We start from the raw sequence: 72,089 nt of genomic DNA, 5'->3' as shown, positions 1-72,089 counted from the left end.
AGACATAAGGAATACAACAAAGTTGTGTGAAGTTGTCCTTTAGGTTCCTCCAGACAAGACCATCTGGAAGTTACTATATCTGTTCCTCCCTGTCTCTTGTGTGAACTCCTTGTGTGGGAGATTAAGTTGTGGGGAAAATTGAAGGGCAGAAGTAGAGCACAATGACTCTATCCTTCCTTGTAAAATTCCATGAGCCAAGCTGTGTGATAGCATGCTAAAAGCTTCAAAGGAAAAGCAGCCTTTGAAAAAGTGAACTCCTAAAATGTATTGTCATATAATGTGGAGATTTAAACAAAAAATCCAAAGAAGTAGCCATGTTAGTCTGTCTCCTCAGTGGAGACAAAAGAAAAGAGGAAGGTGTGAGAAGCAAAGTCTTGTAGCACTTTAAAGTCTAACCGTTTTGTTTAAATGTCAGAATCCAGTTTCTGAGACTTAACCTTTTTAGAAAAAGCATTCTAGTTCAGTAATGTCTCACTCCCAGAGATTTCAGGGCCAAATCCTAAGCTCCTAGTGTACATGATGCCATAGGTTGCATGCCCTTAGGAGACAAGGAGTGGACATTTTAACAATAATTACAAAATGGTGGTGATGTGTGTGTGTGTGTGTGTGTGTGTGTGTGTGTGTGTGTGTGTGTGTGTGTGTGTGTGTGAGAGTGTGAGTGTGAGTGTGTGTGTGTGTGTGAATGATGTAAAAAGAGCACTGTGTTCTAAACCTGGATAGATAATATATTACAAAAGCTGTCAGGCTGCTGTTGTCTTTCCTCCCTTCTCCCTGTCCTCTTCACCCATCTTTGTGTGCTGTGTGTTGGCCTTGTTTCTCTTTGTATGCTTGTGAGGTTGTATGTATGACCTGCATGAAATAGATGTAATCATACAAGATTGTCAAGATGAGTGAGGATAATGCTAAGAAAGAATTGATGGGTTGGATTCAAAGACAGACACATTGCATTAAAAGCAACCATAAAAGCCCTACCTACCGATCTTAAGGAAGCTGATGTAAGGGAAATTACTTGATTTCCCCTCTGCCTATAATTTTGGTGAAGACTGGATTTCAGACATCCAAGTTATACACAAAGTGGGTCCCCTCAGAAGAGTGTCCTTTAGCAGCTGGCTGGGGAAAACCCAATCTTCACCAAACGGAGATACTGTAGAGGAGAGTTATGGGATGCTTCTCTGTGATTTTGGTGTCTCTAGTTACCTGAAGGGAACTTTCCTGGGTCCTCTCTTTGTGGATGTGTAACTTGGACATCTGACAAGCAAACATCACAAAACATGGAGGGTTTGTAGAAGAGAGTCAGAGGAAACTTGGCTGCAATTTTGGTGTCTCTATGTGCCTTGGGGATGTCATTTTATAGCCCAATAAATTGATGAAAAAAAATCACTAAAATTCATTGATTTGTATTCATTGGGGGCATTAATTTGTATGAATGTGAATTGATGAATTAGCATTTTCCCCCAAATTTGCAATACATTTTTCAGTCCATGCCCATCTCTAGTCATGAGGGCAAGGGCTAGTCTCCTTGCTTGAAAGAGCTGAAGCAGAAGGATTCAACTTTACTGCTGTGCTAATAGGCCAGGAACATATGTTTGGGAGAGTAGAAACATGGGAGGAGTGCAGGAGGCAGTTTTCAAGTAATTATCCGCAAGAGGGGATATAATGGGAGATTCCAACCACACTGTTACAGGGAAAGGAGAGCAGGCTGTTGGCTGGCCATTCTTTCAGTTCGGAATCTAACCAAGGGAGGTATAGAGACAAGAAAAGATTGACCTTCTAGCCTAAAAACCTTCTTTTTAATGTGCGGTCATTTGCAGAAAAATCATCAGTCAGGATTAGAATCTGATCAAGGCTTTGACTTGGATTGCTTCACTGATACCTGCTTCAGAGAATGGGGGGGGGGGAGTCTTTCTCATCTAGCTCTGCCCATCAAATCACTCTTTCAGTCTGGGAGCTGTTGGGAATATCTGCAGGGTTGGAGAACCAATTAAGATGATCTGTCCTAGCAGCCTGATGAATCCTAATCATTTTCTGACTGCAGTTTGGGATCGTCCTACCTTGTTTGTCAGCAGCACTGCCAAAGCCCTTACTGATTGGTGCAATATGGAAATAGTAAGGACAGTTTGTACCATTGCTCCTAAGCACTCCCTCCCCACCTGTAGAGCTAGGCCAGCTCCCTGGTTCAGCAGAAAGCTGGGAGCAATAAAACATAAAGGAGGCTAGAGTGCCATGAAAAGACATCTTGGGAAGAGTCTGATTGTAAACTTGCTGTAATCAATTTGAAAAGGTATGGCGTAGAGGTAAATCTGGAAAAAATGTGTGGTTGCATTGGGCCTTATGTTGCACGAGGAGTAGTTGGTGACTAGATAACAATGCTGCCTGCTTCTTAGCTTGCAAGGATCTCTCCCATTAGCAGATGAAACTACTGTATTCTGAAGATAGTTTCTCTGCCTGATGAACATATAGTTACTTGCAGGAATTCTTCCAGCATGTAACATATCTACTAAAGCTATCAAAGCCTTTCATGCAGCTTGATTTAACACCATTATTATTTCTTGTGCTTATGGACTCTGAAAATCAACACTGCACAGGATCTGTGCTGCATGCATTATACCAGGAATAGCCATTTGTTATATTTCCCTGAAAATATTGTATTCTCTGGACAAAAAGCTGATTTTATAGCTCCCACAACCATCCCACATTGTTTACTAATTGCCACGGCTTTGATGTGAAAGCTTTCTATGTCTCCAGATCACTAACTCAATGTGTCAAAAGGAAGGTGGCTTTGGACAGTGGTTATATTTAATAATGTCACCAAATGGCAATAAAATGACACAGTTCTATTGATGCTTTCCATACATTTTAAAACAGTTGTTCTTGTTGTTTTTCTCAGTATCTCCAACCTGAGCAGTAGCAACACAGGATCACAAGCCAGGTGCTTAGTAAAGAGGCAGGGAAATGGCATGGATCAATTTGACTAAAAGTTGCATATGAGCAACACCACTGGGCCATCTAAGTATTGTCTACACTGACTTTCAGTAGCTATCGTGGTGGGAGGGGGAGGGAGTTGAAACAATACCTGAAGACACTGCAGTTCCAAAAGCATGTGCTGCCGCATTGAGCTACGACCTGTCCCCTAAAAGAGTGGAGAACTGGATAAACGGTGGCTTTATGCAGCCGTAACACAGGATGAAAAAGAGCATGATTCAGTTTGTAAATCTAAATGAAAGATTTTAACCTTTTTCTTCCTTTTTTAACATCTCAAGACTCACTGTGAGACGAAAAGCACCATGCCTCAAGAATTTGCAGAATGGTGCCAAACACACTGAGTTTTCAACAAGGGAAAATATAAAATTCCACATTTAGGCAGGGAAAATCAGATATACAAATAGAAGACGGGACAGCTAGCTTACCATACAAAAAGTACATGTGAAAAGGATCTTGGGATTGTAATAGACCACAAGCTAAATATGAATCTGCAGTATGATGCAGTGACACAGAAAGCTATACCATTCAAGGCTGCATCAACAGAAGTATATTTTCCAGATGAAGGGAAATAATAGTACAGATGTATATTGCTCTGGTAAGACCTCATCTAAAATACTGTATCTGCAGACCATTTTTAAGATTGATATCTACAAGTTAGAAAGTGTCTAGGGGAAAGGGATGGTGAAAGCTTGGAAACCAAGCCCTGTAAGAAATGTTTGAGGGAGCTGGATATGTTTAGCTTGGAGAAGAGAAGACTAGGGGCTGACATGATGGCTATTTCAAACTTTTTAAAGACTGTCACATTCAAGTTATTAAAAAACAAACAAACCAGGATTTCATCTAAACACCCAGAACAGCTTTTTGACATTAAGAGCTGTTCATGGGAGGAATGCAGTGACTCACAGAGTGTTGGAACCTCCTTCACTGAAGGTTTTTAAGGAGAGGTTAGATGACCACTTGTCAGGCATGCTTTAGCTATGGTTTAGATGCTTTGGCAGGGGGTTGGATTCAGTGACCCTCAAGGTCCCTTCCAGCTCTACCGGTCAATGGTTCTGTGATTCTACGAATCAGCACATTTGTACGACTGACAGACTGAGAGGAAAACATGGATTTTGCAATCCTATACAAAATAAGGACAGGGAGGAAAAAAAGAAGGAGAAAAAAACACAGATTTTCATACTCCTAGCAGCATGTCAAGTGTAACATCTCTTTCTCTGGCTTTTGAATATCCTGGTTGAAAGAAAGAATATCCATTATGAGTTGTATGGTAACTTTACATTTCTCAGGTGTTGAGCTCTCTTGCACCTATAGCTAAAGCCTAAGGATGTGCCACAAAGACACAGTGGTACTGAACACCCCCCCCCCACATACACACCAACCACAAAAGGAGCAGAAGAGCAATGTAGTGATTAAACATTTTCCCAATCCAACACTTCTACACTCCAAATTATATTTTTCCCCAGCCTCAATAGGAGTCCAAAACATATGTGTCTTCTTCCCAAGTAAAGAAACCAGGAAAGGGTTGACAAGAATTCATGTTCTTGTTCCTAGCAAGAAAACCACCCATTTACAAAGTTGTTGATGCATTTTTTGTCATAGTTTAAACATTTGATCACAGCTTACTGTAGTGATAAACTCCAGTATCAAAGACTGCCTTCAAATGGCCTCCTCTGTAACACTTCACAACCTTTTCTTAACTTAAACACGCATTTTTCTGTGTACCTGCTCTTAGGATATGCTTAAAAACATGGACTTTTCCCCCTCTTTTATTACTAACTCCAGCACTAGGACAGATTTGGACTATCCGGGTGCAATTGATCCCACCTAATGAGAGAAGTTACTGCTTTCTTACTACTGGAACTTGGTTAAGATTACTTTTAGCCAGACTGGGACCATAGTATATTTGTCTGATTCTCAGCAAATACAGACATTAAAATCTGGTAATGGATAGAATCCTATTGACAATTTATGCCTGCATAAGACAAATCACATAAGTCTTGGTGTGATATTGTTGCTCATTAACAAATATTCTGCTTGCCTTCCTAGTTATGGATCCAACTGTGCAATAGAGCATATGCTCAGGAAAGCAACCAGCATCTTGTTAATGAGAGATAATTTACTGCCAATTTCCTTTATGCAAGTGTAAATCAGTAGTAGTATTCTGCACCATGTGTTACAATTTTGGTGAAGAACAGGGCAATAGAACATATAAATTTATATACCACGCTATGAGGGTAATTAGCGGGTAATCCACTCTCACTAGATGAGACTCTGATTCCATATCTAAAAGCAATGCACCCTTAAAGGAAAAAGCAATCTGTTTATTCCAATGGGAGCATGCCTCAAGCTGCCCAAATTAAATTGCTTTTGTTTTGTAGTTGATGAACTGGAAAGTAACATAAATTTGCCTGTATGTCTGATATCTTAGGTTCATAGCACAAAAAGTGGCTTTAGTAGCCAGATCGGCTGTATACAAATTGAATAAATAATAATATAACTGCTTGAAGGGATAATTTTCTAAGATGAGGAAATAAACTTTGCCTTAATTGTGAAATAGGGCATTATTCTGACCCTAGGTTTCAACAGAACACATTATTGCTGTTTCCAGCTGAAAATTCCTTATCTAAATAGATGAGTCTAATTATAGCTATTTAGAACAAAGCAATACGGGTTCCAACAGAAAACAGAATATGCCCAACTATAAATGATCTCAGGACAAATGTTCCTAATGGAAAAGTGAATTTGGGGACATTGGAATACTCCAGGCAGAATGTACCCTGATAAGACTGAGGGATGTTTTGACTTCTAGACCAAATTAATAACCCTTTCAATGTCTGATTTAGGTATATTCTAGTCCTTTCAACATTTTTATTCTTTTTATACCCATTTTTGCTTTCATTTTTTTTGCACCAATCTCAGTCACCTCACACATTTTGAAGCAGGGCAACCTGACCTAACAAATCGAAATTCTGAAGCCAAATTACTGTAATTCTGCTACCCATGAAGGTGACACAAGACGACCTTTCTGCCATCATTTCTCAATTCATTTTTTTCCAGGGGGAATAAAAATGTTATATCAGATGCCAAAGACTATACTTCCTTATTCCACTTATTTTGTCAGTTCAACAGAATATAATCGAATATAATCAGTCATACTGGATTTCTTCAATGCAATCACATTAATACAAGTGAAAGTAGTTAATGAACTGCTATGCTAAACTTTGGGGAGGCTTTAGACTATGATGAACAGATTGATTGATTGATTGATTGATTGATTGATTGATTGATTGATTGATTGATTGATTGATTGATTGATTGATTGATTGATTGATTGATTGATTGATTGATTGATTGATTGATTTGATTTGATTTGATTTGATTTGATTTGTATCCCGCCCATCTGGTCTATGCGACCACTCTAGGCAGTTTCCAATCTAACGTAAACAACTAATAAAATAACACAAAAGTATTACATAAATCTTCCAATAACAATTTACAAAACTGAAAAATAGAGTAAAGAGTAAATAAAGAAAGAATAAAAAGAAAGAATCAAGTATTGACTGGAGGGAAGGCCTGAATAAACATCCATGTTTTTAATTGGCTTTTAAAGATATCCAGCATGGGGGCCGCGCAAATCTCCGGAGGGAGATTGTTCCAGAGGCGAGGAGGCACCACCGAGAAGGCCCGATTTCTTGTCTTTTCCTTCCGGGTCTCCCTCGGCATCAAGCCCCTCAGCCTCACCTCCTAACTTGCACGGGTGATCCAGGTAGACCTTGGTGGGAGAGTAGGCGTTCCACCAAATATTGAGGTCCTAAACTGTTTAGGGCCTTATAAGTAAGCATTAAAACTTTGAAGTCGATGCGGAACTGAATGAGCAGTCAATGCAGTGTGGCCAGAATAGGAGAAATATGCTGGCATTTTCTCGCTCCACTAAGGAGTCTGGCCGCCATATTCTGCACCACCTGGAGTTTCCGCATCAGCCTCAAAGGCAGCCCCACATAGAGCGTGTTACAGTGGTCTAATCTTGAGGTTACGAGTGCATGTACCAAGGTAGTGAGCGCCCCCATGTTGAGATAGGGTCACAGCTGGGCTATCCGCCAGAGATGGAAAAAGGTGGTGTGGACTACCTATGCCACCTGTATTTCCATGGTGAGCGTCGGGTCCAGATGTATCCCCAAGCTGCGAACCCCACTCTTCGCGGCCAGGGTCACCCCCCGAATGAGAGGAAGTCACCCAAGCTGCCAACCACAGGACCACCCACCCTCAGAACTTCCGTCCTGTCCGGATTCAGCCTCAGCCCATTTTCCTGCATCCATTGCAGTACAGTCTCCAGGCAGTGCTGGAGGGACAGGATGGCATCACCTGCAGTTAGTGAAAAGGAGATGTAGAGCTGGGTGTCATCAGCATATTGATGACACAATGCCCCACACCCCCTGATGACCCCACCCAGCTGCCTCATATAGATATTAAACAGCATTGGGGAGATAATCAACCCCTGTGGAACCCCACAATTGAGACTCCACGGGGCCGAAACATTCTGACGAAGAAGACGACTTCATAGCAGCAGCAGATCCACTGGAACAATTAAATTCAAATGCCATGGATGTTATGAACCTTGACAGTGAAACTTTTGGGCAGGCTTTACCCTCCTACAATGGAGCAAAATGCAGGCTTCTCATGTAGCAAAATACTCCCCTCAAGTGCCTGTCCTCCTTTATCCCCCTCACTAGAATTCCCTGTTGGGAGCAATGTGTGTGTCCCTGAGGCTATGGATATACAGACTTAAATAATCTGAAAATATGTCTTTTTATTCACTTACAAAATAGGCTTTGCCCCCTTAGTTGTGTTCTTCCTTTGTATGTTTTACATGCTGTGGGTCATATGTGATATGGTATTGTCTTATCCACTTTTTATGGTCATGTGGGTTGGACATATTTTGCTGCAATTGTTGAGATGAAAGGAAGGAAGATGCTACCTGTATTACCTAGATGGAGAGTGCATGGATGGGTGGTTCCATTTACCAGAAGTGCCCCCCTTTCAGGTAGCAAGCAGATAGCGGAACACTACATCACACCTGTCCATCATGGGAAACTCAAGGGCAGGAGCCTATGAGAGGACAGGAGGAGCGGAACCAAGAGGACAGTTGAAGAGTTAGTTAGACAGTTAGGCAGACAGTTAGGGAAGAGAGTTGGCGAAAAGGGGTTGCAGATAGAGAATAGAAGAGAGAGTTAGGAGATTGCATTGAGAAAGTTATGACAGAGATTGGAAAGTTGGAAGGCTAGAAAGAATAGGAAAGAGTTCAAATGCATAGAGAATAAGTAGATGGTCAAAGAATATTTGTTGAGATGAAAGGAATGGAGATGTTACCTGTATTACCTAGATGGATAGTGCATGGGTGGGTTGGTTCCATTTACCAGAAATGCCCCTCTTTCAGGCAGCAAGCAGATGAATGGCTTAGCTGGGACTCGTCAAATTTATTTCCACATCCATCACTGTCTTTGATCTAAATGGATCTGTTCAGGCCCATCATTACCCTGACTAAACGCTGTACTGCAGTTAAAACTGTGCTCACGACCTGGGGTTCAAATCCCAGGTAGCCGGCTCAAGGTTGACTCAGCCTTCCATCCTTCCGAGGTCGGTAAAATGAGTACCCAGCTTGCTGGGGGGGGCAATGTGTAGCCTGTATAATTAAAATTGTAAACCGCCCGGAGAGTGCTTGTAGCGCTATGGGACGGTATATAAGTCCAATAAATAAATAAATAAATAAATAAACTTCTGTGTTGTGTTCCAGCATTCCAATTAAGACCTTATGGCCAATGGAAGAGAGTTCAGCCTGATGACTTTTTGCTGGCTCTGTAATATGTTACGCAGTTATGTAAGTAAATCTTGGTCATGGGGCAACTGTGTATTTCCTTGTAAGGAAAGTGCCTAAGTGGAGCCTTCCTGCCAAAAGATTTAAGTGGCTGTACAACCCAGTCTCTTTTGATTCCTTTTTCGTTCTTTCTTTTTGCTTCTTTCCACCCACCCCATGGTTAGGTTTCTCACAGTGGTTGAAATCCTGTTGCATTGAGTCCAGCTGCACCATGAGAATGCCATCATGATCAGCAACAGACTGCCATTGATTAAAGGCTTCTTTTTGCTATGTCAGGATGCAAATGACTATGTCACATTGTGCAAGAGCCATGTGCACCCTGAAGTCACAAAATGAAGTCTTTAATCAGCAGCAGTGTGATACTGTTGATGACTTAATTCCTATTGGCGGGTAGAGCTCCACAATAGGATTTCAACCACTGTACAGAAAGCTCCTCTTGAGCTTTCCTCACCACTGATTTGTCAGGCAGTCTCTGGTGCTGCTTTGATGCTGGCGACTGAGAAGTTCTGCTATGCACCCAAGTCACTACATGGTTGCCTTAACTTAACCATACAATGAGAGGCATATTTGAAAATGTCTGACAATCTAAGTTACAGCTAAGATGAATGTGTTTCTCCAGATGGAAAGGGTGTGTGCCCCAGGACAGAGAATTATAGATTATTATTGTTGTCATTTTATATTTCTCAGTTTGCCTTCAGGAACTCCCATTGATCTGCTTTCTTTTTAAACTGCAGTAGATCATGGCTTTTACGTTATAGTGACATTTTGATAGATATGATAGCCAGAGAGGTCAAAATATTGGAAACTGAGGTGAAAACAAGATTGGGCCAGACAGGACATGGTACAAGTTTTATTATTATTATTATTATTAAATGAAACAAGCCTTCCGATTGAAATGCATGGAATGTTCTGTTTGATATTTGTAGAAAACAGAGAGTTCTCCGTAGTAGAAAACAGATGCTCTCGGAATAATATGGTGGATCATGAATTTCAAAGTGTCCTGTCTGCATTGCCAGGTATTTTGATGCTTCTGCTCACTGGCCATGGCGGGTAAAGGAAATATCTGCTGCCCATTCAGTCACTGGGATTAACATATGATGATGGAATCTTTCCTCCTACTGGAACAATCTAAAGCTTGTCTTAACTGTTGGTCTGCCCATTCCATCTAGTCCTGACATTGCGAAGCTTTGCTACTGGTGATGTTTGACAGATTTGTTCAGATCCCCCTTCTGTGCAACTTTACTGGATTTTCTAGGCATAGAATATACTTCCTTTTCCCCCTTCTCCCAAGATCTGTATATATCCTAAATTTGCTAGGCATGATTTTTGTTCTTTAGTTGTTAAGCCGTGTCCGATTCTTCATGACCCCGAATTATTTTCAAAATCTACTACATGTTCAAAGGCGACTGCACAAGTCATCTCCAGCTCTGGTGGACTGTCCTTTTCACACCTCTTTTCACAGCTGGTATGTAACTGGTCATGGGAAGAAGAATCCTAGAGAGAGAACAATGGTTTGCCTGATTGCCCTTCCATTCTTTTAGTCAAAGACTGATGAACTCTCAGTATATGTTCACTACCATCTTCAGCAACATTTTTCATTGCCTAGATCTAATTCTAAAAGAAAAAAGAAGAGAGGTTGCCCATTAGTGCCACCCTGATGTTCAGACAAAAAAGTAGTGTTTTCCAGGCAGGTTATATTTGAGATATAGGTCTATGAATAACTATGAAACTTGATGGATATATAGGGTTTTCAGATTGAGAAGCCATGTGTCACTGGATTTTGGTTGCCGGGGAGCAACAGGAGGGAAGGACTAATGCCTTGATGTACAGCTTGTATACTCCTCAGAGGCAAGTGGTAGGCTTCCAAGAGGCAAATAATTGGCTATTGTGCAGTCACTGTGGTGGGCTAGAAACATCTTTGATTTGATTCAGCTTTGCATGTTCTTAACTGGTTTCCAACTATGAGAGACAGAGCTCAATGTAACTTTGGTGTGATCCAGCAGAATACATGTTCTTATCTTACCTCAACTGCTGCAGTTGTTGGTATCCTGAACATACCCAACCAGCATAGGCTGAATAGCTGAGCTTTCTTCTGTAACAGATGATGCACTTAAAAAGATATAAAATGAAAAGCTGGCTTTAGGGAATTAATGGCTTTAAAGTATTAATGAATATTCTTTAAAATAAATGCATGACTTCATGACTTATATAAACTAATTAATTGTGGGAGGAAGAAATTAGATTGCTTTAGGTCCATTAAATAGTTGCATTCAGAGACATGAATAATGTGCCTATCAATGGCATAATTTCATAACTTTTCTCAGATGTATTTCATAGTTCCAATCTATGAAACAGATTAATTCTATTTCTGTATTAATCTGACTTAATTATTTTCTTAAAAGCTCTATGGAAATTTATATTTACATATGGAGAACTGCTTTACATCACTGAGAGAATTGTAAATATCAAAGTATAATTGTTTATATAACAGTTCATGTATTGATTCAGGAAGTGCAAATTAGTTAACTATGAGTCAATATTAGAATGAATTTCTCCTCTTTTTTGAAAAACGAACTGACCTCAATGCTGTGGAGATGTCCTTTTAAAGCAAAATGGGGCAATTCTAGTCAAGTTAGTGCAGAAGCTGATTTCTTGATGGGAAGGGCATGGCATCTATGTGCTCCTTGAGTAAATAAATCACTGGTGTGCATACTGGTGAAGCAAGGAACACCCACCCATTCCCCTTCAGGTGTCTTCACTTTGTTGCTTTCGTCTTCCCCTTGTCATTGTCCATAAAATTCAATGAGTTGTAAGCTTTTCTTTTCATATTCTAGGACAGAAATAACCCAGGATTTAAGAGTTGATTTTTATCATCTTATTCTTTCCCTCTATAATCCTGTACTACCTTTGATGGGCTTCATGAGAGTGGCAAATAAGAAATACAAAGATATCGAAGAGAATAGGAATTTTAAATACCAGTGTGAACAGTTCTTCCTTCTCTGCCCTGTATTGCTAAATGGTGGTCAAGCTGACTAACACCCATGAAGCAGGTAAAATATTTCTCTAAAACTTGCTTTGAGCAAATGTAGGGGTATTTTCTGACCTCACTGAAATTCTAATGTGCTGAGCCTTAGCAGTAGTTTAGCATTTCGGTCAGGATTAGGATTAGCAAAAAGATTTAATATATACTGTGTGTGTATCTTGAACTCACTGAGAATTCCAGTGCCTCCTGTGTCAACCTACTAACAATTGGAATATGGCACTTCTCAGAGTTATAGTTTTGTTGAAAAATAGCATAAGACTCTTGTGTGTGTGTGTGTGTGTGTGTTCCCAGCTAGTTTTTATTAAAGCTAAAATGAAAGGTTGTTTGTCAAGTGCCTGGAAAGTGGGGACAACTGTTTACAACTTTCCAAGGGATAATACCATAGAATGCTAGCACTGCAAGTCTAGTTCCAAATTTCTGCTGCAGCAAAAAGTGACTCTGAGAGACAGCACACATACAGTCATGAAAAAGAAAATACATCCTCTTTGAATTCTATGGTTTTACATATCAGGACATAATAAAAGTCACCCGGTCTTTAGCAGGTTTGAAAACTGGATAAATACAACCTCAGATGAACAACAACACATACTACATTGTGTCCTGATGTATTTTGTAATAATAAAACCAAAATTAGCATGCATCATGGTAATGTTGATAATCGAGTGCTATGGCTGTGTCATAGTAGAATATTGTTCATCCAGCAGCACATAAAACAGATAAGATTGCTATTAAACAGTGGAAGAAAGAAAGAAAAACTCCTAACCTCTGTCCCAGTTTGAGAACAGAGGAAGTCCCACCCCTGGAACCACAAGACCCAACATTCTTTTGCCACAAAAATTTAACATCCATAAGAAAAAGCCCAAAATATTGTGTCCCCTAGGACAGAGCAGTACTCCCTCAAACACTGTATAGTGCTCAAGGTGAAACAAGTTACTGTAACACAAATACAAAATAAGACAATAAAATGCAACAGTCAATTAGTAAGTAACAACCCACTGCCTTTTTACAATACTCCAATTCTGCTCTGTGCTTCAGATGCCACTTGCTGCCTAATGGTAGGATACATCTCCCTCTCCTTCCAAGGTATAGGTGATTCCTCACATTGTGTGTTTTCTAAGCAGTACGCCATCAAACATAAGACTAAAACAAGAACACTTATGGAAACCATAAGATAAGCATATAGCTCTCTTCCATCCATAGAAAATGCAACATTGGGGGTGGACAGCAATCCACTAAATAAATCTTTTACTGAGTTGTCTTATGTTGTAGGTGTGTCCAGACCATACCTAGAGGCTTGTTCTCTCAGTGGGGTTGGAGGCAGAACAACCAACAGGGAGTGAGATAGCCAAACCAATTTATCCCAATTGGGGAGGGTACACTCAGTGCAGTACCAAGATTTGCAAAGAAAAGGGAGACTGCATACAGCCTTCATAGTATCTTTGAACAGGAGGGAGGAGTTCCACCAATCAGCAAGTTACAGGTGTTTCATTTCTTTACCAATCACAAACTGGATTCAAACAGTTATTTTGCAAGTCAGGTATGTCCTGGTGGGTTTAGACTTGCAGGCCATGGAGTGAGGAAGGCCATGGAATGAGGAAGTGTTTGCATCAGACTTGGGTAAAATCAGTACTCAGGCCTTTAGGGAATGGAAAATGACCACATCAGTCATGGAAAACTTTAAGTAAGTTGTTGACTCAACTCTGTTGTAAGCTGGACTGGTTAAAGCAGTCTCAGGCAGTCTAAAACTCTGGGTGACAAATGACACAGCTGAAAGGTTATTACAATCAGAAGACAGAAAATATCAGTCCTTAAAGAAACATTAAGAAACACTGAATATAAGAGGCATTAAATATTAAATTTTCCTCAACACCTTTCATAGCATTCATGGTTTCAGAAATGCCAGTTTGTAGCTTATGCTACAGTGTGTGGGTGTGCAGAGATGGGATTTTGTACTATAAGGATTGGCAGAGAGTCATAAATAATGACTGCTTTTGGATTTTTATATCATTTCAAATGCTTATCAGCTGCCAAGGTTAAATCTGTAATTAAGTGGTAATCCCATAGCATCACTGGATGTAGTGAAAAACAGCACTTTTCTGAGTTCATACTGAGTGAAATGAACATTTCTGAGTTATGTAATCTTTCAAAAAGAATCACAGAAATGTATTCTAGAACATTACAAATAAGAGAAAATTGTTATTTTAAGGCCTTTGAAAATAATCTTCTAATCAACACCTCCCTGCATTGTAGAAAAACACCCTACCCAATACTAAAAAGGTACTGGTCTAGAATAGAGATGGGGATGAATCAGCAAAAAATGGCACTTCACTGTGATTTGTCAAAGTTGACAAATGGATGAATCAATGAAGCCCCAAATTTTAGTGACGAATTGATGAGTATTCATTGATTTGTCATTAAAGCGCAATGTTTTTTCAGCCTTTCCTCATAGGGCTTGGCTGCCATTCCCCTGATCATCCTTGTTGTACTTCTCTGAATCTGTTCCAGTTTGTCTGCACCCTTCTTGAGGTATCCAGAACTAGGCATAGTACTCAAGACGAGCCCTAACCAGTGCCAAAAAGAGGAAAAGTAGTACTTCACATGATTCAGAAGTTTAACCTTCAAATCACACAAAATGCTAGTTCCCCTCTATTCAGCACTGGTTAGACTTCAACTTGAGTACAGTACTGTGTCCAGTTCTGATGTATGGTGACCCTAATAGGGTTTTCAACATATATAAATGTTTAAAAACAGGTTTATCACTGCCTCCATCACCCCAGGTCTCCTTGGTTGAGCAGGAATTTGAACCCAGGTGTCCTAGACTTACACTCTATCTACTGTATTTTGTGTGTGTTTTATGCCGTCAAGTTGGAACTAACTTATACCAGCCCTCATAGGGCTTTCAAGGAAAGTGAGATATTTAAGGAGTCATTTAAGAGTTCCACTCCCCCAGTCATTTTCTGTGGCTGAGCGGGGATTTAAACCCTTTTCTCCAGAATCCTAGTCTGCCAATCTGGGAATTCTACTATACTTAACTGGTCAACAAAAATTGATATAAAAACTTTGGACATTAAGTACATGGAAGCTTAAGTCAATATAATATGGTGAAACCAGGCTTACACAGTTAATTCAGAACTCTTCTTTTTTCATATTCTCCAGCAGTGATGAATTTCAGTTGATCTGTGTATTTGAAGAAAAAAAATGCATACACCAGTATGTGTATTTGGGGGAAGGAGTCTGAAAATTTCTGCACTTTTTAATGTGTGTGTGTTCAGAAACTTGGAGGATGATGATAAAATCGAACAAAAATAGGTCTATATGATTGAATACATGTGAAATTGCCATGGAGTGAAAATAGACTGATTAATTCCACCCTATTCTCCAAAGCGGTACTAATTCCTGACCCAATTCTGTATCATGCTGAGGGCAGTCCGCCTACTGCTAAGGCACTGTTTTCTTATTCCATGGCTTCAGGTAAGAAACAGGTGTGTTCCAACTATAAATAATTGTGTGCTGTTGCTTTCAGTCACTGTGTATCCCAAATATTGAGATATTTAGCAGTCCCCCATGTTTGAGGTCAGACTTCAGTGTCTTTTTCCACACTGTTCTAGCTTCTTTGAAGCATCTTTTCATTTTAATCCAGGCATGTTGCCTCACAGCTTGAGTACTTGATTTGCAAGCTCCTTTCTGATGATTTATATCTACAGAGAAAGGCAGCCAAATGCAATCAGCAATTGAAATAAACAACCCTCCAGCCAGCAAATTGCGTGTCCCTCTGATGGTCTCTGATGGTGAGTTCTGCACAGGCTGCAAAAATTCACCCAAGCAAATGCAACTCAACACACACACATTTTGATATATGATGAGAAAGGCAGACATTGGAAAGAGTTACTTTTTTTGCCTGGCCGGCTGGGGATTTGAGGAGTCATAGTCAAAACAACAGTAATGCTTTTGGGAAAAGTTCTTTGAAAATCACAGAATGTTTGCTATACTTTAAATATTGCTTCTAGAGGTGGGCAGGAACAAGAAAACCAGTGGTTTGTGGTGGTTTGTGGTTATCTTGGGAAAATGAACCTGTTCACTGTTTGTTTTTCCAGTTCATGCTGGGGAGGACCTACCTGTTCCTCCCTCCTCCTCCTTCTCTGCCACCTACCTGACCCTTTCCCACTGCCCCTATTGCCTCCCTACCTGGTTGTGCCACCACAAGACCACCACACTACCACCACTACCATGCTGCCATTTCTGATCATGTACCAATCTATCAGCCTAGTGGCAGACATGCACAGAGGCAGCAGGTCTGGCTTCCAGGAACTGGCCCACCGCTTCTGCGCATGCACCACCTGTCAGTTGGACAGTGGGTGCATGCACAGAGGCAGAATGCTTGGTTCTAGGAAAGGAAGCCATACCTGCTGCCTCCGTGCATGCGGCCGCCACCCTGCTGAAAGCAGGCACAAAAGCAGCAGGCCTGGCTTCTGGAAGATAGGGAGGCAATGGGGACAGTGTGAAGGGAGTGGGGGCCATTTCCTTTTGCCAAACAAAATGAAACACTGAAAGGAAAAATGTTCTGCACTTTGTTTTGGCAGAACAGGATCCTCCAACGGTTTCATGAACTGAACCATGAACTAGCCCAATTTGTCAACTTTTCTGGTTCATGGTTTGGTTCATGCCCGTCTCTAATTGCCTCTGTAGCTACTAAGTTCTGAATGGTCCTCTGAAAGGTGATGGAAAATTATTTTAGTTGTATGACACAAATACTTTATGTTTACCTGATACAGTTTTTTTCTAAAGAAGAAACTCAAATGTGTTTTATGTGCAAATCTCCTACAAAGATGATTTTAATTGTGCTCAAAACTGAGGTGGAATTCAAGGGGAATTTTCCATCTCTTTCCAACTGCGTGCTTACACTAAAGATGGCGCTGGAGGTGGGCGGTATGCGTTTTCTTCCGTCGCTCCAGCTTGCCTCTTGAGATTTTCTCCTCTCTTTCCCTACTCTTTCTCCCCTCTTTTTTCTTCTTTTGTCCTTTCTTCTTCCCCCTGTTTGCCCTGCCTGCCGTTTGTCATCTCTCCCGATGGTGTTAAAACTTACCGGGGAGAATCGCGGAGCGTGTGGCTGCGCCTGACCGGACCCTGGGACGCGAGGAGGCTGCCACTCGAAACGTGGAGCGCCTGCGAGCTTAAGAAGTGGAGGTGTGGAGTCGCAGAGGAACGCAGCCGGTCTGTTGTTGGGGGGTCCGGGGAGTCAGGAAGCCTGTTGTTTCGCTGGCTTTTCCTTCTTTCCCCGCCCTTCCCCTCACCCTCGTCATTACCTCCCTGCTGGAGAAATCCAGGGCAGCGCTGCCGGAGCGGGAGCCCAGAAGCCGGGGCCGGAGCTGGAGCAGGAGATCGGGAGAGCGCTCTTCCGGCTTCTGGTTGGGCTCGGGGCCCGGTAGCTCTTTTTTTGACTACCTGGAGGAGGCTAGATTGGAGCTCGGTACGCGCGGGCTGCTGCAAGCTCACCCGGCAGAGCCTGGAGATCTTTTACCTGCTCCCCGCCTATCCTGAGAGACATTTCAGCAGAGGCTCGGCGGCGAGACCCCGCGGCGGAGAGTTCGGTCGGAGGGCTCCCGGACAGAGACTAGATCCCGGAGGAGGTGTGGACTAAGCCGGAGCGCTGAGCCCGGAGGCAGCCACAAGGTGCAGGGTCGACGTGGGTTTCGGAGGGAGCCTGTGGGGTCGCTGGAGCGACAGAGCGGCCAAATGCCAGTCGCCATGCTGGAAGATCCCCCCCCAGGTTTCCCTCTCTCCGCTTGCCTCCTTCCATCTGCTAACGATGTCTGCCTAACCCAAGGGTGGGAAATGGCTGTGTTTGAGCCCTCCTCAGCTCGGTTCCTGCTGTTTTTGACTTTGAATTTGTTGACTCTTAACATCACAGACCTTGGGCCCTTTGTTAAAAACTGCGACTACTGGCCCTTTAAAGAACTCTGCTCTCTAGCGCTGCCATTAATATCGAGGCCAGCGACATCAGAAAGAACAAGGCCACGCGGGGGAGAAGGAAGGACTACTTTGGGCATTGGGTGGGGGGGGTAACTAGTGAGGCTTTATTTTATTTACTTATCTATTTTTATTTTCCTTTTTATTTTGATATTTGATTTAATTTAATTTGCTTGCCTACTTTATGTTCACTATTTATATGCATTGGTATATTGTTTATGGTTAATTTTTATTTTTATTGTTACTATTATTTTTCTCTTTGTTTATTGATTTATTTGTACTAAGTTAATTTTGTCTATTATCTTTCCCTTTCCTTTTCTTTTTCTCCCTTTTTCCCCTTACCTCCCTCCCTCCCTCCCTCCTCCCTCTGATGGAATGGAAGGCCTGCCCTCCCAGCGAGGGCCCCCAAAATATTTCTGTGGTCACGGGTAGAGGTAGATATGGTGTGGCCCCAGTCCCTACTCGTGTAAGAAGAACGATGGACAGATGTCTGAAGGCTGTCCACTGTTCTGAGCCTGGGGCCACCCCTCAATATTGAGGCAGCCAAATCAGTCATCCTTCCACTCTACGCCTGGTGTTGTTGAATGCCAGGTCTGTCGCCAATAAGGCCCAGGTGATTTATGACCTTATCCTGGAAGAGGATGCAGACCTGGCCTGCATAACCGAAACATGGATAGGCGGAGAGGGGGGTCCTCCCCTAGCACTCATCTGTCCGCCCGGTTATGCCGTCCAACATCAGGGTAGACTGGAAGGTCAGGGGGGGGAGTCGCCATTGTCTATAAATCCATCTTGGAGGTTACTGGGCGCTCCTCGGTGGTAAAGCCGGGTCTGGCGGCCCTCCACGTGTCGATTGGGGCCAGGGATGGTTTTGGGATCTTGCTGGGTTACCGTGCTCCCCGCGACCCAGCCATTTCCCTACCGGAGCTGGTGGACTTTGTCTCCGTGGCACTGTTGGGTTCCCCGAAGCTGCTGGTTTTGGGGGACTTCAACGTCCATGCGGGGGCAGAGATTTTCGGACCAGCTCTTGAGTTCTTGGAGACCATGGCCTTCTTGAACATGTCCCAACATGTCACCGGCCCCACCCACGTGGGCGGCCACACACACTCGACCTGGTTTTTTCCTCCAGTGGGAGCGGGAGTGGTCCGATGGTGACTGACCTTGAGTCGGTCGCCCTGTCATGGTCGGATCATCACCTAATAAAATGTAACCTCAACATGGCCCTCCCCCCTCGCAGGGAGCAGGGACCTATTGTTATGGTCCGCCCTCGAAGGCTACTGGATCCGATTGGATTCCAGGATGCCATGAGAGGTGCTATGGCTGATCTGGCTGGCGTTCCTGTCGAGGTTCTGGCTGACAGCTGGTTCGCCGCTGCGGTCAGGGTTGTAGACATGATCGCACCTAAACGCCCTCTCCGATGCAGAGCCCGCCCAGCACCCTGGTTTAACCAGGACCTCCGGGTGCTGAAGCGGGTCAGGAGACGGCTAGAGCGCAAATGGAGAAAGGACCCGACGGATTATAATTGGATAGCTGTTAAGGTCGCCACTAACCTTTACCTGGCTAAGGTAAAGGCTGCCAGTCGAGCATACTTCGCTAACCGGATAAGCAAAGTGTCCAACCAGCAGGTGGAATTATTCCGTATAGTGCGCGACCTATCCGGAATTGGCCCGGGTGATGGGCCTCCCCCTAGTTTTACACCGGACCAATTTGCAGCATTTTTTAAATCTAAAGTGGAGGCCATCCGCCGGGACCTGTCTCCTTTTTTGAATACAGTTAGTCGAGCTGAGATGTCCAGCGCTCCGTCTTGCCCGGCAATTTTTGACTCCTTTCAGCCTGTCACGCCTGACACTGTCGCCAGGGCGCTTGATCGCTGTCGCGCCACCACCTCCTCCCTGGACCCCTGTCCGGCCTGGCTAATCAAAGCAGCCAGGCCTACAACAACGGAATGGGCCACCGTAATAATTAATGGGTCTTTCCTTGAGGGCAGATTTCCATCTGCCCTCAAGGAGACACTCATTAGGCCCATCAGGAAGAAACCAAGTTTGGCGGCGGACGAGATTGGCAATTACAGGCCCGTCGCCAATGTTTCTTTCCTAAGTAAGGTGGTGGAGAGGGTGGTGGCCGATCAGCTTCAAGCGCACCTGGATGAAACAGATGCCCTGGATCCATTTCAGTCGGGCTTCAGGCCGCGCCATGGCACAGAAACGGCATTGGTCGCCCTGTGTGATGACCTACTGAGAGAGGCTGACAGGGGCAAAGTGTCCTTGCTGGTCCTCCTCGACATCTCAGCGGCCTTTGATACCATTGACCACGGTATCCTCCTGGGGAGGCTCTCCGAGTTGGGAATTGGTGGCCTCGCATTGGCTTGGCTCCGTTCCTTCTTGGAGGACCGCCCCCAGAGAGTGCAGCTTGGGGAGAGCATCTCGGCCCCGTGGAATCTCAATTGTGGGGTCCCACAGGGGTCGATCATCTCCCCAATGCTGTTTAACATCTATATGAGGCCGCTGGGTGGGGTCATCAGGGGGTGTGGAGCCCGGTGTCATCAGTATGCCGATGATACTCAGCTCTACATCTCCTTTCCACCTACTGCAGGAGAAGCCGTTCTGTCCCTTCAGCGCTGCCTGGGGACCGTACTGCAATGGATGCAGGAGAACGGGCTGAGGCTGAACCCGGACAAGACAGAGGTACTAAGGGTGGGTGCCCCCACAGTCGGGAACTTGGGAAACTCCCTCTCTTTTGGGGGGGTGACCCTTCCCGCTAAGGATGGGGTCCGCAGCTTGGGAATCCATCTTGACCCGGCGCTCACTATGGAATTCCAGGTGACGTCGGTGGTCCGAACCGCCTTTTACCATCTCAGGCGGGTGGCCCAGCTGCGGCCCTATCTTGATGTTGGGGCGCTCACCACTTTGGTGCACGCGCTTGTAATCTCAAGATTAGACTACTGTAATGTGCTCTACGTGGGGCTACCTTTGAGGCTGCTGCGGAAACTTCAGGTGGTGCAGAACGCGGCGGCCAGACTCCTTAGTGGGGTGAGAAAATTCCAACATATCTCGCCCACTCTGGCCACATTGCACTGGCTGCCCATCCGATTCCACATCGACTTCAAGGTGTTGATGCTCACGTACAAAGCCCTAAATGGTTTAGGGCCTCGATATTTGGCGGAACGCCTTCTACCACCAAGTTCTACCCGTGTCACTCGCGCGAGCCAGGAGGTGAGGTTGAGGAGCCTAACGCCGAGGGAGGCCCGGAAGGAGAAGACAAGAAATCGGGCCTTCTCGGCGGTGGCTCCTCGCCTCTGGAACAACCTTCCCCCGGACATTCGCGCGGCCCCCTCGCTGGGTATTTTTAAAAAGCAATTAAAGACAATGATGTTTCGGCAGGCCTTCCCCCCCACCCCCCCTTAGCTAATCCTGATTTTCCTTTTTTCTTTTTCTTAGTTTATAATTTCATGGTTGAAAGTTTTCTTCTTTGTAAACTCATTTTTAGTTATTGTTTTACCCCTGTTGTGAGCCGCCTAGAGTGGTCTATTGACTAGATAGGCAGGATATAAATAAATAAATAAATAAAACAGTTATTTGAATCCCAATTCCAGACTTGTTACATTTAACCTGCTCCATTGTCCTTTTGCCCCCTTACCCCGGAATAATGATGCGAGACCAGAATTATGGGTTAAACATGGGCCACACTTTATTGAAATAATCAATGGTGCCAATCCTTTGGCAAAGGGGGGGGTCCTGCCATAGTGCAGAATCAGGTTTAAACATATAGGTCTGAACAGACCTTTTAACAAACAAATGGGCGAGCCCCTGGCCCAAGTTTTCACAGCTATGAAGATAGCGAGAAAACCGGCCAACCCAAATTTGACCACCCCTGGACTTCAAGCCACCCCCCCTTGTTGATTGTTGGTCCGGGTGTGGCCCCAGCGCATCTCCCCCCCCCCACCCCAAGCACTGTAATCGCATGATCCCACAGTGCTGGGAGATCAAATGAGCTAGACCTTACCTGAGATTGCTATGGGACTCACAAAAAACCCTGTTTTATCCGCGCTACCCACCACCGCATAGGGACTAGTCATGCTAAGTCCCATGCCTGCCATCGAGCTCACCAAGTTCCAAAAGCAGCCCCTCTTGATGTCTTAAAGGAAGAAATCCAAACCTCATTCGGATAGATGTATGTCATCTTCTCTACTGGAATAATCACTTAGCCATGCATCTAACACTGGGATCCTAATTGGGCTAGGGCCCTTTTCCAGGGTTACCCCCACCACGCTTGGGTGTCTGCCACCTCCGGGGCCCTTGTCCTGTCTTTGAGCACCAGTCTGGAAACATGTAGTTCTGGGGTGCTGCCCACCCCACACTAAACATTCGTGCCTGAAACAGCATGCTTTCCTAGTGCAAGCACCCTTGGTGTTATAATCCCAGCAGAGCAGGCGGGGATGAACCACCTGCCCTGCTACTACACAGGGATTCAGATTCCTGGCAGCCTTTCAAATAAGATGTCCGCTATCAAACCTGTCACCCAAATTGGGCCTGGCTGGAGTCAGAGAATGTAGCCAGAGGCTCCACAGGGCCTCATTCCAACACAAAGTTGGGTGAATCACACTCCTCATGGGAAACGCTTCACCATAGATAACCAAGCCCGTCCAGCGAAGTCCACCTGTGCCCTATGGATCAGATCTAAATATTGGAGTAGCAATGGAGCCTGCCCATGCTGGGCCTTCGCTACAACCTTGGTGTCATTAGGAAACCGGGTAACCAATTGTCCATGTCCTGTCTGGTCTATGCCTCCTGTGCCTCTCTTTGTCTCCCCCATCTTCCTCATCCAAATCCTTTCTCTACGCTCCTGGTCAGGTCAAATGTCCACATATTTATATATCCAGATTTTTTTTCTTTGGTTGCCGGGTTGAGATGATCACCCTAGACATCACGTGGTCCCAAAACAGTCAAGCTTGTAATGGTACGGTGTTATAGCTCAAACCTGGTACCGATGGGTAAGGCTAAAAAACCCCCACACCAGCGATTGAATTTAACGGGGCTGGAAATGTGACGTGTGGAAACGGTGCAGCCCAGCCGCCAAACTGCACTTGTACTAGGCCTAGAATTGCTTGGAACCCTAAAATTCTATGTATTATATGCTAAATAGAAGTGGGAGTTAACCTGCCCACTGCTAGTCCCACGTCAAGCGGGCATTGGGGGAGGAATGTCTGGTGCAGTGCCCAACTCACCTGACAAAAGCATCGTTGTGACTGAATCCTCCTCTTCTGTGCTGGTGGTCTGGACTTGCTTTTCCATCACCTCATGCCTACTCACTGCCATTGCCACTGTGCTGGTTGCTGCCAGATGGATCAAGACTCCTCTTCCGAGAAAGCCTGAAAAGGTGACACCTGAGGGGCTGGTTGCTTGCCCTCTCTGATACTCAGACCTGGATCCCTTTCCACAGGTATTAGTTACGGAGTCAGGGTCACTCCTCCTTCATGAGCGCACTGCCATCGTGGTGTTACTGCCACCCCATCTGCTTCCCTTCTGGGCATCCCCGCAGCCTCTTGTTCCACCTCTAAAACAGCAAGCCCAGACATTAGCAGCCATAGATGCCCATTCAGGCAGCAATCCACATGATTACACGCTACCATGCCAAGTGGTCCAGGATGGGAACACCCGTGAAGCACTGTACAAAAGGCTATATCAACCTTCCTTTGCTGTATTATATGTATGCTGTAATATTGCTAATATAAATAGTATGTGTATATATTTATAATATCAAGTGAACTACCTATTGATAATAATTATTATTATTTTATTATTAATTAATTCATTTATTTAATTAATAATTTTAATTCGTTAATTATCTACTTGATCATATTTTTGTTTAAGTATAATTAATTATTTACTTGTTTATAAACCATTGAGAGTGTCCTAACCTATGGCATTCTGGCATGGTTTGGGAGTAGCTCTGTAGTGGACAAAAAAGCTCTACAGAGAACCATTAAAATTGCCCAGAATATCATCGGGCTCCAGCTACCAACCCTGGATGACATCTTCACATCCCGCTGTCTAAGGAAATCACATAGCATCCTGAGAGACTCTTCCCATCCTGCTTATAACTTTTTTGAACTGTTACCATCTGGCAGAAGATACAGAACAATTAAGACTCGGACCACACGTTTTCTCAATAGTTTTTATCCCAGAGCTATAATTGCAATTAATAATGAGCTTAAAGACCACCAGTAGTGAATAATTAGTTGGACTGTGTTACTTGATCTGCGGTGTAGATGTTTGTATTTTTAGTGGGGGACTTTTAGTGGGTGGGGAGTGTTTGGGAATTTTATGTGTGTGCATGTGTCTGGTCTCTGGGTGTCTGTGAATTTCGTTGTATGTGTATATACTTACAATGACAATAAATTATTATTATTATTATTATTATTATTATTATTATTATTATTATTATTATTATTATTATTATTATTATTATTATTATTATTATTATTATTATTGCAGTCCACCATATTGGGCAATGATAATCCCTATTATATTCATAATTGATTCTTTGAATAATTAAGTCAGAGCTGATTTATGTATGTATTTATTTGTTTATTAATATTGTATAATGAGCACTATTAAAATTGATACTGTCAGTAAAACACAGTTTAAAACTGAATAAGACAAGGACCCAACGACAGCAGCACACTCAGCTTAACAGCCGAGCACGTGGCTTGATTGCAAAACCCAGGCACTGCCAAATTTATTTATTTTATTTATTTATTTACAATATTTTTTAGCCGCACCATTGCCAATGGCTTCTGGGCGGCGTACAACATTAAAACCTAAAAACATTAAAAACATTTTAAGAAACAGTATAAAATACCATATATTAAAATATTTCTTAAAACAATTAAAACATTAAAAGTAATTAATTAAAATGCTGGGTGAACAGAAAGGTCTTTGCCTGGCGCCGAAAGGCCAAGAGTGTCGGAGCCAGGCGGATCTCTCTAGGGAGGGTGTTCCAAAGTTGGGGGGCAACAACCGAGAAGGCCCTATTCCGACATGCCATCCCCTTCACCTCTTTCAGAGATGGCACCTTCAGAAGGGCCTCCTGGCCTGATCTTAGAGGACGGGCAGGCACATACGGAAGAAGGCGGTCCTTTAGGTAACCAGGTCCTAAGCCGTTTAGGGCTTTATATGTCAAAGTAAGCACTTTGAATTGGGCCCGAGCAGCAACCGGCAGCCAGTGTAAATTTTTCAGAACCGGCGTGATATGAGTCCGTGCGGCGGCACCACTTACCAGCCGCGCAGCCCGGTTCTGTGCCAGTTGCAGTCGTCGGACCGTCTTCAAAGGCTGCCCCACGTATAGCGCATTGCAGTAATCCAGTCTGGTTGTTACCAGTGCATGAGTGACTGCTGCCAGGCTCCGCTCATCCAGGTAAGGGCGAAGTTGATATATTCTCCGCAGCTGTAAGAAGGCACCCCTGGACACCGAGTCCACCTGGGCTTCCAAGGTCAGACTGGGGTCAAGGAGCACCCCCAAGCTGCGGACCCTATCCTTTAGGGGGAGTGTGATCCCGTCTAAGGTAGGGAGATGGCCCTTTAACCTATCTGGCGGGGCACCTACCAGCAGCACTTCAGACTTGTCTGGATTGAGCCTCAGTTTATTGACTCTCATCCAGACCATTATCGAGTCCAGGCACGAGTTCAGAACGGTGACTGCCACACCTGGATTGGTAGAAAATGAGAGGTAGAGCTGGGTGTCGTCAGCATATTGCTGACTCCTCAGCCCAAACCTCCTAACGACCTCCCCCAGCGGTTTCATGTAGATATTGAACAGCATGGGGGACAGTATAGAGCCCTGAGGAACCCCATGACGCAACTGCCATGGGTCAGAGCTACTGTCCCCCAGCACTCCTTACTTTCTCCTGGGGGGGGGAAGAGCATAGCGCAAGACAACTAAGTCAAGCCTCAATCCAGCCGGAAAAACCCAATTTATAGGTAGTGTCCTGAATCCTTTATTGCTATTGTTAATATTATTTGACTTAATCCTTTAATGTTTGCGAAATGATGCCCTTTTTACCGCCTTTTTAAAGCTAAAAGGAAGCTAAGCACGCCAAGCAGTGGAGCGCCTGGTGCCCGCACCACCTAGCTATGCTACGTTTGATCTGGTGATTGCTTAAAAATAACTTATAAAAGGAATGATTCAGGGGACAAAATGCGAAGCTGAGGAGATTGCCAAGCAAACCGTGGGAGGGAGCCAATGCTACCCCCCCATTTCCCAACCGTTGAGCGATGCAAGCCTCACAACTTCACTACATAGTTGAAAGGCAAACGAGCAGCCAAACTCTGTCCTTATTTGTTACCAGCGAAGAAAGAGGAAGAGGAAAGGGGGGGAATGGCCCTTAAATAATCTGTTGTTTCCCCCTCTCCCACCAAGTTGCTCTTGGGAGACTGTAAGGTCTTGCTGCCTCTAAGGAAGGAGGCAAAGGCGAACCACGATGCCGAGGAATGGCTCAGCAGCAGCTTGTTCATTCTTGTCCTCCTTCTGCTACTGTGTGATGAAACCCTCCCCATTGATTGAACTGTGGTCCAGCCAGTGCTATTAAGATATTATAGATACAATCCAAGAAATTCCTATTGAACTGCATCTAAAGAGAGGCATCCTGAAAGTGGGAACAGCTTGCAATGTGATGCTCAAGACACTCACATTCTTTAAGAATTTCTCTCTGCCTGTCATGGGCTATGTCTAATGTCTTCTTCTGTCCTGAGTGTGAGAGTCACATTTCCATGCAATCCAATTCCTGGGCTGTAAAGGCCTTTTAAGGAACGAATTGCTCACTTCCCCCTCCACAACTTTCCAATTTCAAACTGGAGGTTTTAGATATTATCCCTTAGATTGTAGCACAAAAGCAAGCATTGATAATATGGCATGAATCACTCTGCCAATTAAACCAGCCGAGGGACTAAATAGAAGTGATATTAATTGAAGCCTGAATTTGTTTTTGCACATGTGCATGCATGTGTGCATAGGTCTGTGTCCATGTGCTAGGAATAAGACTTTGACTTTTGCCCCCTGCCAGGGTTTGGCTCCAGTTTTGAACCTCTCAGACTGCTATTTAGTAAGTGCGAGATGAGGCAAAGCAAGGCAAAGGTGGGGAAGGCCAAATGCAAGCAAGGGCCAATCACATGATTAATGTTCCATCAGTTTGACCCTGAAATCAGAATAGGCAGGAGGCTGTTTCATACAAAGCTGCTGCTGGGGATAGAGAAAAATGTAATTGGACATGGACTCCCTCCTGAGGATTTCTTCCATCACAAAGTAATATTTCTGATACATGAATGTGCTAGTGAATAGTCAGACAGTACCTGCCACAGTGGTATTGCTAAAGCTAATCATTTACAGTCCTGATTTGAGATTGGATGGAAGACTACTGGGAACAACTTGATGCAATCCACTTTCCTCATGCCAAGGAAGAACAAGATATTTCTTTCTTACTTGAATATTTTACTTTTCTTCCAATTCAGAGATCCAAGGTTGCGTACAAAATGGCAGTGAAACAATGACAGGTACTTAAATAAAAAGTCCTACTAGTCTATGCAAGAATATCAGACAAAAAAAAATAATCGAGGGTTCTTAATGCACAAAATCTACATTATCTGTTTCATCCTCTCATGCTCAAGTATTATTTTGCAATGATTACACAAGAATATAACAAGAACTCAGTCCTGGACTCAGGTACTAAGTCACGAAATCTCAGGGAATGGGAGCCTGCCGACCTGTCAACCACATATCACATTGTTCAGAACTGTGCTACACGTTAGTATGATTAGCAGAAACAAAATCACATGTAAGATTATGCAGATTGGGGCCAGCTCTGGTACTATGAATCATCTGATTAAGTGTCCCACATGCTCATGCTGGTAGAGCTTCACTCGGCTATCAGTGTCAAATATGTAGTTGCATGGGATAGAATTGAAAAAGGGCTGAAAGATCTGAGCCACCATTGAAGAAACTGAGAAAGAACCAGAAAGCTCAATTCTCTTCACCAGCCCAGCCAAGCAGATGTGCCTTTATGAAACTAGAAAGAATAAAGAATGTGTGTTGCTTACAGAGTTTTTCAAACGTTTTAAGGGACATTACAAGACAGTTTGTATTTTGCTCCCAAGAACCATTTGCAAAGGGATCTGTAAGCACAAGGGCAATGTGGCTTGCAGCAGATGTCTGAGGTACAGTCTGGAAGGTTTCCTGTGAAAACAGCTGGTACAGAACACCTTTAAGGTATTATAGTGGCAGCTGTTTTGGATGGAAAACAGGACTGTGTTTCTTTGTCTCCGTCGGCATCATTCTTGCATGTGTGGAAAATGTTGGTTTGCTGAGGCCAACTAGTTTTCAATACACTTACACGGGGAAGATAGGCTTGAGCTTCAAGGTCCTCCTCTCCATTATTTGTTTCTGGTCATCATAGTTGTAATTCTTACCATGCTTTTGATTTATAGCAAATAAAATCGGTTCACTGCCTGGTAGGCAGCAGGACACAAAGGTGAAGTTGGCATTCATTAGGAGGCTACTCCATGATGCTTTTAATTCTTCCCTAGCCTTGGAACAGCAGTATCCTAGACACTAGGGAACTGTGGGAAATGGAGCTTTTTTTCTTTTCTTTTTCTTTTTTTGAAAAGCAAGAGCATCTAATACTTAGCACAGGCATTAAGAGCTCTGCAAACTAAATGCCTGGAACATTATTGAACAAGATCATGGCAATCAGAGCTGTAACTGAGGAGCAGTATTTTCCAGACAGTCCTCACCTAGGAGTAAGTGCCCACAATTCCAAATAATGCTGCCCTCTCCCAGGTCTAGCCTATCATGTCAAATACATTTGAGGGTCTCACCCTCCCTTTTGTGGCTTTCTGTAATGTCAAGATCACTAGGACCATTCAAATAATCTTGGCTAGCTGTATTTTGCATTACAGAAAGCCTAATCATATTTCTTTGGAAAAAGTCATCCTTATTTTATTTTTATTTAATCTTTCCACTGAGGTCCCCTCCTGCGTGTAATTTATGTCCTAATATCAAATGAGCTATAATCCTCTTATGCTCAAGTCCGCACAGCATATAAAATGCCTTTCTGTATTTCTTTCACTTTCGTTGCTTTAAACCGTAATGTGTTAAATGGTATTTAAATCAAAACACAACTTTCATTTGATGGAAATGAGCCCACTGTAATTTCCTGTACATGTGCTTGAAATGTAAAAGGGGGAAAATATAAATAGACAGTTGACATTCAGAGCCTGTGATAGGACATTGGCATATGAATTAGCCTGGAATGCAAAATAAAGACCTTATGAAAACTAAGAACTCTGCATGGTGGCATGCTATGTAATGTCTCAAAATGCAAATGTCATATGCTTTTCCTATATTGTTCATTACAAGTACTGTGTTACTATGGTGACTCGTACTGCAACAGAGATCAGAAATTGGGGGTGGGGGGAGAGTGGATTGAAAACCATGGCTATAACAAAATGGGTGCTCAACACCCTCCAACACTCGCATTGCAATCTGAAGATTAAACTCAAGCCTTTCTACTATTATCACCGTCATTGTTGTTGTTGTTGTTGTTGTTGTTGTTGTTGTTGTTGTTGTTGTTGTTGTTGTTGTTGTTGTTGTTGTTGTTGTTGTTGTTGTTGTTGTTGTTATCAACACTACTAGTTTTAGTACTACTATACCACAATACGGTACAACAAAACTGAATAATTACCAACTAGCCTCTAATATTAAGAAGAGAAATCTCCCTGGAAAAGACTTCCTGATGTTGGGAAAGTGTGAAATAAAAGAGAAGAAGGGGATGACAGAGGATGAGATGGTTGGACAATGTCATTGAAGCAACCAACATGAATTTGACCCAATTCCGGGAGGCAGTGGAAAACAGGAGGGCTTGGCGTGCTCTGGTCCATGGGGTCATGAAGAGTCGGACGTGACTTAACGATTAAACAACAAAACTTCTAATATTCATTTATTGGACAAGGTGCTGGAGCAGGTTGTGGTTTCTCACTTCCAGGAGTTCCTGGATGAGACAGATTATTTAGATCCACTTCAATCTGACTTCAGGCCTAGTCATGGGACAGAGACTACTTTGGTTGCCTTAGTGGACGACCTGTGTCAAGAAATGGATAAGGACAGAGTGTCCCTGTTCTTTCTGCTGGACCTTTTAGCAACCTTTGATATAATTCACTGGTTCTTAACCTTGGGTTACTCAGGTGTTTTTGGACTGCAACTCCCAGAAGCCTTCACCATGAGCTGTGCTGGCTGGGGTTTCTGGGAGTTGCAGTTCAAAAACACCTGAGCAACCCAAGGTTAAGAACCACTGATATAATTGACAATTGTATCTTTTCGGCTTGTCTCTCTGGGATGGGATTTGCAGGGGATGTTTACAGTGTCTCTAGTCCAGGGGTGTCCAACCTTTCATCTTCCCTGGGCCACTTTAGAAGATGAAAATTTTGTTTGGGCCGCACATACATTTGGTTTGGGCCGCGTTGGGGGGGCAGCCCTAGCCGTCCTCCGCAGCTCCGCTCCAAGCGCGCTTACTGGCAGCTGCAATCTCAGACAGCAGAGGCTGCCAGCTTCGACTCCGGCGGCTTTATGGGGCCGGGAGGGGGTCCAACTATTGACAGGGATGGCGCAATGCAGTCATGCAGCCCCCTTGTTCCCTCCCCTCCCACTCCTTCCTTCCCTCTCTCCCCCTCTACTGTTGTGACATGCCCCGGCCACATTCCGGCTGCAAGCACCGGCACTGTAACTTGAAACTTTGGAATTTCTTTATAAATAAAAAATTGCACTGGGCCACATTACGAGCTGACCTGTGTCGCATGCGGCCCTCGGGCTGCAGGTTGGACAAGCCTGCTCTAGTCCTTCCTGGAGGGGAGAAATCAGAAGGTGGTGCTGGGAGACTCCTTTATGATTCCTTGTCCACTAGCCTGCAGGGTCCCTCAGGGTTCAGTTTTCTCTCCTATATTATGTAACATTTACATGAAATCACTGGGAGAAGTGGTTTGGAGCTTTGAGATCCAGTGTCACCAGTATGTGGATGACACCAAACTCGATCTCTCCTTGCCATCTAAATGTGAGGAAGCTGTTTTGTCTTGAGATCAGTATCTGATGTCAGTAATGGACTGGACAAAGGTCAATAAACTGAAATTTAATCCAGACAAAACAGAGGTATTTCTGGGCGAATCAAAGAATAGGGATGCAGCTTGTGCTGGGTGGAGTACAGTGGACCCTCAACTTACAGATGGCTGGACTTTCAGACTTTTCGAGTTACAGACTTCTCTGGCTGCAAAATTTAGGTTCGACTTACAGCCGGAGAATCGACCTACAGACCAGGAAAAAACAAAATGGAACAACAATGGAACAAAAACGGCCGGTTACAGATTAATCGGTTTTCAGTACATTGTAGGTTAAAGGAGCCTCGACCTACAGACTTTTCAACCTGCAGCCACCATTCCAATACAGATTAATTCTGTAAGTAGAGGGTCCACTGTAACACTCCCTCTGAAAACACAGGTGCTTATCTTAGGGTGTGCTGCTGGGTTCATCTGTGAGCCTGGATGCCTAGGTTTTGGTGGTGGCCAGGAGTGCATTTGCACAATTAAAACTAGTATGCCAGCTGTCCACATTCCTGGAAAGGTCTGATCTGGCCACAGTTATTGCCAGTTAAAATCAAAACATAGAAAAACTACTTTTTGGACAACAAGTCTCTGGATCCCATAGCCACACAGATAGGCCCTACTGGTGAATTTTACCCCAAAAAGCAACTTCCCCAACCACTGGCTAAAATATGCAATTTGTTATCCTGGAGTGCTGAGAGGAATGCATCCACCTTCCCCTAGGATAGAAATCCATGGTTGTTGTACTTATTCTGAGCATTTCTCCCCTTCCATTTGACTCAGGCTCTCTATTCACATGGAACATATGCCTCTCTCTACCCTAGAGATTGGCCCAGAATGTTAGTTTGGTGGTTTGTGCCAATTCATTTATCAAATGAATAGATGTTTGGTGGTTTCCAGCTCTGCCTCCTCCATCAGGTGCCTGCTCAGAGGCAGCGATCAGAGGAGGTGGGCAGGGAAGCTGGGGCGCTGCCTTCGAGTGGGTGTCCACCAGAGATGGTGGGGTTGGGAAACAAACTTCCACAAACTTCTGAACCAGCCACTCATGCCCATCTCTGTTCTGCTGTTTTAAAAGGAAGGTTGGTTTCTTCTATTCCAGGACAGCTCCATGAATAGTTTACAGGTGCTGAGGAGAATTTTACTATTTCTGCCAGAAAGAGTAGCACTGGGGAGGAACAGCATTCCTATCGCCTTCTGAGCCTATGGTGTTTCTTCTGGAAGGCAGCCTGATTGCTTGTTTGGCTTTGCTGCACTGGCCCACTTCCATTTCCTCCTTCCTTCAAGGTGTTCTGTAGCTCAGTTTCCCAACTGAGCACCTGCATTGTGCTTGTGCAGTTGCTTTTGAAACAGCCCAGAGCCTATTAGAGGTTTTGCTTTATGAAATAAGCTGTCAGAAAAGAGACTGGGTCTTCATCCACGAGTTTCAGCTAGTCTGCACTGTCTCTAGTTTTCTAAAGCAGCATTTCCAGGCTGAGGAGTCACAGATGTTGTTAAGCTACAAATCCCATCATTCCCAGCCAGCAATGGCTGGGGTGATTGGAGCTGTAAACTAGCAATACCTGAGAAGCCCAAAAGACTTGGGTTCAGGGAAACCATTGTAGCTTAGGCTATTGAAAACCACAGATATTCCAGAAATGTGTGACAAGCATTTCAATTCCCTTTTCTATGTCTATTTCTACATTCAACAAAATTAATAATAAACCAGCAGTAACAACATATTAGAAATTTAGTACAAACACACACACACACAGAGAGAGAGAGAGAGAAAGAGAGAGAGTGACATTCCCGAGGGTTACAACAGCAGAATCTGATAAGCCAGTCCTATGTCAGGAATTCAGGGAATGCAGAGCCGATATCCAAATACCAAACCGAACTCACACAACGTAGTCCAGGGTCAGAGTCCAAAGCCAAAATGCACAACGTAGTCCAGGGTCAGAGTCCAAAGCCAAGGGTCCAGAGAACAAGGTTCAAGGTTTTCAGGAGCATGGATAGAAGCCAGAGGTTTGACATGTTGCTTCCACAGACTTTCAGCCATCTGAGAGCTGTTTATATAGTAAAAACAGCCCTTGAATTGCTGGAAGCCTTTTCATCCTGTCAGGGCTAGTTGATCGGATGTTTCTGTGGGCAGCCTTCAAGCGATCCTCTGACCTTTTTGTCATAAGTCTTCCCCGAAGCCTGGCCCTCAGCCTGTCTACTGGGGGAGGAGAATCTGGAGGCAATTCAGGTGTTTGTATTTCTAATTGCTCAGCATTCTCCTCAGCTACAGTTAATCCTTCAGGTTCTGTACTCATCACACACACACACACACACACACACACACCACTTTTATATATAATTAAATAGCAATATATGTGGCTGTGTGTGTTGGGGGGTCTTTCTTGATGTTTGGTTATAAGCAAAATACTGCTAGTGTCATATCTTGATACAAACTGAAATTACGCAAAGTGCAAACATCTCTCTCATACCAGCAGACATGTATTCCTTCTTCACTAGATGCAACCTGGGATTAACTCTGTTGGGAATATTGTACGAACACAGATTTACATAAGTGCCTGACATAAGACAAGAGATACAACTGAGAGAAGAGTTTCTCAGATAATAATTTTCTTAGTAACCATGGAGCACCAGCTATTAATTAGCAAGAATATTCAGGTTCCCATTTTGGGCTTTACTATAGATGTGCAAAAGGGGGGGGAGTATGTAATTTTATTTCCTGTTCATAGATAATGTCATCAGATATCTAGTGGCTATGACAAAGGATGTAACGAGTACTAAAGTTTAGTTATCTACAATAACAACGAGTGTCTTGAAGCATTAATTTCAGAGGCACCCCACTGAAGAAATGCTCAATTGTTGCAAGACTTTAAACTCCCACACATGGGAGAAGGACTAGCCACTTCTTTAATCAGCAAAAGTATTATGAGAAAAATATATGAAGGAATGTGTGTACATGCACATGTGTGAAAAAAACATGCATTTTGCACTCTGACTATTGAATTTTGTATAAAAACCTTTGGCAGAAATGTGTTGCAAACCCAGAGCACAGGTTGTGCTCTGTGTAATCTGACTAGCTGGCTGTCCCATATTCAGTGATGCTCTGCTTGCACAATCAGATGTATGACCAGGCACATAACCAACAATCAGCAAACACAGCAACTACAACACACTCTGCCCTTGTGCATATGGGTTTCCCAAAAGGATTTAGATCCTTGTATTTTGCCTTTTGTGCAAATATACATTTTAGTGCAACATACAAGCAATTTGTTTTACACAAGGTACAATTTTTCACCCAAAAAAACCACCCTCTTCTCCATATGTTTCACAAAGAAGTGTGGAACTGAGAGAATTGCATTAAAAACTCTTCTAATCTGACCCCATGGGGAGTCAGCAGCAGGTGATACAAGGAAGATTTCAATCAACCAATAATCAACAACTTATTTCCCACTAGGTTTGATAGACGCAGCATTTCAGGAAGCAAGTTTAATGTTCCAGAAAAGTCATATTTCCTGTTTCATTTAAGATCAGTTATAGTGAACAAAAATATGCTTTTATTTCCAAGAACATTCAGTTCTTCTAATCTTTAACCTTTTTGACCAGGTACCTGGTCAGAGTTTCCTCCTCTCCACAGTGCTGCTCAAGCGCAATAGTTTATGATCATTTATTTTTGAGCTCAAAGGTCTCACAGAATTCATTATCCTATTAGTCCAAAGCCTCATGGACTTTGAAGCAGCATAATGCTTGATCTGGTGCGTGATCTGAGGATTAAATGTACTCATCTCAATTCTACTGGACAATGGTTACCATCTCCTACATTTTCCAGCATCCTCCTGAATAGCCCTGGAGAACAATCTCCTCTCCAGGAAACAGAGCATGCCGTATGACCCTTTGATTGTGCCTTGTACTTTAGCTGACCTAAGGGACCAAGGAAATGGAACTTTGACTGTTAGTCAGATCTGAGTACATGCTTTAGACCTGGGTCAAGTTCACGTTGCATAAAAGAATGGAATTTCCATTTTCATGCCCGTTTACTTTTTTCTTTTTTATCTACCTCATCTGCAGCCTAAATGTATGTGGGCTGCTGAAGGGAAACTGGTGGACTTTTAATCCTACCAGTCATATTGCCTCTCCCCCAATTATCATCCTCCAGACATTTTGCCTGATCAAGCAAGAAGGAGAAAAGGGAAGCAAGGTCACTAGCAGCCCTCACAAGAAGCCATTTCCACCTTACAGCTGAAATCCAGTAGCCATTCTACAAAGTTGTAGCCAAAAGAAAAATTGCAGATAGGACTTGCTTATCAGTTCAGCTGATAATGTGGTAATTTTGGCTCTTCCTGTCTTGGAGCTATTTCTAGTGGAGCCACCTTGGTGCCATGATGTGAAGACAGGAAACATCGGGCTGTGTTGTATTGTGCTGGTGCACTAAATGACTCGTCATATAAACCTTATTGCATGAAGAAATTGTTTCTGGTTTTTATTTGTTTGTTTTTTTGTTTCTTTTCTCCTCTCTGTGCATCTGAAGGATGTGAAATTTCCTGTCCTGATTTATTGATATACAAGTTACTCTGAGAGCACAACATACATGCTGTACCCTGATATGGACCAAGGGTATTAGCAAAAAACTTAATCTAATTTTCTTGAATGAGCAATGCTTTCCTTCCATCTGTAGTCTATGGAAACATTGCTACTGTAAGGCTGAATGATACACAAAGAACAGGGCTCAGTAGGCAACAGGCAGCCACTAAATCCAATGTAAAAGTTCATATCAATGTTTCCCAAGCCGCCGCCTCAGCAAGGTTCCCATACGTTTAACAGCTGAACACTACATTTTTAACAGATTAAGTTATTGAAAGTGATGATGGCCCAGCATGACACATAAGGAAATGCTGTGCATTATAGCTTTTGTAAGTGTCATCTTAAAGCATGAATCCATACATGCATGTATGTGGGCATACACATAGACAGAGAAAATTTTCAATACCATCTCTGCAGGTGGATTCTTCTCAACCTGCAAGATTCACCTGTTGGAAATTGAGCTAAGAGGAAGAAAAAACACTGGACTGCAAAGACTTTTGCACATTATTTGGTGACTTTTATCTCTGTGCTTCCTCCAGCAAGAAAGTGGTTTCCACTTCACTCTCACTGTAATTCTTTTTGTTGGGATAGGGATAGTAAAGATGCTCTCTTTTGTGCTCTCTCTTTCTCATTTATGCCTTTAGAGCTAGGTAAAGTATTATTTGCCAAGACTTCAGCATGGGCTGAGTCATTCAGAAGTTACTATTGATGACTAACTCTAATCTCATTGATTTTGGACACTTAGAAGAAGGTCAGCTCTAAGAATAAATTAATCTGGATTCAACCCAGTGTTTCTGATTATGTGCCTCAATTGGTCATATCTGTACATTTGTCAGAGCCCCAAATACTCATCATTTAAGGCATGAATCATTACGGAAAGGATATTTAAAAAAATCTGTTTTATCAGGCAAAACTAGTCAGTGACTTTAGTGGTGTGAAGATACCAGTATCTAAGATATTAAGGTCTCTAAGAGCACACAACATGGTTTGATTGCAGTTACTGAAGAACTCTGGAAATAAACGATTGAAACGTTCAGAGTTTTCAGCTTCATTACATTGCCAATTTGAGACCTGGGTATATTCAGCAGAAGTGCAGTGCAAGATCTAATGAGATGCCAGAAAATGAAGAGACTACACTGAAGTTTCTGAAGGTGTGGGATATTGGAAAATATACTTTCCAGGCAAAACACAAATCTTAAATTCCCCTTTTTGTGGTAGTTCCTAGGGGAAGGGTTTTTAAAATTATTATTTAATCCAACATTGGTTGATTCCAAGTAAATTTTAATGATAATAGAATTGCAGTGAATAGGCCAGGGTAATGGCCCCTATTACCACACTTCCATTTTAATGTATGACAGTGTTTGTAGATTTGTGGCTGTGAAGTACCCTTGCCCAGTTGGGCAACATGCTGTGACACTTGATGAGGAAAAAGTGCATGTGGAAGCTGAGAACAGCTTGGAGGACTGCAAAATGTAACACACACTCAAGAGAGAGCCACTGCTGGTTTTGAGAAAATGAAACACTTGTGTCCACATTTGCACCAGACATGGATGTGTGCTGCTTATTTGAGAGGCACCCCTTACTTCTTCTCTGAAGAGGGACTGCCTCTCAATTGGAGTGCTGTACTGAACATCTGAATGAACAGATAACACATGGTGAGGTGACAACATGCAAGGGTGCTGTAATCAGTGATTGAAAATGAACTGAGAACCAAGGGGATCTTTGTAAAGAGACAAAGCTATTACTCAAAACTGAGGAACAAGTAGAATAGGTCAACTCAGGAGGCAGACGTCATGAGAACCAAGACAGGACCCAACTGAAGTCTTAAGATACAGGGAGGATCTCACCAAATCAGGAAGTTCTAAGCCTTAAGCAGATGTTTCCCTTCTTGTATAGAGAGATAAATTCATGATGGAGGTGTACATGTAATCCTCAGCTCCCCCAGTACTTACCACTCAGATCTGTGTAACACCTTCATACACTGAGTCTGAAGATCTGAAGAGCCACACCAGTGCACTCATGACTGTGAACCCTGATTAGCATTCCTAATCCGGGAGCTCTGTAACTACATTAAATCAAATATTCTTCAGACTTTCACATTCAACATGTGTAGGTCTCTAATGGTGTCAGGTGTGTAGAAGACATTCAAACACATATATTAGATTCTCCTCCTGCCCTAAATGTAGCCCTGTAGACAGGCTGGGGATTGCCTGCATAAGGTCCATGTTGTGAAGACAACACTTGAGCAGAACACAGAGTCCTCTTATGCGCCTTCTTCCCCAGGTAGTTATCTTACATTTCCTTCTCTTTTAAAGTTTCTGGAAAAGGAATTTTGCATTTGCAAAATGTATTTGAAACAGTGAAAAACGCAGCCACTTTGTAAACAGGTTCTCAGAAGGGCAAACAAATGTTCATGCAAAAACAACTTTGAAGAAAGAAAAGTTTGTGTACTATTCAATCTAATTTACACTCTGGATCCAAATCAACATGTATATTCGTTGAAGTTCCCACTGGAACCAAACTGGGCCATTCTACTTTGATTTGGCCTCCTACTATTCAGTGCAAATCAGGCTGATTTGAACTGGGGGCAATGGAAGGAGCCTCCACAAAGAACACGAGCACTGTGAGCACATCCAGGTACCTCCTGGGCAACCACAGCACTGATCCTTCCCCCCCGGAAGCACTGCAGAAATAGCTTCTGACATGAATAAAGAAGGTTGGGATTTGTGTCTGCTTCTTGGGAGGAAAGCGATGACAAACCTTGACAGCATCTTAAAAAGCAGAGATATCACCTTGCCAACAAAAGTCCAAATAGTCAAAGCTATGGTTTTTCCTGTAGTGATGTATGGAAGTGAGAGCTGGACCATAAAGAAAGCTGACCGCCGAAGAATTGATGCCTTTGAATTGTGGTGCTGGAGAAGGCTCTTGAGAGTCCCCTGGACTGCAAGGAGAACAAACCTATCAATTCTAAAGGAAATCAACCCTGAGTGCTCACTGGAAGGACAGATCCTGAAGCTGAGGCTCCAGTACTTTGGCCATCTCATGAGAAGAGAAGACTCCTTGGAAAAGACCTTGATGTTGGGAAAGTGTGACCGCAAGAGGAGAAGGGGACGACAGAGGATGAGATGGTTGGACAGTGTCATCAAAGCAACCAAGATGAATTTGACACAACTCCGGGAGGCAGTGGAAGATAGGAGGGCCTGGCGTGCTCTGGTCCATGGGGTCACAAAGAGTCGGACACGACTAAACGACTAAACGAAGGAACGAGAGAGAGGGTTGGTGGTTGAGGGTGGATGAAGTGGGATGTTTTGTTAAGAGTTAAAGACATTGATTGTACCTTCATCCCCTGGAATAATAAACAATTACTATTTGGTTCTTTTTTAAATGACACGTTGCCTGGACCTCTGTGATTAATAATAAACAATGTTGAGGTAGATGTTGGTTTTTCGGGCTCCTTGGCCGTGTTCTGAAGGTTGTTCTTCCTAACGTTTCGCCAGTCTCTGTGGCTGGCATCTTCAGAGGACAGCACTCTGTGCTCTGAAGATGCCGGCCACAGAGACTGGCGAAACGTTAGGAAGAACAACCTTTAGAACATGGCCAAGGAGCCTGAAAAATCCACAACAACCATTCGATCCCAGCCGTGAAAGCGTTCGCGAATACAATGTTGAGGTAATCAACTGGTGGCAGCGACATGATACATAGCTTGTGCCCTTTTATTGGTTAAACAACCCAGGGACAGGCAGGAATGTGACATTATTCATCTTTGAAAAACATACATATAATAATACCAAATGGGGGAAGGAGAACTGGCATCATGAAGTTATAGGATTTGAACTTTCCATTCAGTAGTGTATGGAAAGGAGAATTTTTTCAATGTGTTTAATCTTTAAAGGACGTTTATTTTAAAAGGTGCCATGCCACAAGGTAAAAAAAAAAAAATCTGATTTAGGCACTCTCATGAGCTAGGGAGGCATTGAGGGGCTAGATGGAGGCAAGAAATAGTGCCTAAATGGACTATTTAGAAGGTTGGTTCTATAAGCGGATGGCATTCAAGTTCTGTTTCAGGTAGCAAACTTTCTGGGCTATTACTAGTGTTTGAACAATATATGTTGAGTCCAGTTCTGCAACAGACTGCTCAATATATGTAAATCTTTAATGGCTTGATTACCATGCATCTATTGAATGCAAGACATTACCCAATGCTTGTAAACTTTCATTGGGCATAACTAAACACCAAAATGCAAGCTTGGTGTAGACTGGAAGGACGGGGAGGGGGAGTTGCCATTGTTTATAAATCCAGCTTGGAGGTTACCAGGCGCTCCTCGGTGGTGAGGCCGGGTCTAGAGGCCCTCCACGTGTCGATAGGGGCCAGGGATGGAATTGGGATTTTGCTGGGCTACCGCGCTCCCTGCGGCCCAGCCACTTCCCTTCCGGAGCTGGCCGACTTTGTCTCCGCGGCACTGTTGGTTTCCCCAAGGCTTCTGGCCTTGGGTGATTTCAACGTGCATGCGGAGGCAGAGGTCACTGGGCCAGCTTTTGAGTTCCTGGAAACCATGGCTTCCTTGAACATGTCCCAGCATGTCAACGGCCCCACCCACGTGGGTGGTCATACTCTGGACCTGGTCTTTTCCTCCAATTGGGGCGAGAGTGGTCTGATGGCGGCGGACCTGGTGTCAGTCCCCTTGTCATGGTCAGATCACCACCTGATTAAATGTAACCTCACAGTGGCCCTCCCCCTCCGCAGGGAGCAGGGGCCTATTTTAATGGCCCGCCCTCGAAGACTACTGGATCCGATTGGTTTTCAGGATGTCATGAGAGGGATTACGGCTGAACTGGCTAGTGCTCCTGTCGACGTCCTGGTGGACAGCTGGTCTACCGCTGCCACCAGGGCAGTAGACACGATTGCGCCCAAACACCCTCTCCGGCGCAGAACTCGTCCGGTGCCCTGGTTTAACCAGGAGCTCCGGGCGATGAAGCGAATAAGGAGAAGGCTAGAGCGTAGATGGAGGAAGAATCCGACGGATAACAATTGGATAGCTGTCAAGGTCGCAACTAACCTTTACCTGAATAAGGTGAAGGCTGCATGTAGATCATACTTCGCTAACCGGATAAGCGAAGCGTCCAACCAGCAGGCGGAGCTCTTCCGTATAGTGCGCGACCTATCCGGAGTTGGTCCGGGAGATGGGCCTCCCCCTAGTTTTTCTCCGGACCAATTTGCAGCATTTTTTAAATCTAAAGTGGAGGCCATCCGCCGGGAGCTCTCTCCCTTTTTGAATGCAGTGAATCGAGCTGAGATGTCCAGGGCTCCGTCTTGCCCGGTTATTTTCGATTCCTTTCAGCCGGTAACGCCTGACTCTGTGGCCAGGGTGCTTGACCGCTGTCGGGCCACCACCTCCTCCTTGGACCCTTGCCCGGCCTGGCTAATCAAAGCAGCCAGGCCGAAAACATCTGAATGGGCCACAGCAATAATAAATGGGTCTTTCCTGGAGGGCAGGTTTCCGCCTGCCCTCAAGGAGACACTCATTAGGCCCATACGAAAGAAACTCAATTTGGCGGCGGACGAAATTGGCAATTATAGGCCCGTCGCCAATATTTCTTTCATGAGCAAAGTGGTGGAGAAGGTGGTGGCAGACCAGCTTCAGGCTCTCCTGGATGAAACAGATGCCCTGGATCCATTCCAGTCGGGTTTCAGGCCGCGCCACGGTACAGAGACGGCATTGGTCGCCCTGTATGATGACCTGCTGAGGGAGGCTGACAGGGGCAAAACGTCTCTGTTGGTCCTCCTCGATATTTCAGCGGCCTTTGATACCGTCGACCACGGTATCCTCCTGGGGAGACTCTCTGAGTTAGGAATCGGTGGCCTGGCGTTAGCCTGGCTCCGCTCCTTCTTGGAGGATCGTCCCCAGAGAGTTCAGCTTGGGGAGAGTGTCTTGGCCCCGTGGAGCTCCAATTGTGGGGTTCCACAGGGGTCGATTATCTCCCCAATGCTATTTAACATCTATATGAGGCCGCTAGCTGGGGTCATCAGGGGGTGTGGAGCATCGTGTCACCAGTATGCTGATGACACCCAGCTCTACATCTCCTTTTTACCAACTGCAGGTGATGCCGTCTTGTCCCTCCAGCGCTGCCTGGGAACCGTACTGGAATGGATGCAGGAGAATGGCCTGAGGCTGAACCCGGACAAGACGGAAGTCCTGAGGGTGGGGCCCCCCGTGGTTGGTGGCTTGGTCGACTCTCTCTCGTTTGGGGGGGGCGACCCTGACTCCGGTGAGTGGGGTCCGCAGCTTGGGCATACACCTGGACCCGACGCTTACCATGGAAACACAGGTGGCGTCGGTGGTCCGCTCCGCCTTTTTCCATCTTTGGCGGATTGCCAGGCTGCGGCCCTATCTCGACACGGGGGCCCTCACTACCTTAGTGCATGCGCTTGTAATCTCAAGATTAGACCACTGCAACGCGCTCTACGTGGGGCTACCTTTGAGGTTGATACGGAAACTTCAGATGGTGCAGAATGCAGCAGCCAGACTTCTCACTGGAGGGAGAAAATACCATCACATTTCTCCCATCCTGGCTAGACTGCATTGGCTGCCCATCCGTTTCCGTGTCGACTTCAAAGTTTTAACGCTTACATATAAGGCCCTATACGGTTTGGGACCTCGATATTTGGCGGAACGCCTTCACCCACCAAGTTCTACCCGGATCACCCGCGCGAGCCAGGAGGTGAGGCTGAGGAGCCTGACGCCGAGGGAGGCCCGAAGGGAGAAGACACGAAACCGGGCCTTCTCGGCGGTGGCTCCTCGCCTTTGGAACAATCTCCCTCCTGAGATTCGCACGGCCCCTACCCTGGGCACATTTAAAACTCAGCTAAAAACATGGCTTTATGTTAAGGCCTTCCCTCCTGCCAGCATTTAATTTAATTTAATTTATTTTTCTTCTTTATCTGTTATTTATGATTTACGTTATGTTTGTTAATCGATATGTTTATTTTATGTTGCTATAATTGTATTAATATTGTTGTTAGCCGCTCAGAGTGGTATAGATGTATCAGATGGGCGGGATATAAATCAAATAAATAAATAAATAAATAAATAAATAAATAAATAAAGCTTGCAATACAGTGATCCCATGTACCTTTTAAAATAAATGAAAATCAGGCAATTGTTTTAATTGAGATATCTTAATGTTTTGGTGATATCTGGAGCACAATGATAATTATACAAAATGTCATCTCTTGCTAATTAGGCACATTCTCTGATGTTCATGCATATTCATGCTTTCTGTTGTTTATTTCCACAAATCATCAGTCACTGCAAATTATAATGGTGCCCTCCAATTTTCTGGGCCAATAATTTCCTAGGCGTAATTCCCAATCATATACTTAGAAGAACACATTTGAAGATACAAATGCATCACAATTACTGAAAACTACTAGTAAATGGCCAATTTTGAGTAATGATAGTAAGGCAAGAATAGCAGCAAAATCACTTGGACATGCAGTAGATTTCTCTTTTGTCTCAGACAATCAATACATAATGCAGACAATTAATACTTGAATAGCATTTAGCTCTGGCCTGATTTATCCATTCAGATTAATAAACACACACACACAGAGGGAGAGGGAGAGAGAGAGAGAGAGTGAGAGAGAGAGAGAGAGAGAGAGACTGAGAAACTGCTCCAGTGAATAGTTTCAAAACCTAGGGTACCTTTTGGTGGAACTTAAAAATAAACTAGAAGGAACGGAACACAACAGACATTGATAAAGAAGAATACAGTGGTGCCTCGCTTTACAATCGCTTTGTAAAACGACAAAATCACATAACGATGAACTTTTTGCAATCGCTTTTGTGATCACAAAACGATGTTTCCTATGGGGGAATTTTGCTTTGCGATGATCGGTTCCCTGCTTCGGGAACCAATTGTTTGCAAAACGACGATTTTCCAACAGCTGATCGGCTGTTTCAAAATGGCCGCCAGGTAAATAAAATGTCTCCCCGCTGTGTTTAGGGACAGATTCCTCACAAGACAGGCAGCGAAAATGGCCGCCCTATGGAGGATCTTCGCTGGACGGTGAGTTTTAAGCCCATCGGAACGCATTAAACAGGTTTTAATACGTTTCTATGGGCTTTTTAACTTCGCTTTACGATGTTTTCGTTCCATAGCGATTTCACTGGAACTAATTAACATTGTAATGCGAGGCACCACTGTAGCTTTCTATGTGCAGAAATATTTAACATGGGGAATGTATGGCCCTCCAGATGTTTTTGGACCACAACTCTCATCTGCCCAAACCAGCATAGAAATTTATTTATTTATTTATTTATTTATTTATTGGACTTATATACCGCCCCATAGCGCTACAAGCACTCTCCGGGCGGTTTACAATTTTAATTATAAAGGCTACACATTGCCCCCCCAAATTGGTGGGGGACATGCCAAAACAGCTGAAGGGCTACTTGTTCCCTGTTTCTGTCATGGGAGTTATGATTAATGCTGTTATGAAAACATTCTTCTATAAGAAATTGGACCTTCCCCTTTCAGTGTAGGAAGATACCATAATGCAAGGTGGAAAGAAGTGAGACCCAGGCCATCACCCCCTCCCTGCAGCAACCTGTTTAATGCGTTCCTCTATGGCTCAAGGGGGTGTTTCTTTCAAAAAGGTTAAGAACCACTGCCCTAGTCTACCTTGCAATGTTGTGGTTAACTCAAAGGTATTATCAAAAGAAATTCTAAAAAGTCCTGATAAAGAGACAGAAAAAATGAAGTTTTTTTCTGTGAGGAAGTAAAACTTTGTGGAATTTGGATTGTTAAGATTTGAAATTATGTATGTATGGATTGCTCAAATAATGTACGTTATCACTTTAACTTAGACTGTAAAAAAGAAACCCTGAAAATGTATATTGGGCTTAAGAAAATAGAGTTTGAACAACTGTGTGCAAATGGTAACTGCAGGGCAATCAGCTAGTTCTTCATTAAAGATATTACAAGGAAAGCAAGATCACTGTAAAATAGAGTACCTTGCAAAGAATCTCTTTCATAGTTAGCTAACACTTGCGCATGGATGTAAAAAACTGAAAATGAAAATGAAAACATAAAACTTCTCGAGGACGGAGGCTTTTCCTCGTATTGTATTAAGTTGCAAAGAGATAGGGTGCAAATGAAGACGAGGAGGACAGGAAGCCAAATAGCAACCAAACATATTTTATTCACTTCCTGTTGGAAAGCGGTACAGTGGTGCCCCGTATAGCGAGGTTAATCCGTTCCGGATTAACCTTCGCTATGCGAAAACATCGCTGTACGGGGCAAGGTAAGCCTACTGGAATGCATTAAACTTAGTTTAATGTGTTCCAATAAGCGTCCAAACTTACCCCTCCAGCGATGTTTTCGCGGTCCGGCGGCCATTTTGGAGCCGCCGATCAGCTGATCGGAGGCTCCAAAATGGCCGCCGATGACCCGAAATGGCCCCCTATCAGTGTTTTCACGCCCTCCCCTTGCTTACCGAGGTCGCGAAAATGCTGCGGGGGGGCATTTCGGGTCATCCGCGGCCATTAAAATGGGCACCAAACATCAAAGAGCAGCAGGCATTTAGCAGCAGCAACCACAACAAAGACAACATGGATTTTCCTCCATAGATTCAAACTGGCAGAGGGCTGGGTGAGAAATTAGGAAACTAAACAATTTTCTGTCCATGTCTATAATATAATGTGCTTAGAGAATAAGAAATGCATTTTATTTTCATATATTTTTATTTTTAAAAACTTTGATATTTTAAAATTCTACTTTCTAGATGTGCCTTTGAAGGCTATAATCTCCTGTATTTTTGGACTGAAGAAATTATTGAAGTTCTTGTTTATAGCTAAAAGCTTATAGCTGAGATAGATTTTTCTTATGTTTCTTCCAGCTTAACGTTTGGGTTTTGAATGTACTTCTGTTTTCAACTTTCCATACTTGAAAGATTTCTTATGATAGTCATACCTACAACTTTTCACAAGCTGCAAGAATGGATTTCTGTTTCAGCATTTGTACCTACAGCTTTTTCTCATAGCTGTAAGAACATTTTCAATACTTTTTTGAATTATTGATTCTTGGCTTTTTATGCAGAGAAGCAATGTAGATGAATAAAGCTTGTAGAAATAAGCAAGCTGCTCATGGCTGAATAATTTTTCTACCTGAGGAAAAAAAGTAAGATGTGGATGTCTAGGAAAAAAATGATTTCACCATGACTGAAACAATAGTTTAAATTGCTTGTACCTTTATAGCCAGATGAAATAATACGATTGGAAAGGTTATCTGGTCCACACTAGAATTAGCCATTTTAGGGATAAATGCCACCTGTGTGAACACAGGCTTTTGATTTTTCCTAGAAGTCTGTAAAAGTCTATAGAAGGTGTTTAAATGTCAGACTTTCTGACCTGAGCAAATGACAAATTATGGTACAGAACTACCTTCACCTTTTTCTTGGAGCTGGGCACAACAGCCTCGTGGCGCAGTGGTTAAAACGCTGTACTGCAGCTGAAACTGTGCTCACGACCTGGGGTTCAAATCCCAGGTAGCCGGCTCAAGGTTGACTCAGCCTTCCATCCTTCCGAGGTCGGTAAAATGAGTACCCAGCTTGCTGGGGGGGCAATGTGTAGCCTGTATAATTAAATTGTAAACCGCCTGGAGAGTGCTTGTAGCGCTATGCGGCGGTATATAAGTCCAATAAATAAATAAATAAACACTGCCTTTGCATCTACCACTTCCTGCAGGGCTTACAGAAATGAGCTGTATTATTAATATTGTCTCTATGAGTGATAGAAAATATCTGCAATGAATACCCACCCACTGAAATACTGTACCTTATAATGAAACAAGTCAGAGGGTATTGTGGAAGAAGCAAAATGGTAGCTGGACAAAAAAGTTCAACAGCAATTGTCATGTACAACAAGAAGTCTTTGAAGAAAAAAGTGTCACAAACATTTCTAATGGTTAACCTCACCTCTGAGAAACTGATGTAAAATTTCTCCTCCTTTTGGAAAAGTTAATTAATATAGCACTCAGAGGACCTTTGCACATGATTTACAGTGTTCCATCACACTGGCAGCTGCTGGTGATGACAAGTACAGCATAGTCATATCAAGATATGAGACACCACTGCTAGACTAAGCTATATGGAAAAGTGGATAAGAAGGCCATGTTTTTCGTAGAATCATAGAAAAATGAAGTTGGAAGGGGCCTACAAGACCATCAACTCCAACCTCCTGCTCAATACAGGAATGCAACCAAAGCATATCTGCCAGGTGATTATCTAAGTTTTTCTTGAATTGTATATGTTCCCACTATCCCTAGCTTTGAAATTCATAAGGGCACTTGTTATTTCAAACTATGGAGCTCAAGCTGCATTATGCTGGACTTTCCACTCCATTAAAGATTTTTCCTCCATAATCCATAATTCCACATGTTAGAACTTGTGTTTGAAGCAGTATGTTCACACAGATACCTCCAAAACTGAGCTTTCGCTGTCTCTAGCTAATGGTCTCCAATAGCCAAAAACTAATAGCAGTATCCAGCTGTTCTGCCTTTTTTGATTAGTATATTTTCTCTGATAAGGAAGAAATGATGCAAGACACAGTGGAAAAACACAGGTGATGGTTCAGGACCACATCAGTGCTCAGTAGGACCTTACTGTTGAGGCAAAACATAAATGGAATAGGAAGTCATCATATAATCCTTTCCCAAATGATGCAGTGATCAGCCTGGATAAGCAGTTAACCAAAGGCCGAACAGGACTTCATGCCTGGCTCAGTGATCCCCAAACAGTAGGTTCTGGCAGGATTGCAGGGAGGAGTCTGTAGTTTGGAACCAAAATCAATATTGAAAATTTAAAAATAGAGAATGGAGGGGGAAAAAACACCTGAGGGTTTTCTATGATGCACGTTATTACATTATCTTTCTTCTAGCTTTATTTCTGAGTACCACTGTAGAGTTCATTGTGTGGGATAGTACCACTGTTCATCCCACCTTAAAGTTCTTCCTCCCAAATGGATCACTCCCACAGCATCAGAACCTAATTTTATTCCCAGAAATGTTGATAAAATGTAGGGAGAATAAAACAGAGTCCTTCGACCCCCACCCACGTTTTTTGTAGAAATTAATAAGCAAGTGCTGAATGCCTGAGGCCACACACACTTTCTTTTCTTGTAGTCTTTTAGAGAACTCTGTTTCACAGGTTTAGTTCAAATAAAAATATTGGGGGAGGCAGGTTTGAATAGGGACATGCAATTTATATGATCATCAAAAGGAAGCATAGGCTAAAAATGTTGAAAAAAGAGGACTTGGTTCATGTTACCACCTGGAGCTCAACTGTTGCTCACCAGGGGCAGCTACATAAAGATCCAACAGCTTCTAAGGTATATGAGTACACAAGGGGATTGAATGGGTGACCTTGTCCTACTTGCTCAGGTTTGGTCAAAGGTGGGTCTCAGTTACCACAGTCCACAACACAATACTTGAGTATTGAGTACTAGTCATATCATCAAACGAAGATAAAGTACCAAACACACTGCTCACTTGATACAGCATATGGCCTGATTAAAAAAATGCATTCGCGTATATTGGTATAGAGTTCATATGTCTGTTCTTTTCTGGGTCTTTCTAATTCTTCCAACTTCTGCTTTTTGTATATATGAAATGTTTCTGATGAAAAATGGGGAGGGATTGGTTCGAATTAAAATGAACCAATTTAAAACAAATCAGAAAGTTCAAATTGGGGACGCAATGGAGTACAGCACAGGGTAGAGGTTTCTGCCATCAAGAAAAAGTGAATATTAGTTAATTTCATTTTCCATTATAGAACACAGATTTTTAATTTTCAGCTCCAGTTGCAATTTCTTCTAATTCTATTTTATGTCCGTCAAATTGCTTTGTCCACTATGGATGAACCTTCCGCTGAACCCTGGCGTTAAATTCCTATTAAATTCCATATCAATTAGGAGTGTCTTGTTTCATTATACCTCATATTTAAATGACTGTTGGAAGGACAAAGACTTTTTTTAAAAAGCCCACATAGGTAATTTTTAAATCTCTACAATAATGTGCTAATCTTAGGATTTGATCCACTAAACATGTAATCATCCTTGCATGCTTTGAAAAAAAGATTTTTTAAAAATAAAATGCTTTTATTCTGCTTCACACTGTATCTTCTCCACTGGGTAAAAGTTATAGTCAAAAAGACAGAAAACAACCTCAAGTGCTGGCCAAGTGCACATAATTGCATGGAGGTACAACCTTTTCTTTCCTATATATATGACAGTTGTTCTTCAGCTAATATGATTAGTTCCCATACATTGTTGCTTTTCCATAGTAGAAAGTGAGAGACATGGAGCTGATTCTGTCATAATTTCAACATTCCTGTAGCACCTCAAAATACGTCCTCCCAAAAAGTCAACTCTGTGTATCCCTCATGTCTCCCAAGATGAAAAGTGCATGGGAATTGCTCCTGAAGAGTATTTGAAATATATAGTTATAGAATTGTATGACTCTGTATATCTATATATTGATGTATGTTGATTAGGGACCTGAATCTCTCAGTCTCTTAATCTCAGAGTGAAACTGAGAAAAAATGCACTTTTCACATAGAGGTTTTATTTTATATTTTGATTTTTTTTTAAGAAATATCTTGCAGGAAATCTTGTGGGGTTTTATAAAAGTTTTATGGCTGTTTTTTTTCTGAGGAAAATGGACAAGCTTAATCCACAGAATTGTATGTTTCCTACAGAAGATTCACATAGAAAAGGCACAAGAAACAACAAAGGTGCAAGATTAGTAAAATTCTTGCTCAGAATGGCATATTACCTATGAAAGATTTTTCTGTTTACTGATTCTTATCAGAACACAGCAGAAGAATAAAACTGAGACAGAAGCTAGGAAGTGAGCAACCAGAGTGACCAAACTGAGAAAACAGGAATTTGGTGGAATTGACCAAGGGGGAGGCCCCTAACCAAAAAAAAAAAAAAAGTTTCTGGATTTATTTATATATTAGTGGACTTTCCCAGCATCCTTCAAGGCAGGCAGAACAAAGGAAAGGGCACACACAGAGAAACAGAATAAAGTAAAAAGGCAACAGGGATTGTGGATTTTGCTGTTGTTGTCATGAGTTCAGCCGAAGAAGATCTGGAAACAGAGGGGTTAATTACAGCTGAGGAAAATGCTGGGCAATTAGAATCACAGACAGCTGAATCACCGCCAGATTCTTCTCCCCCAGTAGCCAGAGAGACGGACAAGCTTTGGCAGAGACTCACAACGTTAAGATCTGAGGCTTGCATGAATGCTTCGCACAGGAACATCAGGTCGACCAGCCCTGAATTTTAACAGGATGGAATGTTTCTAGGAGTTTGGTGATTGTTGATCCTATATAATTTGTACCTAGAGGTGTGGAAGCCTGTGGAAGCAACAAGTCAATTCTTTGACATTCCTGCTTGTCTTGAACATTGCTCTCTTGACCCTTGGCTTTTGGACTCTAATTTCTGGCTACAGTTTGTGTTTTGGCTTTGATGATTTGGCATCTGTTTTGTATGTCCCAGACTACTGATCTTGGACTGGCTTATTGGACTCTTGCCTCTTGAATCCCCTGGGAACGTGACAGTAGTTTGGTTGTTCTGGCTTTTCGTGACCCTATGGACCAGAGCACACCAGGCCCTCCTGTCTTCCACTGCCTCCCGGAGATTAGTCAAATTCATGTTGGTAGCTTCAATGACACTGCCCAACCAGTGGTTTTTCCTGTAGTGATGTATGGAAGTGAGAGCTGGACCATAAAGAAAGCTGACCGCCGAAGAATTGATGCTTTTGAATTGTGGTGCTGGAGGAGGCTCTTGAGAGTGCCCTGGACTGCAAGGAGAACAAACCTATCCATTCTAAAGGAAATCAACCCTGAGTGCTCACTGGAAGGACAGATCCTGAAGAGAAGAGAAGACTCCTTGGATAAGACCTTGATGTTGGGAAAGTGTGAAGGCAAGAGGAGAAGGGGACAACCGAGGATGAGATGGTTGGACAGTGTCATCAAAGCAACCAACATGAATTTGACACAACTCCAGGAAGCAGTGGAAGATAGGAGGGCCCGGCATGCTCTGGTCCATAGGGTAACGAAGAGTCGGACACTACTAAATGACTAAACAACAAATACTTATTTATATGCCATGAGACACACAGCTGTTCCAAGAAATATTACTGGTTGGGGCAGAACCCTCACTTTTACCCACTGATTTCAACAGATAGAGCAAAGCACTTTTGAAAACACTACTTCAGGCTGGGCCTGTTTTTTTTTTTTTCCTTTAGGCTGTTAGTAATGATTTCTGTGAGAGTAGTGTATTTACCTGGGAAAGTAGATAGCGTCTTATATGGAATAGTGATTATCTCCTAGTCATAAAAATGAAAGTGCAACACAATAAGCACTTTTCTCCAATTATATCCATGCTCTATATTTCCTGAACAGGAAGGCTCGTGTTAACTCAGTGCTTTCTCATAGGACAAAAGTACGGCTGAACTTAAATTAAAAAGAATCAAAAGCACTCTCACCGATATATGTTGGTGTTTCTCTGGAGTGCAGCTCAAGCCTGTTTCCCACACACTCCTGTCAACAAGTTTTTCCTCATTAAATTACAAGTCTGGTTTTTCAACAAGCCATTATAAGTCATTAAATCATCAAAGCTATTTGATCATAACTGCAGTTTTCAACCCCCTTTTAATCTCATTGTCTATTTTTGAACATGGGATGTGTTTGCATTATGTGTTATGTACACACAAATCACAGTAATCCAATATGAATACATTAATATAGATTAATGCAGAGCTTGTGTTGTGTGAGAGAAGCCTGCATTCCCTGAATACCGGATCTGCAGGTGACATTAAAATTTGTTTCCATTACTTTGCCTTTTTAGCAGCTGGTAGAGCTGGTGTTTGAATCAAAGGCTGACATGATTAGCTGACAGCCCTGTTTTTCACCCGGGAGTTAGTGCAAATGCTTTTAATGTTGGTAAGCCTTTCCTTAACTCTTTCAACCTTCAACAATGTTCTGGCACAATCAGCACACTGGCTTGGCTGAAATGCTAGAAGTAACTTCAAAGGTTCTTTTGTATAACATGGTGTTTTGAATTTTTAACAAAGATGCATAGGGACAGAAAATGTAAATTGGGCAGAACCCAATTTACCCCTGTTTTATCATCTTTTTATTCCACTGTTTCTCAAGGGAAACCAGGAAGGCAAACAAGCAACCACCATGCTACCCTTTCAGCAGTCCTGTTACCTGTAATGCAATCCTGAGTTGGCCCTGCCATTGGCCAGAGTGAGGTAGTCACCTGAGGCAGCAGCATTCAATGTCAGTACATTAGCAGTCTCCTCCTTGCCTCTTGGGAGAATTGCCAGTGCTTGATCCAGCTTCTAGAGTGTTTGCTTCCTCAGTGCCTTGCTTATGGAAGGAGCACAGGTCTTAGGAAAGTAGTAAAAAAAAAAGAAAATTGCATAGGCAATTGTTCTAGCCACTCCTCCAAGAGAACCTGTATCTGAGAAATCTCAGAGTCACGCCCCAAGGAAGTGGCTAGCATACCAGTTTGCTTCCAACTGATGAGGGTTTTGCCTCCCCTGCAACTTCTTCCCTATCCTGCTGGGAGGGGGGCACTTCTGTTCCCAGAGGGGTGAGACTGTCACCACCACTGGCAGTGTCTTGTTCATTGTCCTGCTAGTCTGGAGGCGGAGAAAGTATGTTTGTGCCGTTGCTGTGGTGCCATGGAGTGTGGCACTTTGCTTCCTGCCTAGAGCAGCAGGACAGCGTGCTCCATGCTCTCTCTCCAGCCTAAGCCCAACCACATTGTTCTCAATAGAAAAAAATATTTTATATATATTATTAACTTAAAGCCAAAGCAATTTTTTAAAAAAAATGATCAGAGAGTGTGAAAAAAAAGAAATTTGAGATAGATCTCAAAAGATGTGCAACTTTAAAACTAATTTTCATTTCAACCTCTCAAAATGGCAGAAACATGGAAGTTATTTTAAAATTTTAATTTAAAATGAAGGTCTTCTGTAATTTAAAAATGAAGGCCTTTGGCAGAGGCTAATTCTCCAACCATCATTTAACTTCCTACTGTCTATTAATTCTGTTTTTATTATCTAATTTCCCATAGGAATTTAAATACAGAGAGTAGTGTCCCATGTAGTACCTTTAACTTACATTTTTTTTGTGAGTGCTCACTAGCATTCATACCTGTTGAAAAACAGCCTTGACAGTTGCTTTGTGCTTGGGTGAGAAATAATTAACTGATGAAAAAAGGAGTCATCTTCTGGGATTTTTCCTTGTGTGGTCTCACTTTGTGAATGGTACTGGTGCTGGCAGACTCCCATTCAACACCTTGACCTGTGGAGTGTCTCAAGGTTCCATGTTTCCCCCTACTATTTCACTTATACATGAAAAACCTGAAACAGGTTGTCCAGAATTTGTTGGTCTGGTGCCATCACTGTGCTGATAACATCCAACTCCATCTGGTTTGGAGGATCTTCCAGAAGGCCCTTTTCTCAGTTGCTCATGCTCCAGTGTGTAGTCACCCAGCCCAGCCCCAGCCCTTGCTAATTTTCCCCTAGAATCTACAATACTCTCTTAGACAGTTGACATTCTGCTCATAAAAATTTGATGTTAGCAGCACCAAAAGCTCTTGATCTTGCCTGGAATGAGGTGGAAATTATCTGATACACGTATGAATTATGTTGCAGTGCTTCTAACATGAAAAAAGAAACAAAGATTTTCCAGGAGATGTGTCGTAATGGCCAAGTCAAAGCCCCACTCGACAACCCAAGGTTCACAGTTCGCAACCTTGACAGATCTGAGTTATGATAGGAGAAACTGAAAATATGGTTGTGTGTTGTTTTTCCTTGAGCCTGGCACAAGTGTATGCAAACTGCAGTTAGATTCTGTTGCCTAAAATGTGAAAGAAAATGTATCACCCTGATTTATGTGTTGCTAGCAGGGATATGTGCCCTAATTGCTGCAAAGTCTCATTCCTAATCATGGGCAGCCTTGAAATAAATATTAGAATGATTTGCCCAGTAGATAAAACATTTTGTCCTCACCTTCAAATGCTTGTTAGATCCTCCTAATAATCAATCCTGCATAGTTAGTCTATTATATGATGCCTCTTATGATTATATGTTTGGCCTATACAGACTGTTTCAGATTTGCAATATGCAGTACATTATTGATATTGAATTTAGATTAGGAATATCCACTGCTTCCTCAATTTGCCCTGTGCCCATATGAAAAGATCAGTGTGTACCCACCCTCCGCCCTACAGGAGGAAAGCCCTCAGATAAAGGTGGTCAGGTGACCCATATGTTACATACAGAACAGCACTGTTTGCAAAAGTGGCCAGAAACAACCGCACTAATTTCCTGAGAGCCACCACGATCAATTGTGTGGGGGGACTCCCAGATATGAAAGGTCTCTTATTATTTTATATGTCTGTGGTTTTATCATGATTTTACTTGATCATATTTTTATTTTAAACAATTGTGACGGCTTTTAGCCAATACAATAAACTTGAACTTGGAACATGGCATAGCTACCCTTGTGCCCTTTTGGAGAAACCATAGAGAGTTTTAGGAATTTAGTTGATTCCTCTTTAGTTGCACAAGAGTAACACAGCAAGTGAGAGTCAGAATTAGCTACAAGTCTACTGAGAATCCAACCCTTTGCACTAACTAGCACTTTGTATAATGATCATTCTGATACTTCTTTCGGGTAAAAAGAAGAATATGTTTTTACTTTCAGTAATGCAGTCTTCACAGATCCAAAGGTTAAATTTCTCAGCCCATGTGGCTGAATAGAAATCTGTGCTTCACTGAGAGGCTTACCCAGGCTCCTTCCTGCAGATAAGCTAGAAAACAGCTGCAACAAGCAAAGGATAGTAAGCATGTTAATCAAGGTGAAGAAGTGTGTGGGGGGGGTATCCTCAAGTCTGGGGGGGAAAGGTTTTGTTAATCATTTAGTGGTGGGAAACAAACAGTTGTGTTACAATGTGAAAGGCCCCCTTCTCCACTCTTAGGTTGCATTAGAATCACAGATTAATTCAATTGGAAGGGCCCTATAAGGCCAACAAGTCCAACCACCTGCTCAATGCAGGAATACAAATGAAAGGATATCAGACAGGTGGTCTAAGTTGCTCTTGAATGCTGCCAGTGTTAGAGCACTTGCCACTTCCTGAGGAAATTGGTTCCATTTTAATATTGCTCTAACAGGAAGTTTTTCCTAATGTTCAGACTAAATCTGACTTCCTATAACTTGAGCTCATTATTATGTGTCCTGCACTTTGGGACGACTGAGTACAGATCCTGCCCCTCAAGTATTTGAAAAGTGCTATCATGTTTCCCCTCAGTCTTCTTTTCTCAAGGCTAAATATGCCTGGCTCTTGAAGTCTTTCCTCATAGGGCTTAGTTTCCAGTACCCTGGTCATCCGTTTTGCCCTCCTTTGACCTTTCTCCAGTTTGTTGCTATCCTTCTTAAATTGCTGTGTCCAGGACTAGACACAGTACTCTATATGAGGCCTAACAAGTCCCAAATAGAGGAGAACTACTATCTCATGGGACTTGGAGACTACACTTCTGTTACTGCATCCTAAGAGAATCTGTGGCCCAAATTTTGTTCAAGCTTGTAACAGTATTTGTGCTTTTCTGGCATTCCATGAAGATCTCATTCCTGTGAATGAGGAAGTACAAAGCCAGGTCATGAGCTGAATGGTGCAGTCAGGGCAGAAGGGCACCAGCAGCACTCTGCAGAGCTGAGTGTTCTGCTTAATTTTTATTGCTCCCCTTATTTTGACTTCCCAATTTTTCCAGCTGCCGGAAGAAAGAACCTATCAGTTTTCTAAGGCAACTACCGGGAAGGGAGTTAGTGAGGGACTAGGCATCTTTGATTCCTTCTTAAATTGGTAAAAAAAGAGGAGCACTCTGTTCTATATGCACCCATCTCTCTCCCTCACCTTTTCCTTTTCCTTGGATCTGAAATTAATGGTGCAGTATTAAAAATATGATGTTTTAATCAATGACTTTGCAAAAGGAAAGGCAGGGAAAGCTCATTTCTAAGGTTAAACTGCATACTCTGTTTTATTGTCCAGTTTTCCCCCCTTTCTGTTTCTCCATACCTAACAGTGATGCATGAATGCCAGATTGGGCTCTTTGATTCATCCGATGGTTCTGGTGATTTGATTTGCTTTTGTTCATTTGTCAGAAAATAGCGCATGTCCTTAATTTAAGAAAGGTCTTTCAACATACAAGCAGAGTTCCCTTTGTTAAAACTTTTCAGTATAAGCTGGGTAACTACCCACACCGAAGCATCTCTGCCATACTGAACCAAAAGTTAAGAAGTCAAATGAGTTTCCCCCCTCAAACTTCACTTTTTTTGCCCCTAGGTGAGATTGTCAGAGTTCTAATTTTTAATTCTCCTTTTGAGAATGTCATAGGTCCTTATTGCATCTGTGAAACTTAATTACTTCTAGTTGCACAGGGTCACCACTGACTCACGGCAGAGAAGATAAAAAGTGCTGAGCTGCTAAATAAAGGATAGCTGGTGGAGGGTTTTTATTTTATTCTATTTTATTTTATTAAGTAGGGTCTGACAAAAGTACAGATGTTCTTTTGGGTGATATCTTTATGTCTCATCTGAATCCTCATTCAGAATGAAATGTTCTTCTGTATATTTTGTCCTTAATGCCTTCTGAAATTGTTCCATTATTCACATTCTATGCAACCTAAAGCTGAGCTCCATCAAGACCTTTTGAACTGCTTTGGAGTTCAAACAAGGAAGACTAATCCTGTTTTATAAACATGAAGTGAATGAAGAGTTGGGGGGGGGAAAGTGTTCATAAATGTCTGAGTGCAGATTTAATCATTCTTTTAACTTTCCCACCATCACTAGTGACCTGAACAGTTGAATGGCTTAACGAACACAGTCTTGGACTTGAATCTGTTTAGTTCGGGTCTCAGTTCAGGTATGGAATTTCTGGGCATCTATAATCACCATCTCACAATGTGAAATTGTTATGAATACACAATGTGAAATGGATGAATACACATTGCCCACCCAGCCCAGAAATAACGAGACAAGACACAGGTGTTGGGTTTAAAACTTGGGCCACAACTTTATTAACTATTTAAAGTCATTCCCCCCCCCAAAAAAATGCAAGGGGACCTACCATAGTGCAATATTCTTTAATGTCCGGATGGCCATCATTCCCCAGACATTTCCTATAGCAGGGTAAGCTCCTATGTCAGAATCATGCTGTGCACTGTACAGCACACCTTCAGGCGCTCTGTGACTTGGTACCTCCCAACAAACTTTCCTGCTGAGCCTCATGACCCTAAACGGGCAGCTGGTTGGGAGATCGTACCCTGTAAAGCCCACCCATCATCTGGCAGCCAATTGTCAGACCTTGACAGAGAGATGGCCAAAATGTTGTCACTACATGTCAATCCTGAACTCCCCCAAGCTTTTTTATTGCACTACCCATCACAGCATGGGGCTATTTATATGCCCCACGCCTGCCACCCAAGCCAAAAATTTTGGCTCGGAGGCCCCCTTTTTTTGATCTGTCAGAAAAATGTCTGTCTCAAACTCAGACATGAACACCATCACCCCTGAATAATTCAGGCCGATGAACTGTAATGACTGGATGTGGGATCACTGCACCTGGTCCTTTTCTTTTACAAATACTCTTCCTTCTTCTTCCCGCTCCCACCCTTGGTTCAAATCCTTGTTCAGCCATGGAAGCTCAATGGGAGGTAGCAACAATAAACTATATCTCACATACCTCAAAAACCCTATTAGGGTCACCATAAGTCAGAAATGATTTGACAAGACATAACATCAACAACATTTTCCCACACAACCACAAATCCTCCCATCCCTTATATTACTCAACAGATAAGCTTGGGGTGGGGGTCTACCTGATGACCTGATCATCCCCATATGTTGTGCCAAACTCTGAGAGATACTGATAACCAAGAAAAATTGTGACTATTTGTAACCCAAGCCTTTCCGTAAATGCACAAAAATTGATGACATTTAATTGGATTAGTATTAGTCACAGGAAGATTAAGATGTAACTGCACTGCGATATGTTAAATATGTGCCTGCGTATGTTAAATTTTCTTTCCCAGCATTTTTTTTTTAAATAAAAGCTTTTGGTTGGTTTCTCCACTAAGCTTCTGAATTATGTATTGCAAGAGCAGAGAAAAGACTGTAGGAATCTTTATTTATCTTAAATTCATACAGCATACCCCCACTGATTCAATGAAAGATTTTTTTAATGGAATTGGGTAATGAATGTGGGTAATTCTGGCTTGGTTGGGAAGGGATAGTGTGGCCTATAGTGGGGCCCAGTGAGAGAAAATGACATCCAGATCCTCCTAATTCTCTGGTGTAAAAAAAAACTCTATAGAAATAAGATAATGTCTGCTGTTTGTTTGTTTGTTCATTCGTTTGCTCCATTGTTTGTTTGTTCGTTTGTTCGTTCATTCGTTCGTTCGTTCAATTTGTATCCTGCTCCCATTAGTGTCACAGCACTACTCAGGGTGAGTTGCATTTCATAAAATAGAAAATAAAAATAAAAATAGAAATATGTTTTATTTTGAAAGAAAAAAATCCTAGTTAATAACAGAGAAAAAGTAAGAGAATTTGTTGTTGGCAAAACTGCCCTTGGAAATGTATGTAGAATTTCAAAATGTTGTTTCTTTTCTTTCTCTCTTTCTCTCCAAATTAGGTTTATCTTGATTTTGAGGTGGGGTAAAAAAAAAATCTTAGTATCTGATAATTTTTTCTGTGAACTTTATTTTATTAATATGGGCACTGTGGAGATGGGAATGGCCCACTGTAATCCATAGTGGAGGTTGTAACACCACAAATAATATTCTTGGGCCTTAATTTTAACTATTATTTTACAATCAGCTGGAAAATACATTCCCTTCAAAAAAATTTCAAACAGAGAGAAATTTCAGAGATATTCTTCGGATGAAGTTCTGAATTATTGTGCTTCACTTACTTATTAGACAGCAAATGTAGGTTATATCTTTCTTACACCACAAAAATCTTAGACACAGAAGTTAGCTTTTGACTCCACACAAGTCTTTGTCAAGCTGAGCATTATAGAGAAACAGTACTGGGGAAAATATAATAAAAAACCCCGAATTCCTGGCCAGATGAGCAGCCCAGGTTCAAATCTAGCTGTGGATTTTGGAAGTTTTATGGGGCTTGTGCACCAACTTGAGCTTTGTAATACCCTTTGTAATAGTGGTCTATTATAGGTATTACTCATGTTTGTCTTCAGATTGTGTATAGGAATCACATGGCTTTTTTTTCTCTTCTGCATTTCCCACTCTCATTAGGTAGCTGAGATGTAAGTGTGCACATAACATATTTTATCATACAGTCTTATCTGTGACAGTTGTGGAGCAAGACCTGACTTCTTGCCCAATACACACGTTACCCTTTTTAAATTCGGGGTGGAAAGGAGGTCTCACTTCAGATACTCTTGGACTAAAACTCCCAACAGCCTCCACAGTGACTGGTGAAGGATAAGGGATCTGCAACCTGATCTGGAGAGACACACATTCCCCATCCATGAGCCTATGGCATATTAATGGTGTGAAATAATACATTCACCATGTTACAATGTTCAAAGAAAATCTGAAATTGTTCCAAAAGCTCTTAGCTCAGCTGAACCATTTCATTCTATTGTATGGCATCCACAATGCATATGAGAGAGGGTGGAGGGGGGTGGAGACCAAATTCCACAATACATTTTCTTCTCTTATTTTTTTAGTCTCAGCACATCAGAGTTATGTATTATGTTGAGATAAAGTAAAGTCCAAGAAATAAATGGATGCTCAGAAACTAAAGCTTAATACCACTGAATCTCACCCCCCCTCAAAGAAAAGCCACCTTGTCTGTCAGTATCTACAGCATGAATATAAATGTAGTCTATTTACTGACACATCAGATAAAATAATCCCATCTCACGGGAGGGAAAATGAGATTGGGAAATTGGAAAGATCAGAGATAGGGCGTATAATAGAGTACACAATTTCAGGCAGTGTTGTGTTCATTTTGTGAAACATGCCCACACAATGTAATATTGTTGCCTCCATCACAAAGCTAGGTTACCATGCTGTGACCAATAGAATTGTTCCAGCTAAGCAACACTGACATGAACAGCATAATGATTTATATACATTGGTAAGATTACAGGGAAGTTTGAGAAAACCAGCAATCTCACTGGAATCTTTTACCTAGAAGTATACAAATTGCTATGTAACTTACTCCAAGATGGGGAAAGGGAGGAGTGGGTGCCAGCTCTTATGTTATATGAGGGACATTCAATTTGTACAGTTGTTCCCTCTATGAAGAGGATGATGTTATGTCTTCCCTCTGTGTAATGGTTGAAGATGAGGCCTGTAGGCATCCTTCAGTCTCAAAAGATTATGGTAACGTGCTCTGTATGAAGGACTTGGAACAGCATCTAGTGTGGCTGAGGAGGCCAATTTGAGAGTGACAATCCCTTCCACACTGAAGACAAATACAATCTGTCCCCTGTCCAGCTTCCTGATTTTGCTGCTTTTGTGACTTCCTCTTTGCCTCGGCCTGCTGGACAAGGGTCTCTTCAAACTGGGAGAGGCCATGATGCACCGCCTGCCTCCAGGCTGAATGCTCGGATGTCAGGGTTTCCCATCTGTTGAGGTCCATTCCTAAGGTCTTCAGATCCCGCTTGCAGATGTCCTTGTATTGCAGCTGTGGTCTCCCTCTGGGGCGATTTCCCTGCACTAATTCTCCATACAGGAGATCTTTTGCAATCCGACCATCAGCCATTCTCATGGCATGCCCAAGCCAACATAGACGTCACTGTATCAGTAATGTATAAATGCTAAAAATTCCAGCTCATTCTAGAACTCCTCTGTTTGGTACTTTGTCCAGCCAGGTGATACCAAAACTCCGTCGGAGGCAAGACATATAGAAGGTGTTCAGTTTCCTCTCCTGCTGTGTACAAAGGGTCTAGGACTCACTGCAGTGCAGGAGTGTACTCAGAACACAGGCTCGATAGACTTGGGTCTTGGTATATGCCGTCAGCTTCTTATTAAGCCATACTCTCTGTATTACCATCTCTACACAAGAATTGGAGGTTGTTCATGATTTTGTGTACCTTGGCTCAACGATCTCTGACACTCTCTCTCTAGATGTCGAGCTGGATAAACGCATTGGCAAAGCAGCCACCATCTTTTCTAGACTCACAAAGAGAGTATGACTTAATAAAGTGAAGATGAGGAGCCTGCAGGAAAAAAAGAGAGACAGTTACCAAAAGCAGTACTGCAGAAATAATTGAATGTATAGGGATTCAAATTAAAGATTTTGAAGAGTTAAGCAATCAAAACCTTCTCTGGATAGATTAATATGTCAGTACTGGCATTCCAAATAGTTAAAAAAGGAACTCTAAATTTTTTTAATGGTTTTATTAAGACATTTGCAAATTGGTGAACTTTGCAAAGTTCCTCTACTGTCTTACAAAGTATATGTATTGAGGACAAAAGGAAAATGGCAGCCCTGTTGGCCCCATAAACATAAGAAGCAGGCATCAAATGTCCCGTAGTATAAACCCAGTATTTGATGTGTCACCTTACTCCAGTCATCAGTTCTCTTTCAGTTTAGTTTAGAATGATTTGTATAACACTAAATCAAGTGTAGACAGGACACTGCAAGAGAAGTGAATAGAGACAATTAACAGTTGAATAAATGCAATGCTGAAAGCTTGCACTCTGGGGAAATGTGATCAGAAATGGCATTGTAGTGGAACATGCAATTACTTTTTCCCAAAGCCAGGTCACCTTCCAGTAAGTCCTTTTTCTCAAATATATCCCATGGAGATGAAATATGCTCCAAAACCCACACAGTAAAGTCTATCCAGAAAAAAAAAAATGGAACTTCATGAAATCTTCTGATACTTTTCTGCTGTTTATTTTTCCATACATGATCAATGCCTGGTCTTTTTTAATTTTACTGAACTAAATCTGGTTGGAAGTTCCAGCTAGAGTAGATTAAATTTATTGAATCAAAGGAACTTAGATACGTTCTGATGTACAAATGTTCCACTGATTCAATAAATGTACTCTGGTTGGAACTAACTATTTGATTTCACCCACTGTTATTTCTAAGACCTTGTTTTAAGAAATAAGAAAGAAAAACTTGATTGCATTGATAAGAACACTAAAACTAAATGTAAATTTTCTCATAGTGCACACCTGTAATTAATTGATGCAGTGACCCAAAGTATAATCTATTCTGCATTCTCCTGAAATATGTACAATTTCCAATATAGTTTTCACAGAGAAATCATCAACATTTCTTAAAAAGAGTTGCATGTACAAGAAAGTTGATTGGATGGATAGCTTAATAAGTTAGATGTCTGGCTGTGGAGTCAGAGATTGAGAGTTCACTCCCCTGCTGTACCTCCGAGGTGAGCTGGGCTGTGTAGCCTTCAGCAAGTTAATACTTCCATAGCACCATCAGAAGAAGGGAATGGCAAGCCACTTCAGAGTATTCTATACCTAGAAAACCCTGGAAGAGGTCACCATAAGTCTGAATTGATTAGATTGTATTTAATTGATGATGATGATGATGATATACTAGGCACAGTCAAACAAAATTAAAAAAACATATCTGCTAAATATGGGCGCAGTATGTACGCTGTTCCTAATATTGCCATTTTTTATAGCTCTGATTGTGTTATTTCTGCAACTGTTTATAATACTGTGCAAAATTTCTTGATATTGTTCCTAAAGCCCCAATGACTACAGGGACCACTGAAATGTGTTTCTTCCAGAGGTGAGATGTTTTGATGGCCAGGTCTCTGTACTTCGTTAGTTTTTCCAGTTCTTTATCTTCAACTCTGGCATCTCCTGGAATTGCAATGTTGTTGTTGTTGTTGTTGTTGTTGTTGTTGTTGTTGTTGTTGTTGTTGTTGTTGTTGTTGTTGTTGTCGTCGTCGTCGTCGTCGTCGTCATCATTGTTGTTGTCATCATTGTTGTTGTCATCATTGTCGTTGCTGTTTTGAAAACTAACACAAGCATTGCTGACCCATCTACACATATAAAAAAGAATGCACGTTTTTAATGGACACTTTAAAAAGACACATTCTGATGCAGAAATACAAATGAATAAATTGAGAGCAATAAGAAAGAGAGAGAAGCCAAAACACACAGATCTAACAATCCCTATTCCCTACCATATCTCTTAGTGCTGGAAGTGATGATACTAGGGCAAAGGAGACTATTTTGGACTAACAAGCCCTAAGACTGAATTTACTTTACAGATTAGTCTGCAAAGCCAGGATTTGTGAGGCTTCACACCCATTTGGACTTGCCAGGTTTTTTTGTTTGTTTGTTTGTTTTTTAACCAAATAGGCAACACAACCGGCAGGTGATTTAGATAGAGTAGGGAAAGCATTACTAAGCATTATTAAGCAAACTAGGGAATGAAGTGGTGAAGAAGGATTTTACCCAATCAGCCTGTCTTGGCTCATTCATAGGGGAAAACATGAAGCACTTGACGCACAACTAGCTATCAGGGAAGTTTTATTCAGGTATTTAAACCCATGCCCCCTACAACATATCCTTAAAAAGATAATTATTAGTTTGTGCTACTGTTAGGGCTAGAGCCAGGCTGGAATCAAGTAGATCACTGGTTCCCAACCTTGGGACTACAACTCCCAGAAATGCTGTCCAGCACAGCTAATGGTGAAGGGTTCTGGCAGATTAATCCAATAACATACGGGGACCCAAGGCTGGGAAAAACTGAAGATCAAGGAGGTAACAGGCAATATTGGTTGAAATTAGAGATGGGGGTGTTCGTATACAAATACCTCCTCATAGGCGGAGATAACAAGAGTCCGGCCCCATGGGGCCAGATGGTCCACTTACTGATGTGCTAATGCCACAGGATCCACGCCACCCTCCTATCACTCCGGAGATCATGATTGCTGAGCCACTCCTGACAGGAGATGGGACAACAAGCCTCTCTTCCAGTTCGAAGAGTGGCTCGGCGATCGCAATCTCTGGAGCAATAGGATGGCAGTGCAGACCCCTGCAGCATTAGTGCATTGGTGAGTGGACTGTCAAGCCCCATGGGGCTGGACCCTCATTATCTCCACCTGTACGGGGGTATTCATATACAAACATGAACACTCCCATCTCTAGTTGAAATCCAGCAGGTCTCATTGAATTAATGAATCTTCCATTGGTGCTGACTATCCAGATCCCCACTGGTTCAATGAGTCTACTCTAGTTGCAATGTACTACCGGATTTCAGCTATTAATTTGTAAAACTTGCAATAACTAGAAGCTTGGTACTTTAGAGCACTGGTTCTTAACCTTGGGTTACTCAGGAGTTTTGGACTGCAACTCCCAGAAGCCTTCACCACCAGCTGTCCTGACTGGGGTTTCTGGGAGTTGCAGTTCAAAAGCATCTGAGTAACAAAGGTTAAGAACCACTGCTTTAGAGAATGCCCAGGTTGCAGACAACTTATTTGATAAAGTTATCTGTTTAGTTCAATCCATTCATTTTTGCCATGTCAAAAGCATGGTCACAATGGGCTGATCTTCAGTTTCCTCTCATTTCCAAAATTCTATTCAGAGTTAGAATAGATTCTTCCACTTGTGAAATACTGTCAAATGCTCCTTTGGCACTCTCAGCTGTTGAATAAGTATGACTTCCCAGAAGAACATTTACAAGTTTAAAGGGAAGAATTACTGTTCTGCATGTTAGATGATGAATGCATAGCACAGCCCAGACAGCCAGCTATAAAAGTCTGTAACAGATTGTAACCCCAGATCCAATTTGTGTATGTCAGGGTAAATAAATGGAAAACTATATCTTGAAGAGATATTAACTATCACTGGTGCAATCTTAGTCATTTGTGAGTTTCGATCTAATTAGGCTTGCATAGTTGTGTGACCCAGTGAAGTAGAAATAGGCTGTGGGATGTGTATGGTGGTTCTCTAAGGGCTCCATAATGCTCCTCAGTTTTTGCTCCCTGCTTTGGACTGCAAATTCAGGACAGATTAATATGGAATACTTTTGATGTCTGATATGGGTAATATTTAGCTCATTCCTGAACATATTCTTAACAGATCTTCCAATTCCCTGAGACAAAAGCAAATGGCTCTCAAGAGAAGGAGGAGGAGCCTTCAAAAGACACAGTATAAAAAGGGGGAAAGTGATGGGGAGGAAAATATGTGTGGTCTTTTTACAGTGCTGCTGGTAGCAGAGGGCTCATGTCTGCTTTATCTCAATAAAATTGTCTTCAATTTAATCCTCGCGCATGCATTCAAGTTTTCCTTCAGCCCACTATGTCAGTTTGATGATTGTTCAGAATTGTTCCTTTTGTGTTTAGGAAAAGTTTGAACTACAGATTTGCAGGTTATACAGGATATCAAGCTGTGATAATTGTTAGATATGAGAACACACAGAGCTTTCCTCAGAAAGTACTGGCTAAGAAAAGATTTGGGTTTGTGTGATGGTATAACTAGCATCGCCACCCTGTTGCCTTGTTTAATCAGGAACATTTCCCCCTTCAGTTAATGTAGTAGTTGTGAGACACAGCACTTTAAGAAGCACAACCTTCTCTCTTAGATTGAGCATGGGAAAGCTGTTCTTTCTTTCGTTTCTTTCTTTTTCTTTTTTTTTGGTACTCCCCAATTGTCTTGCCTTGGCATCATTCATGGAGGTACCCAAACACACCTTCCCAGAGCAGTTTATGAAGGGCAGAAAGAAAATAGTCTAAGTAAGCTGAAGAATAAAACAAACCTCTAAACAGACAAAACCATGAAAACTGCCTGAAGAAGAAACATTAGGAAAAATAAAGTCTGTCTGAACAATGATGGGAAAGACAATCAGAATCCAGTGCTGAGAATATCTGTATCTCGTCTAAGAAGAAAATATAAGGCAAGAAGAGACTTTGGTCCCAAGATGTAAAAATTAGTGTACTGTATGCCAAATTGAAGGCCTGGCACAGTTCAGCTTAGCCTTTTCAGCCTTCTTCAGGGGCTATATTACATTATATATTTCCAAGGCCTGGATATGAGTCAACCTTGACAAAAATCTAAAAGTTGTGGTATTAAAATGTTTTCCATAGGAACAACATTTCCTATGGACAACATTTTAATACCACAACTTCTAGATTTTTGTCAAGTTTGACTCATATCCAGGCCTTGGAAATGCTGGAGTGAACAACTAACATGTACATGTGGAATTGTCAAAGGATTTCATGAGAATCCTGATGTATTTCAGTATGTGGTTCATCCCATGTCCACAATAATGTTTCATGGTGGAGTAATATTAATATATGTTCCATGCACCCAGAACCAGAAAATACATGCTAACATGATCTGGAACTTTTATTTTATGTAACCCTTTTCCTCTCCCAGTCTCCTTTTTTCCTGCAAAAAAACACAATCAATACAAACTCTATTTTCAAACTACTATTATTTCCAGTTGGAAACAGTATGCATACCTTGCTTTGAAACCCCAAACCCTGAAGGAAAAACAAATCAATCAATCAATCAATCAATCAATCAATCAGCCAGTCAGCCAGCCAGCCAGCCAGCCTGTCTGTCTATTTCTGGTTTAATTTATTTACAATAAGTAGTAGCAGCATCAGTCTCACAGGACAATTTTTTTCTGTCCAAGTACCAAAACAGTTCTGCTGTCATAACAAATGGCCCTTGTTTGTGCTGTCCATTCTAAAGACAACCACAGCATGTCTCTTTGATGCTGCTTGTAAGCAAATATCCCACATGTAGTGCAGCACTTGCTGGCTTCCTTATCTACTGCAACAATACCAAAGTAAAAGTCTGTGGGAGGGGGATGTAAACCTTCTTCAGGTAAATTGTACCAACAAATGTTACCTATTTCATCCTCACAATGTCTGTTAGTTCTAAGCTTGTGAAAAAAAAGTCACTTCTGCCGTTCATCCAGATAGCTGGAACGACAGGGCTGCTTTGCCCCACTGCAGGAAGATGCAGAACAATGCTATGCTAGTCTAGTTGGGTGTTGAGTTCAGTGAGCCTTACACCCTGGCTTAATTAATTAAGCAGTTGATACTATATCTTAAAGCAGAAAATCAAACTGATGAGATTTTTACTAATGTAATCTGTGCAGGAATTCACATAACCATGGTTATCTCTCTGCAATCAATGTCTATAGTGGCATGCCATTCTCCTTTCCAGAGGAGAAGCTATTAACTCATCCTTGACTTTTTAATATACTTTACTACCTCAGATATAAAAGTGAAGTGGAACTGACTGTTCTATTGAGAGCCTTGTTTTTCAGTCTTATGGATGGCCATCATTTGCTTCGTTCTGAAGCTGGCCTTGGCTCATTCAGATAAGCTGCATGCCACTTGGAATGCTTGTATAAAACAGGATTTATTCTCTGATAAGTGTGTCTTCTAGTGGAAAAGAAAAATCATTCTCCCCACATGCGGGATGTGATAAGAATAAATGTCTCCACTCAAAAAGGCTGCTGCTTTATTTTTTGGAGAAGAAGAAAATGTAAGCAAGCATTCAAACCAGCTTCCCCCCACCTGGATCTCATAAAGAAAAGGAAAAATTGCCTTCTGTGTTGAACATCAGTAAATAGGTTGAAATACTACAACAGCATAGGAAGGAACCAAAGTTTTCTCACGTATGTATTCAGAGAAGTTGTAGAATGGATCTATCCACATCCACGTTTTCATGGGCATTGTAAATTGAATTGAGAATACTATAATTGTGCACATTTCCACTAAATAGTGACTTAGGGCTCAGTCACACAGCTGATTTGCATCGATTCCTATTCATACTTTTTAATATAAAGATTTCAAGTCACATGGTATTTAAATTGGTCTATGCGTTCACTTTGACAGTTAATGGTAATTCTTGAATGTTGGTTCACCTTCTTGTGCCTTGCTAGCCCCTTCCTCACTTTCCCTGTGCCTCCTCTTCACCTGCACTTGGATCATGACCCTTCCCATCCACTTCCCCATGGGTCATCCCCCCCCATGCTCCCTGATTGCATGCCTCCTCTATGCCACTTTGGTCTGGCTGGCAAAGTCACCCCAAATGTGGGTCAGTTGGTTGGTGCCTGGCTTGCTTGCCATCAATGCCTGCCTTAAAAGGAGCATCAGCTCTGAAATTGGGAGCTGGAGGGGAGAGCTTAAGATCATGCAGAGGAGCCAGATGTCAGAGGGGGCAGCTATCCAGTGATCTGGAGGGAGAACAAGTGCAAAGGGATGATAAGTAAAAGAAGGGGGGAGCGATGTACCTTTCTTAAAAAACAAACAAACCATCCATCCATTAATACCCTGCGTGGTTCTTTTTCCTTCTGTATTCAACCAAGCAGCTGTTCAGGCAAACAGGCTATACCCACCAGAAAAAAAGAAAAAAGAGGAAGAAGCATTGTAGCAGAGATGACAAGTTTCGGTAACAGTGCAGTAAGTGATGCACCACTAAACATTGTAATCAAATTTTTTTTTTTAATGGAGAGAAAAAACGAAGAAGCTGTACCACCCAAAATCCACATAGGCACAAATTTAAATGAACAGCACCTCCAAACCAAATTCAATTGAATCAATTTAGACCCAAGGTATTTTAAAAAGCCCCTGCTGGACAATTGAAAAAAAATCACTTTGCAGCTCAAATGAATTGAATTTGCACTTGTATCATGTTGCCAGTGTGACCACGACCTTAGAAAGCCATTACAATTTTATTTTGCTTTTCCGCAGCTTATGCTCAAATATTTCAGTATAATATTGTGAAGCAATACTGGGCCATTTCCTTGTATGTTTGTTTGTTTGTTTAAGAATTGCATAAACCATATGTGTGATTCTCTCATCACAAATTACTTTTAAACACTTTAAAATAAGTGTTTAAAAGAAGAAACAGAAACAGAAACATCTAGCTATTTATTTTAATTCTATGCCTTTTGTCTTCATTATTAGCTCTCTTCAACCCATCCTCTTTTTTCTTAGATAAGCAATTGTATTTCTCTTCCCCTTCTCTTATTTTTCACCTTCTCTTACAAACAAGAGTTCTATGCTTTGCCTGATATACTTGGTAGTGGTGAGAATCTATTCCTGAATAATTTACGAAAAATGGTGTTCTGCTGACAGTGATCTCTGCTAACAGATTACCACACATTGCAATAGCCTTAATGTGTCCCACATTGTGCAAGCATGAAATACTAGAATAAGAAATAGAGTTTTTAACTAGAACAGATATGTAATTAACAAAAAAAAAACAAAAGAAACTAAAACTTAAATGAAATGCAGTGTCTAGCCCTGTATACAACTGCATGTATATAGAATATATCTAAAATTTCAATTTCTTGGTCCAGATGGATTAAAGGTAGATGGAAGCAAAGGATTCACTAGGAGACCTGTAGAGAACATTCATTATTTGGAGGTTTGGTTTACAGGAAGAATTTCTATTGCCTATTTTTTACAGAAGAGGTAAGAAGTTCCTGAAGAATGCTCTTCACAGGAAAAAATAACCCTTCTTCTTAAATCTGCCTTTGTAAAAAAAAGAATATAATGTACCTTTAACATTTGTACAGATAGCTTCAAACATAGAGCAATGTTAGATTCAGTAATGGTTTGACTCCAGGGTGAAAATATGCAGGATGATGTTTGTAATGTCTTCTTCAGGCAAGTATATTTTCTTCTGAGTTGAAAGCATTCCTTCCCATAGCACCATAATTTTGCCTTTAAATTGAAGGAAAGTTTCTTTAATATGGTTAAGTTAAAAGAACCAGGCAATCATTTCTTGGTTTTAACCTTTGTCATTTGTCATGAAGCATCAATAGGTTAGAAGTCAAAGAAATTCTGATAATAATAAATAATGACTTAATAATCTTCTTTGCAGAATTTTTTTTCAGGCATGAGCTTTTTATCCTGAGAAATAGAAAACTGGAGCTCTAGTCAGTAATTCATATCTGTGTACAAATCTCATGAGAAGAGGAGACTGTTGTAGCTGTTTCACTGCCATCCCTGATCTGGTTACACTCATTCATGTGAAGATCATGAAATCTGTAGTAGTGGTCCTTTGATACCCACATACAATATTCTCCAGAGTCTTGACTCATGTGGTGATACCCAAAGCATAATGAAGCCCCTTGAATCAATAGAACGTATGGAAGAACAGGCTCACTGAATCCCCACTAATTCTACGGGCCTACTCTAATTGTGGCTTATTGCTGACTTTCAGTCATTGATTCTCTTTCCATTTCCTAATAAGAAAAAAACATTGATGTCTATTTTATCCACTCTATTCAAATTAGTATGCATATTTATATCTACAAGCATATTGGTTTAAACTCAGTTTGAAAGGAAGACAAATGGCAAGCTTGGGGAATATTTTTTCAAAACGTCTGGAGACTTAAATCAGTTACTCTTGAAAAAAACAGTAGTATTATTGCTACTCTGGTGGAGGGTGGAACCAAAGCAGAAAGGGGATAGACATTTATTTTAACCATATTTTATATAGATAGCTATATTTGATTGGCCAAAATCCTGTTAGTTATGCCCAGTAGTACAACACAATCTTGCTAGTGAATTGTGTCAAATAAGCAGGTTATAGTACACATGTCCTGTTGGCCGCTAAGTGATGCAACCTGACACATAACAGCAAATTTCTTCACTAATGTCTTAACTTGTGGTGACTGCATTATGCTTGTGTGAAAACACAATAGGATTTTGTTACGTATGTGGCATACAGACAAATGTTTCAGATGTTGGGCTCTATATGTCTGAAGAGGGCATCCACCCTGGCATATAGATTGGATTGCTGATGGCATCATTGGGATGGGGGAGCGGGGGGTAGGAGAACTTGTCTGCAAGTGTTTCTACTTGGAACAATCCCCTTTTCCCCTTTAAGAGCTGCCACACACCTTGCATGCATTCTTTTTGGCATGCTCATTGTTTAGCCTGGCTGCAGATTGAAAGGGAGAGAGGAAAATTGGGGGGGGGGGAGGGACAAGGAGAGGAAAATAGGGAGAGGAAAAAGGAGAAAATGAATTAGGACCATCAGAAGGAGAGAGGAGTGATGTAAAAAACAAAATTATTTCACTTCCTCTGACCCTCCACAGATAATCAGGAGAACTACTTTAATGAGAGCTGATTGGACTACAGGGGACTTTGTGGTGTTATTATAAGATGGAAGGAATACACCAAATGATACATCACTCCTCCCCTGACCTCAGCAGACCCTTTGTAGCCCAATCCACCCCAAATCCCAAACAGCCAGTCTGCACAGGACCTTCAAGGACTGTCCATGCACTAAAATATTTTTGTTAGCTTTAAAGGTGTCAAAATATGTTTGTTTGTTTCCTGTTGTTGATGATGTTTTATTTAAATTATGCTTCATTGCATTCTGGTTTCCAAATACTCTTACAGAAGTAACTGCATGTATTTTAAAAAGAGTACTTACAGCCTTAATCTTCCTTTCATGCATTTATCTACATCAGGGTGAGCAACACACAAGGCAATGAGGAAATGTACTTTTTAGAAAGCTCAATAATGGTAGGTTGAACTTACCAGCTTCAAGGTATGAGTTCAATTCACAGAAGAAGCAAAATTCTACAAATTTAGCTCTATGAAATAAAGCTAGGGTTGGGGAAGGTTAACCTTGAGAGAAATTTAAATGAGAGAAAAAAAATTGTAAGCATTTATGTCACTTGCTCAGCAACTGTTTTCTGTAAGTATCCTTCTCTCATACACAACACAACACAACACAACACACACACACACACACACACACACACACACACACACACACACACACACACACATTGTCAGTGTTATCTCCCATCTGGGTTCCACTTGTTGAGGGAGAACTGGAAGGAATCATAGAACTTGGAAATAATGAGTTACAAGCAGAATATTTCAACATTAACATATTAGTTTTGGTTTCTAAAAGGTGCACAACAACATTTATTTACTTACTAGTTTCTCTCAGAAGGGAAAACCAATTCCCAAATGGAAGGTGTATTTCAAACATAACAAAGAGAAACAGTGCCCATTTTTGAGATGTGATGAGTAATGATATATCATTACCTTTTGTTTCATTTTAAAGGCGTTTTCAGGAATTTTTAGAGGCAATCTGAGCAGAATTTCTAATTTTTTAGCCATTTTTAATCAACCATTTCCCTGCTCAAAAAAAAAGGCACCACTGAACCAAAAAGAGAGACAAAGCCGCACGTAACACCGAAAGCTATCCACACCCAAAGGACATGTTAGCAATAATAAATTATAGGAGGGGGAGTTTGCAATGAGTTCCATAAAAATGATATTTTTAAAAGTAACTTTCCAATCTCTAGTGCAGGAGATATTGAGGTCCTCATTCATCTCTTGTCTGCATTGCCTCAGCAAACATAGTTATGATGCACTTTAATATATATTTCCACTAATGCTGGTGTAACATTATCTTT

General features: G+C 42.1%; 1 long non-coding RNA gene across 1 annotated transcript; it reads right to left on the bottom strand.

The window, feature by feature from the left end:
* Window positions 1-51,409: 51,409 nt before the first annotated feature.
* LOC144588447 (uncharacterized) lies at window positions 51,410-71,442 on the bottom strand. Its single transcript, XR_013544021.1, has 2 exons — window positions 71,197-71,442; window positions 51,410-69,366 (listed from the first exon to the last, which is right to left on the bottom strand). It is a non-coding gene; the product is annotated as an uncharacterized LOC144588447 (long non-coding RNA).
* Between the last annotated feature and the right edge of the window lie 647 nt (window positions 71,443-72,089).

Source organism: Pogona vitticeps, chromosome 3 (assembly GCF_051106095.1).
Source record: "Pogona vitticeps strain Pit_001003342236 chromosome 3, PviZW2.1, whole genome shotgun sequence".
Classification (NCBI taxonomy): Eukaryota; Metazoa; Chordata; class Lepidosauria; order Squamata; family Agamidae; genus Pogona; species Pogona vitticeps.
This window is presented reverse-complemented; position numbering and strand designations above follow the sequence as displayed.